Source organism: Aquarana catesbeiana, linkage group LG06, assembly GCF_042186555.1.
Source record: "Aquarana catesbeiana isolate 2022-GZ linkage group LG06, ASM4218655v1, whole genome shotgun sequence".
NCBI classification, from domain to species: domain Eukaryota; kingdom Metazoa; phylum Chordata; class Amphibia; order Anura; family Ranidae; genus Aquarana; species Aquarana catesbeiana.
Genome location: NC_133329.1, coordinates 98560512 through 98632600, shown reverse-complemented (window position 1 = coordinate 98632600; position 72089 = coordinate 98560512). Strand labels below are relative to the sequence as shown.

Here is a 72089-nt window from a genome sequence, read left to right as displayed (position 1 = left end):
CAGGAGATGATCAGAGACTGCAGACGTAATACAGGAGATGGTCAGAGATGGCAGACAAAGTACAGGAGATTATCAGAGACTGCAGACATAGTACAGGAGATGATCAGAGACTGCAGACATAGTACAGGAGATTATTAGAGACTGCAGACATAGTACAGGAGATGATCAGAGACTGCAAACATAGTACAGGAGATGATCAGAGACTGCAGACATAGTACAGGAGATGATCAGAGACTGAAGACATGATACATGAGATGGTCATAGAGTGTGCGGACATAGTACAGGAGATGGTCAGAGAATGCAGACATAGTACAGGAGATGGTCAGAGACTGCAGACATAGTACAGGAGACGGTCAGAGACTGCAGACATAGTACAGGAGACGGTCAGAGACTGCAGACATGGTATAGGAGATGGTCAGAGAGTGTGTGGACATGATACAGGAGATGGTCAGAGACTGCAGACATGACACAGGAGATGATCAGAGACTGCAGACATAATACAGGAGATGGTCAGAGATGGCAGACAAAGTACAGGAGATGGTCAGAGACTGAAGACATGATACATGAGATGGTCATAGAGTGTGCGGACATAGTACAGGAGATGGTCAGAGACTGCACACATAGTACAGGAGATGGTCAGAGACTGCACACATAGTACAGGAGATGGTCAGAGACTGCACACATAGTACAGGAGATGGTCAGAGAGTGTGTGGACATGATACAGGAGATGGTCAGAGAGTGTGTGGACATGATACAGGAGATGGTCAGAGAGTGTGTGGACATGATACAGGAGATGGTCAGAGAGTGTGTGGACATGATACAGGAGATGGTCAGAGACTGCAGACATGATACAGGAGATGGTCAGAGATGGCAGACAAAGTACAGGAGATGGTCAGAGACTGAAGACATAGTACAGGAGATGATCAGAGACTGCAGACATAATACAGGAGATGGTCAGAGATGGCAGACAAAGTACAGGAGATGGTCAGAGACTGAAGACATGATACATGAGATGGTCATAGAGTGTGCGGACATAATACAGGAGATGGTCAGAGACTGCACACATACTACAGGAGATGATCAGAGACTGCAGACATAGTACAGGAGATGATCAGAGACTGAAGACATGATACATGAGATGGTCATAGAGTGTGCGGACATAGTACAGGAGATGGTCAGAGAATGCAGACATAATTGGGCTGAAATTGCACCCAGGTCACATATGAATCGCACAGAATGCACAGCGCATTCCTGTGTTTTCATAGTGTGAACCTGCCCTGTGACCTGGAACCCACATTTTGCTCCACTAACTTGCTTGGAAGGGGGGCACTAGTATGGGCACCTGGAGCAATTTTCCACATCTCTTGTGGGGTGCCAAGGGCCACCCCCTCTGTGGCAGACATCATCTCTTTAATATTGGGGGGAGAGGATATGTGCTAAGGGGCCTGGATTTCATATCCAAGCCCCCTTATAGCACAGGTACTAAAGTGCCCCCTAGAAGATATCCCCCCAAATTACTCATAGTGAACTGTAGGCTAGTTCCCCCCTCACCCACTTGTTCATGCCCCCCATCCTCTGGAAGACTCACTGTGGATTAGTTGATAGATGATCTCTGTCCAGCAGCGTTGTCGGCAGCATGGAGAGCTTTCCCCTCCCCTCCTCCTCCTCTGTGTACACAGGAAAACAACACAGCAGGAGGAGGAGGGGCGGGTTCACTCCACAGCATTCTCTCTGCACTGTGTCTGTGTCCTGCAGCTGGGGACAGCGGGGAGAGATGTCGGGTCTGCGCTGTCATAAAAAGTGGATCTCACGGGCGGTGTGCCATGCTGGCACAAAGATACCCCGCACAAGCTGCGGGAATTCCATTACTATGATTCGCCGGGGAAGTTAATTAGAGGGCCGCCTGTGTAGGCAAGGCGCGCCGCACAGGGAGCCACAGATGGGTCTGAATAATGTGCCCGGGTCTCAGGCGGCCAGAGACCCGGACACATGTTTCAAAACCCGTACTGTCCGGGTGAATCCCGGACAGGTGGCAACCCTAGTTAGAACAGTATACAGGCAGGCTAGGACGGTATACAGGCAGGCTAGGATGGTATACAGGCAGGCTAGGACGATATACAGGCAGGCTAGGACGGTATACAGGCAGGCTAGGACGATATACAGGCAGGCTAGAACGGTATACAGGCAGGCCAGGACAGTATACATGCAGGCTAGGACGGTATACAGGCAGGCTAGGACGGTATACAGCCTGGTTAGGACAATAGACAGGCAGGCTAGGATGGTATACAGGCAGGCTAGGACGGTATACAGGCAGGCTAGGACGATATACAGGCAGGCTAGGACGGTATACAGGCAGGCTAGAACAGTATACAGGCAGGCTAGGACGGTGTACAGGCAGGCTAGGACGGTATATAGACAGGTTAGAACAGTATACAGGCAGGCTAGAACAGTATACAGGCAGTGTAGGACAATATACAGGCAGGCTAGGACGGTATACAGGCAGGCTAGAACAGTATACAGGCAGGCTAGGACGGTGTACAGGCAGGCTAGGACGGTATATAGACAGGTTAGAACAGTATACAGGCAGGCTAGAACAGTATACAGGCAGTGTAGGACAATATACAGGCAGGCTAGGACGGTATACAGGCAGGCTAGGATGATATACAGGCAGGCTAGGACGATATACAGGCAGGCTAGGACGATATACAGGCAGGCTAGGACGGTATACAGGCAGGCCAGGACGATATACAGGCAGGCTAAGACGGTATACAGGCAGGCTAGGACGGTATACAGGCAGGCTAGGACGATATACAGGCAGGCTAGGACGATATACAGGCAGGCTAGAACAATATACAGGCAGGCCAGGACGATATACAGGCAGGCCAGGACGGTATACAGGCAGGCTAGAACAGTATACAGGCAGGCTAGGACTGTATACAGGCAGGCTAGGACTGTATACAGGCAGGCTAGGACTGTATATAGGCAGGCTAGGACGGTATACAGGCAGGCTAGAACAGTATACAGGCAGGCTAGAACAGTATACAGGCAGGCTAGAACAGTATACAGGCAGGCTAGGACGATATACAGGCAGGCTAGGACGGTATACAGGCAGGCTAGAACGGTATACAGGCAGGCTAGAACGGTATACAGGCAGGCTAGGACGATATACAGGCAGGCTAGAACGGTATACAGGCAGGCTAGGACGGTATACAGGCAGTCCAGAATGGTATACAGGCAGGCTAGGACGGTATACAGGCAGGCCAGGACAATATACAGGCAGGCCAGGACAATATACAGGCATGCTAGGACGGTATACAGGCAGGCCAGGACGGTATACAGGCAAGCTAGGACGGTATACAGGCAGGCCAGGACAATATACAGGCAGGCCAGGACAATATACAGGCAGGCTAGGACGGTATACAGGCAGGCTAGGACGGTATACAGGCAGGCTAGGACGGTATACAGGCAGGCTAGGACGGTATATAGACAGGCTAGGACGGTATATAGACAGGTTAGAACAGTATACAGGCAGGCTAGGACTGTATACAGGCAGGCTAGAACGGTATACAGGCAGGCTAGGACGATATACAGGCAGGCTAGAACAGTATACAGGCAGGCTAGAACAGTATACAGGCAGGCTAGGACGATATACAGGCAGGCTAGGACGATATACAGGCAGGCTAGGACGATATACAGGCAGGCTAGAACGGTATACAGGCAGGCTAGGACGATATACAGGCAGGCTAGGACGATATACAGGCAGGCTAGGACGGTATACAGGCAGGCTAGGACGGTATACAGGCAGGCTAGAACGGTATACAGGCAGGCTAGGACGATATACAGGCAGGCTAGGACGATATACAGGCAGGCTAGGACGGTATACAGGCAGGCTAGGACGGTATACAGGCAGGCTAGAACGGTATGCAGGCAGGCCAGGACGATATACAGGCAGGCTAGAACGGTATGCAGGCAGGCCAGGACGATATACAGGCAGGCTAGAACAGTATACAGGCAGGCCAGGACGATATACAGGCAGGCCAGGACGGTATACAGGCAGGCTAGAACAGTATACAGGCAGGCTAGGATGAAATACAGGCAGGCTAGGACTGTATACAGGCAGGCTAGGACTGTATATAGGCAGGCTAGGACGATATACAGGCAGGCTAGGACGATATACAGGCAGGCTAGGACGGTATACAGGCAGGCTAGAACGGTATACAGGCAGGCTAGGACGATATACAGGCAGGCTAGGACGATATACAGGCAGGCTAGAATGGTATACAGGCAGGCTAGGACGATATACAGGCAGGCTAGAACGGTATACAGGCAGGCTAGGACAATATACAGGCAGGCTAGGACGATATACAGGCAGGCTAGAACGGTATACAGGCAGGCTAGAACGGTATACAGGCAGGCTAGGACGATATACAGGCAGGCTAGGACGATATACAGGCAGGCTAGGATGGTATACAGGCAGTCCAGGATGGTATACAGGCAGGCTAGGACGGTATACAGGCAGGCCAGGACAATATACAGGCAGGCCAGGACAATATACAGGCATGCTAGGACGGTATACAGGCAGGCCAGGACGGTATACAGGCAGTCCAGGACAATATACAGGCAGGCCAGGACAATATACAGGCAGGCTAGGACGGTATACAGGCAGGCCAGGACGGTATACAGGCAGGCCAGGACAGTATACAGGCAGGCTAGGACGGTATACAGGCAGGCTAGGACGGTATATAGACAGGCTAGGACGGTATATAGACAGGTTAGAACAGTATACAGGCAGGCTAGGACTGTATACAGGCAGGCTAGAACGGTATACAGGCAGGCTAGGACGATATACAGGCAGGCTAGAACAGTATACAGGCAGGCTAGGACAGTATACAGGCAGGCTAGGACGATATACAGGCAGCCTAGGACGATATACAGGCAGGCTAGGACAATATACAGGCAGGCTAGAACGGTATACAGGCAGGCTAGGACGATATACAGGCAGGCTAGAACGGTATACAGGCAGGCTAGAACGGTATACAGGCAGGCTAGGACGGTATACAGGCAGGCTAGAACGGTATACAGGCAGGCTAGGATGATATACAGGCAGGCTAGGACAATATACAGGCAGGCTAGGACGGTATACAGGCAGTCCAGGATGGTATACAGGCAGGCTAGGACGGTATACAGGCAGTCCAGGACGGTATACAGGCAGGCTAGGACGGTATACAGGCAGGCCAGGACAATATACAGGCAGGCCAGGACAATATACAGGCATGCTAGGACGGTATACAGGCAGGGCAGGACAGTATACAGGCAGTCCAGGACAATATACAGGCAGGCCAGGACAATATACAGGCAGGCTAGGACGGTATACAGGCAGGCCAGGACAATATACAGGCAGGCCAGGACGATATACAGGCAGGCCAGGACGATATACAGGCAGGCTAGGACGATATACAGGCAGGCCAGGACGGTATACAGGCAGGCCAGGACGGTATACAGGCAGGGGAGGACGGTATACAGGCAGTCCAGGACAATATACAGGCAGGCCAGGACAATATACAGGCAGGCCAGGACAATATACAGGCAGGCTAGGACGATATACAGGCAGGCCAGGACGGTATACAGGCAGGCTAGAACAGTATACAGGCAGGCTAGGACGGTATACAGGCAGGCTAGGACGGTATATAGACAGGTTAGAACAGTATACAGGCAGGCTAGGACGGTATACAGGCAGGCTAGAACGGTATACAGGCAGGCTAGGACGATATACAGGCAGGCTAGAACAGTATACAGGCAGGCTAGGACGGTATACAGGCAGGCTAGGACGGTATACAGGCAGGCTAGGAGGGTATATAGACAGGTTAGAACAGTATACAGGCAGGCTAGGACGGTATACAGGCAGGCTAGAATGGTATACAGGCAGGCTAGGACGATATACAGGCAGGCTAGAACAGTATACAGGCAGGCTAGGACGATATACAGGCAGGCTAGGACGGTATACAGGCAGGCTAGGACGGTATACAGGCAGGCTAGGAGGGTATATAGACAGGTTAGAACAGTATACAGGCAGGCTAGGACGGTATACAGGCAGGCTAGGATGATATACAGGCAGGCTAGGACGGTATACAGGCAGGCTAGGCTCTAGCCTAGGGGAGAGAGAGAGAGAGGGTGATGATCATGAGGAAGAGAGGGGGAGGGAAGAAGGTGCATAGCACAAAGGGGTGAGAACAGAGAAGGGGGTTATTCTGGGGGTCTCACTCATCAATTATGCTCTCCCATTCAGGCTGGTCTCCCCCCAGGGCTGTGGCAGCCATTGTTTGAAAACAGAACTCCTCTCACAGCACAGTACAGTGCATTGCATGCATGTGGCTGGAGTGTGGGCGGGCACAAATGGGAGGCGGAGTATTGGATTGGACAAGCAGTGCAGTGAGGGAGGGGTTAGGAAGACAGCGGAGACAGAACACAGCCCGACTCCTGCACAAGCTGTCTTTCCACGCTCTCACTATATCACTGTGACAGGATGCCAGAGGCTGTGGAGCGCCGGAACTAGAGGGGAATAGTTATCCTTCATCTCCACCCCATACAAGTCTTGCTGTCTGGAGGAGAAGACGCTCCTCCCACAACTGCCCACAGACTCCGCCCCCTGCTCTCCTTTCTAGTCAGAACAGCTTGTTTATCCTCATCCCCGCCCTGCTCATACAGAGCTCCCAATGATGTTAGTGCAGGGGGGAGGCCGCAAAAGCCGAGAAGTCGCCGCAGGAGCGGCGCCGCCCCTGCACCACTGCCGCCCCAAGGCCTGGCCTCGGTGGCCTTGTGGGAAATCCAGCCCTGAGCACCATGAGGCCCACACTTTGAGGAATTTAGAGTGTCGTGGAGAATACTTGCCATCTTTTCATCGATCATAAGAGTCGTCAAGGTGCTCTTCACCTCTGCAAACGAAACAGCCGGCTTTTTCCAGGCTCTAGCTATTGCATGCTTAGCTGCGATAAATAGGTATGTGGCTAATTTCTGCTGATAATTGAAGAGGCCTGGGATCGGACAATGGAGCAATACTAGTTCAGCATCCTTGTGAATAGTTACGTGGAAGAGGGTGAACAGGAGTCCGAAGACCCTCCACCAAAATCCCACGAGGCAGTGGCCAGACCACCAAAAATGGATTTGGCTCCCCGCTGACCACAGCCCCAGAAGCATCTATCAGTATAAGATGGGTTAGACTTGGCAATGCGGGCTGGAACCCAGTACCAGCGAACGAGGATCTTTTAGGCTCCAGCGCCTCCAGCGTGGCCTTGTTAAAGGAGCACTTTGCTATGCTGGATCAGGCTTTGCTCCAATCTGCAAGGTCAATAGGGGACAGGTCTTGCTCTCACTTAGGCCCATAGGATAAAGAGGCAGAGGCACAGAGGAGAGTGAAGACAAGTGTGTTGGAAGGCATTTTTGTGATACAGGAAAGTGTCATGGAGTGGAAGAAAGGTTGTCCAGCGCTGCAGCTGAATAGAGCGAAATAATTCAACTGAAGGAGCTTTGTGGGTCTCTGGAATTGAAGACCATGTAGGGAAAGTGTGAGATCCAAGAAAATATTGGACCTGTAGAACCCATGGGCGGGCCACCACAAAAATATGTGCGGTTGTTCCAAGTCAGGTGGAAACATAGGGTTGTTCAAGAGAGGGAGTAGTGGAAAAAAAGGGGACATGAGCCTGCTGGAGTACCTTACTGATTTCCAAAGTTTCAGGCTATGCGCCATTAGGGGGCTAACAGAAGGGGGACGTAGTTTAGGAGGGAGCCACAGTAGGGTGGAGATGGTGACCGGTGAGCAGTTAGGAGCCTCCAAGAGGACCCAGAAAGGGAGGTCAGTCATAGTGTGGAGCATGGTGATTGGGAATTTTGTGCTGCCTGATAGTATTTTGCAATGTTTGGAACACCCAGCCAACCTCACAGCTATGGGCATATAGAGATTTTTCAGTACATTTTCATGCAGTGCAAGACCCATAAAAGTCAACGCACGAAGATGCAAGTACAGTGCATTTGAATGAGTTTTGGCAGCTCCTGAGAAATAGCTTCTTCCAAAGTTCACAAGAATGATGTCACTAATCAATCTCATTGGCTAAACCAAAAATGCATATTAACACATCAAAAGTGCAACGTATCACACTGTCACGCATAACGAAAATGCACACAACATGAAAAAATGCACTAAAAAAGGAGGCAGATATATACAAACCTCACCTTAGTTATTCTGTTGTTGTCAGGTTTGCCAAGAGTTTATGTGTGTATTGAGTATTTGGCGGATCTCAGCAGGTACGAAAAAACTAATACTATATTTTATCTACACATAGTAAAGCCATGCTTTTATTAATGGCGGCAGCTGTGTGCCTCTCTCCCTTCCCTGTGCTGTCAGCTGCATGTTAGATTAGGTTAATTAGTTAATAATTTAGAACATTGGATTAGGTTTATGTGTAAATAATTTACTATTGGACTAATTAATCTTGTAGGGATTAGGAAAAGCACTACACCGCTACGAATGTACACATCCTGTGCCAAATTACTGCAATGAGAAGATGGAGATGATACTTTGGAGTAAATATGTCAATAATACTGATCATTAGAAAAAGGATTTGGGGCAAAACAGCCAGAATTGCACATTTATTTTGATAATCACTTTTTTTAACACTCTTTATTTTAAGATTTTTTTCATACAGATAAGAATGCTGAAGGAACACACATATATATATATACATATATATATATACATATATACATATACATATATATATACATATATACATATATATATATATATATATATATATATATATATATATATATATATATATATATATATATATAAACACATATATATGACATAATATTGAGGCCTCAACCCTTCTGCATGCAGTATAGACATTTGTGGATGGCAAGTGTTTAGGAAGCTCAGCTAACTGATGAGGGTCATCTGCAGTGATTGCCTCAGGTAGGGAGAAGTCACTATCACAACAATTGAATAAGTGTGTAGGTGAGGTGCGGCGTGGTGCAGCAGCAATAATTCATACAGTTGGGTGCAATGTAAAATTTGTATTGAAATACTTCAGCAACAGTTCACAAAAAGTCCTGTGGGACGAGTACTCAGCCGGATGCACTCAGTTTCTAACAACGTGAAGAAGAAGTTTCTAGCCAGATTGACAGCATCTGTAGAGAGGGAGCAGAATGTGACCTGCCCGTCTAGAGCTCCAATTGTGGAGGGGTCCAGAAGGGCTTCCTTCCTCTTCCGGAGCCTTTCCATAGCGTTAGTACTGTCCATCACAGGTGAGGTACCTGTCCCTACTCTACCAACTCACCATAAGCTCCTTAAAACTGGGCCCTAAAAAGGCTTTGCCTAATCCAAGATGGTCACCAGGGTCACATGGGTTGGCAGCATCCTATCGGATCCCTTCCAAGTGACAAGAAACCATAGAGGAACCACATTCATCATGACTTCCTCCCCAACTGCAGTGCTGCTGCAGACAGCGCCATCTGCAGTGGAGAAAGTAGACTGCACCTGCCTACAAGTGTACTTCTTAAAGCAGGTGCAGAGATATTTTCTTTCTCTTTTTATACTTCATCAATCACAATCAAATGTCTTTTATTCGTTTTTTCAGGATCTGAGTGACAGCAAGGGGTGCGAAGTGAGTGTTTTTGGGACCACCTCTCCCACATCACAAGTAAAAGTTCCCAGCTCCTCAGATGACCAACAAATGGACTAGTAAACTACAACAAAGTCTAAAATAAAAATGAAATACTGAACAGGTAGGCCATGTTTGCTGCACACATTTCAACACTTAATATTCCTTTTTTGCTGCCATGAGGATTTCAACAACTTCAAAACTGTTCTCTTCAAAGAGCTCTCCGCAGTTTTTGCCCGGGGCAAACTCTCTTCTTGCCTTTTGGCAAAAACAAGTTTTTCTTCTGGCACAGTTTATACAATGTCAGCAGATTACAAAGGTGAGTCAGATTAGGATACAGTAATCAAACTTACGTGGATGCAAAAGGTGCGAAGATCGAGCTCAGGCTAGAAAATTTAAGAAGCATCTGTTTGGTCAGTAAAAAGTATTAAAAAGTGAGAAGGGTCATGGAAGCCCTTTCAAGACACATATTGTTTCACGTTTCTGTTATTACATCTGTGTTATGTGCCCCTTTGTTTGGGCACCAGCTCTCTTTATGGCACAATAAAATAGAGCCATTTATATACAATACATAATTTTAGTACCTAAGGTATACATTTTTCCCTTTTTTTCTGAATATTGTGCGGTAATACAGCGGCCCATTTTCGGATGTTTGACTATTTAACATATATCCCTGTGCAATTCACCATTTACAGGTTTTGTTAAAATTACTTCCACATTCTTCTAGATTTCGCTGGAAAACATTTTTTTGTTTTCTATTGTGATGAAGTATTCTGCAGTTTAATTTGGCCAATAATGTTCCATTCATTGCCTCTAGATATGGCCTTGATGGCGAGGCTTGGAGCACGCATGCGGTTCACACACGTGCGCTGCAGGCTCCATCTTGGTGTCGACCTTAACTAGAGGACCATTTCCTTTTTCCTCCGGCACCATTTTGGCGTCGTCTGGAAGTAGGCTTTTGTCTACTCGGAAACTTTTGACGGTCGCATTGCAGGGTGACATGCGATCGTCTGGCGGTCATCGCCTTATATTATAGCATGTTGATGCCATATGGACATGATGTTTTTTGTGGTGATGCCATACGTTGAGACGCGAGGACCATGCGTTTTATGCTGATTCCAAAATGAGGTTTGAACCTCACGACCACTGTTATCAATACATCTCAGAGTGAGGCTTGCACCGCACGCCTCAGCGCCATCATGTTCACAAACCAGAAGTGAGTAAGTTTGTAAATTGATTGCCAGTAGAGCTGGTGCTCATTAGGGGGTACACAAATACTATATATACGCAGTGGCCGCAGTGGACTGGCACCCCAGATGATGTCTCATTAGACGAAATGCGTCGGGATGGGCTCTGCTGATGCCACTGCGTCACCTTTTACCAATATTGCAAAGCGCTTTTTATCTTCATAAAATGTGAGTGTTCCCTTTTTTATATACAAATAAATAAAATAAATAACCCATCAGTTTATAAGTGGTATAGTTTTTGCCCACTAGATGGCGAGAACTTTATTCCATCTTTTTTTCTTTAATCAAATATTTATCATTAGCGTTATCTTTTGTAACCACTAGATGGCGGAAATTCTACATTTTACCTAATTCGTATGTTCCCTATTTGGCTTACATAGGCGGCCAGAAGTCAATATGGCGGCGCCTGTTTTGTTCCCATCTCCTCTGCCCGAGTAGCCAGTAGTCAAGATGGCGCCGCAGGACTATTTAAACCTTAAGCGTGATGACCGCGTCACTTGGCCAATCCCAAGACGACGTCCTATGGTGACGAAACGCGTAGGGAGGAGCCTGTGACGCTGACGTCATTACATTTTTCTCTGTGATTGATGGGACATACACAGTAAGCAGGCGGAAGCTCGTGGAGACGCCGCGATCCTTATGTTTGGCTACACGCTGTTAATGGATGAAGATTCTTGTAAGTGCAATCCTTTTAGTTCAATAAACCACACTATATTGCAATTTTACGCTATGGGAGCTTTTCTTGTTTTTGTCTTTTGAGTACCACGCTTACAACTGTGAGTATCGGCATAGTTTTGTGGGTGACCTGATAATTTCCCAAATGCCTGGTGAGACCACTGTTATGGTGGTCACCTCGAGCTGGTAAGGAGCCTCATATCTCACTTGGGTGCGAATCACTTTGGATACAGGACTCACCTATGTCACATTTTTTCTGAACATATGCACTTTGGTCATCAATTCACTTTGTTTATGGACTTTTTTTGAGCTTTTTGCATTGTTTATAACTGGGACTTAATTCACCACTTTACATATATTTTTTCACTTGTCGTATATGGTGAGATATCTATCTTTGTCTTCTATGGGAGACTTGTTTTTTATCTTTTTTCTATTTTTTATATTTTTCTTCATTTATTTCTTTGGTGGGTCAATCACTCCTTATGGTTATTTTTAGTATGATATACAACTCATATTTATTTTCAGCGCTGCACTTATTTTGTTTTTTGATATACAAATAAATGTTTTATCCATAATGGAATTACACTATGTGGCCTATTCCTTCTTCTTATTATAAATATATACCCGGGGGGAAAATTCTCTGATATATCCTTTGGCTACTATCCCTTCGGTGGGCATCCATTTGAAAAGTACTAAGAAGGACCATAAAAGTCTCTCCTTTCCATTGGATATCGTTTGTGCCGAATGATCCCTCTGGGTGTATTACACCACAAGTCTTACTGGCTCATTAGGCATACGCCTATTTGGGTTCAACTTTTCCGGTAAGCCTTATATATATCGGTGGTGGATTATCTACTGACAAACTGTTTTTTCAAGTCACCGTGTCGTCATATATGGACTTTGATGTTATTCCATGAATACACATATATTTTTTGCTTAACTTATTATGTTTTACTATATAGCTTCGATTTCCTTGTCAAAAGAAGTTTATTGAGTATACAATGTTATAAAGATACATAAAGTAAGTTTACAAGGATCTATAAAGTAAGCTCATTGTTTTACAGTAGGGTTTATATAGGTAAATATCATGAAATTTCAAATATTAAACATTGGGTTCACGTAAACCTAAATTAAAGATATATATCATTTCCTTAGTTACTTTTGTAGGTATTTAAATGATTTATACCTACTATACATATTGTTTACAAGTAGAGTGTATATTGGTCAAATAAATTCTGATAATGAGCTTTAATCGTAAGATGGAGAAAAGGAAAGAGAAAGAAGAAAAAGGGTTGAAAGGTAGAGGTATGGTCCACAAGGTTGTCCCGCTCGTCAGTTTATTATTCTTTTTAGTTCTCTTTGAAGCCTTAGAATGGGTGTCTCTGTAAGTCATTTAATCTGTTACCATGGTAACAGGACAGAGTCATTGAAGTTTGACAGGAACTGTTGTTTTATCCAAGGATGCCAAAGTTTTTCAAATTTTGGAATTTGATTTTGATCGATGGCTACCATCTTAGCATGGGACATTGTATTATTCATTCTGTGAATTGTTTCTGCTAGTACCAATGTAGGAGAATTCCATGCCTTGGCCACTGTTTGTTTTGCAGCCGTTATTAGTTGGATCATAAGTTTGAATTGAGAGAGTGTTAACCATTCCGGTTTTAGATTAAGTAAAGTTAAATATGGATCTGGTTGTATTATTTTTTTAAATATTTTAGATGCAATCACGAAGACTTCCTTCCAGAAGGTTTGGATTACTGGGCACGTCCACCATATGTGTAAATATGTGCCTATTTCTGGGCATCCTCGAAAACAAAGAGCTGAGGTATTAGATGAATATTTTGCCACTCTAGCGGGTACAAGGTACCAGCGAGTTAGGACTTTATAATTTGTCTCCAGTGCTAAGATGTTGGGTGAAGATGACTTAGATGTGAGCCATATGTTAGACCAGTCCGTGTCTTCTAAAGTTCGTCCCAGGTCCTCCTCCCACCTCTGAACGTAAGAGGGTCTATTAAGATTTGGTACTCCATATAATTGATTATAAAGTGATGAAATTGTACCTTTAGCAAATGGATCTTTTGTACAGATTGATTCAAAAATGGATAATTGGGATAATGGTGTATCCCCCTTTAGGAATGGTGTATAGAAATTTTTGATTTGGAGATATCTAAATATCTCAGAGTTTGGTAGATCATATTTTTCTCTAAGCGATGGGAATGAAAGGAATGATTTAGATGCTATGAAGTCATTTAGTGTCTGAATGCCTGATGTTGTCCAAGCTTTAAAAGAATTTGGGTAGATCCATGCCGGATAAAAGGCCGGATTTCTGATAAAAGAAAGGAGAGGATTGTGTGGAGATTGTAACTGATATTTGGTTTTTAGTTTATCCCAGAGAGATAAGAAGTGTTTAGTTATGGGATTATGAATTTTAAAGCGGTCTTTAGGATCAAGCCATAATAAATTTGATATTAATAGAGGGTCATTTTCTGAAGCCTCTATAAATACCCATAATGGGATTTCCTGTTTTGCATGGTATTTGGACAGACTGGCCAAATGTGCCGCTCTGTAGTAGTTAGTAAAATTAGGGTATCCCAGGCCTCCTTTATTTTTGGGAAGATGTAGTGTGTGTATAGGTATATATATATATATGTGGTTTAGAAGAGCCCCATATAAACGAAGTTGCTCTTTTTTGTACTATTCTCAAAAAATAGGAAGGAATTGGAATAGGGAGGACTCTGAATAGATAAAGCAATTTGGGTAGAATAGTCATTTTGATTGCATTAATCTTCCCCATCCAGGATAAAGGAAGTTGCGACCATTGTTTTATTAGATTTGTGATCTGTCTTAATACAGGAGGATAATTGGTTGAGAATAAGTCAGAATGAGAGGCTGTTAAATGAATTCCAAGATATGGGATTGATTTTTCTGCCCATGTGAATGGGAGTGCAGCCCTAGCCGGGATCAATTCCATGTTTGTGAGTGAAATATTAAGCACTAGGCATTTCTTAGGATTAATCATAAGGCCGGATAGGGCTGCAAATCCATCAAGAGCTGGTATTAAGTTAGGACCAGAGACCTGTGGTGATGATAGAAAAAGTAATATATCGTCTGCAAATATACATAATTTGTGTGTAATACCTCCTACTTCAATGCCAGTTATAGTTTGGTTTGTTCTGATATATTGGGCCATGGGTTCAAGTATAAGGGCAAATAATAAGGGAGATAATGGGCAACCCTGTCGGGTACCTCTTTCGATATTAAAGGCTTCAGATTTGTATCCAGCATATTTTATATAGGCTTTGGGTTTATTATATAATGCTTTGATCCATGTTAAAAAGTGGGGTCCAAAACCCCATTTTTGTAATGAATATTGCATATATTGCCAGGATACTGTGTCAAATGCCCTCTTAATATCGAGAGATAGAAAACATAAAGGGATTTTCAGTTTTTTAGCAATATGTGCCAATAACACTGCCCTGCGTATATTATCGCCTGCCTGTCTATTTGGCATGAAGCCTACTTGATCTCTATGTATTAATTTTCCTATAATGCTATTGAGGCGTTTTGCTATTATTTTTGCTAATAATTTAATATCGAGGTTTAACAGAGAGATAGGCCGATAATTCACACAGGAAGTATCATCAGAAAGGGGTTTTGGGATCATACAAACAATTGCCATTAGTGTTTCTTGCCGAAAAGAATGTCCATCTAGAAGTTTGTTAAAAGTTTCAGTGAGAATGGGAGAGAGTATTTCTGAGAATGTTTTATAGTATAAAGCCGAGTAGCCGTCTGGGCCTGGTCTTTTGTTAAGTTTTAGGTCTTTTATGGCGTTAACAACTTCATCTATAGTTATAGGCTCATCCAAACTGCTTTTTTGATTCTGAGATAACTCAGGTAAGGTTATTTTTGAGAAGAAGGATTCAGCCTCTGTAGGATTAAATTCATTGTTTGTCTTGTATAAAGTTGCGAGATGTGAGTGAAATTTATGGACTATTTTAACTGGATTACAAGTGTAAACATTTTTTGATAATTTCAAACGTATTGGTTTGAAAGATTTGTTAGTTGAATTTAATGCCCGAGCCAAATATGTACCTGGTTTGTTTGTATTCATGTAGAAATTGTGTTTGGAGCGTTTGAGGGATTTATCAACTGACTCAGTGAGAAATAGATCGTATTCCAATCTAGATTTTTCCAGATGAGATTTTGTACTCTGAGTTGGATTATCTTGAAATGATATGTAGGCTGCATTAAAATTGAGTTCTAGTTTTTTTGCTAGATTTTTGCGTTCCCGTTTAAATAGTGCCATTTGTCTTTGTATTGTACCACGCAAGACAGGCTTATGAGCTTCCCACAGTGTTATTGGGGAGATGTCTGTTGTATTATTAATTGATATGTATTCCTTTAAAGCTTGTTCAATGGCCATCTGATGTAGTGGGTGTTTGAGCATTATGTCCGGTAAGTACCACGTTGGGTCATGCGCTTTTGGTATAGCTGAGGCTAAAGTAGTGTATACTGCATTATGGTCAGACCACGGAATCGGAATTATATCTGATGCAATAATTTCTGGTATCATTCCTGTTGTTAGAAAAATATGATCTATTCTGGTGAAGGTTTGATGAGGGTGCGAGAAATAAGTGAATTTCTTTTTCATTGGGTTACTTTCTCTCCATGAATCTACCAGATTGTATTTGGAAAGAAGCTGAGAAAAAGGTAATCTAGAGGTTATTTTGGATGGTGTAAAAGGTGATTTATCTAGAAATGGGAGGAGGACCTGGTTCGAATCCCCACACATTATCACTGTTCCTATTTTGTGTGTATTAATCACTTGTAATATATGTGAGAGGAATGGTGTAGGTTGTTTGTTAGGAGCGTAGTAGGAAATCACCGTGATTGCTGTATCCATTATATAACCCATGAGTATCAGGTATCTACCTTCTGGGTCTTTAATTTCTGATGATAAGGTGAATGGTGTGGATCGGTGAAATGCAATTAGAGTTCCCCTTTGCTTGGTACAGGCAGAAGCCGTGTAAATTTGTTGATAAAAAGGAGAAATATATTTTGGAGTAGAATCTTTGGTGAAGTGTGTTTCTTGGAGGCATACTATGTGAGCCTTCTTGTTATGGAAAGTACGGAAGGCTTTGGTCCTTTTTTGAGGGACATTTATTCCCTGAACATTCAGGGAAAGTATATTCAGTGGTGCCATGGCAATAGATCAAATAGTTTTGACTTACTTTTTGTTATGCAGAGCTGACTGCGCAGATCAACCTGTGTGGACTGAAGAGATGAATAGATAGAAAAGAAACCAGTGAATTCTGGAGTAAAGAGTAAACAAAAAACATATGAGATTAGATGATACATTGTATAAATTATTTTTTGCAAGTAATCACAATTTACCCGTGAAAGAGAATAAATATCTCTCTCAGGGGAATAAGTGCCTTCGTCACACTTCCACATAATATGGTTGGGAGAATGAGGAGGGCTAATGGGGGTACACGGATCTTCCGCTTACAGGAGAGAAGTGCTATGTCAAAAGACATCAAAATGATGTTTCATTAGTTGGAGTGCAGAATATAGTTTTTGTTGAAATTATTTATTCCAGGGTGGTTGTATATGGTTAGTCTTGCCCTAGGCTAAATAATTCAGTTAGAAAGGTACTGTTAATAACTTTGGTATTGATGAAGATAGTTTGAATTATTTTGGGATTTTAACCCTTTTTAGAGTAAACAATTACATATTTTATTCATATGTAACTGTTTAGATATGTTAACTCATAAAATTGAGGTTGTATTGCTTCAGATTAGAATAAACAAAAACATAATTCTAGGAACTAGTTAGGTAATAATATATTTGTTTTAAGAAAAGAAAGAAAAAAAAAAAAAAAAAAAAAAGCTTCCATTACTTCTGGATTTTTGAACATATTTGTCCTAAAAAGTAATAAATCTATTATTATTACCTGATAATATATAACTGAACAAGAATTTCCTTATTTCACTTATATATTCTAAGGCTATATGAATCAGAAGTAATAAGAAATATAACTGGAATGTAACATGATCCCACACAGTGTGTGACTATCAGAATGCAGTTACAGTCAGTTATAAATATAGGTTTTTTATAGAGAACCATCTCTTAGTATAATAAATGAAGAGATATCAGGAATTAGGATGTCAGTCCATTGAATCTTCTTGGTCCATGGATGATGTGGCATAACGGCCTCTTTTGTGAGAATGATGATTCCCATTTTGTTCTGGAATTTTCTGGGTGCTGCCTGAAGGTGAAGATGACGCCACTCTTCTGCGTGTGGGAGTGTTGCTGTTTGTGGGTTCTGTCAGATTTAATTTTAAAAGGGTTTGTTGTAGTTCATCTGCTGATCTGCTTCTGTAAATTGTACCTTGGTAGTTAAATCTGACTGAAAAGGGGAAGCCCCATTGATACATAATGTTGTGGCGTTGCAGTTCCATTAGTTGGGGTTTCATGGATCGTCTTTTAGTAATAGTAAGTTGGGATAGGTCAGCAAAAATTTGATAATTGTGTCCTTGAAAATTAAGTTCCTTTTTTTCTCTTGCAGCAATTAGTATTTGTTCTTTCGTTCTGTAATAATGAAATTTTGTGATTATATCACGTGGGGGTCCATCTTTCTTTTTGGCTGTGAGGGCTCTGTGTACTCTGTCCAGTTCTAAACATTCAATAGGGATATCTGGCTTTAGTTCTTGTAATAGAGCAGTAATAGTAGATTGCAGGTCTGTCACAGTTTCAGGTATTCCCCTTATGCGCAAGTTTGAACGTCTGGCTCTATTTTCGTAATCTTCGAGCTTAGTTTGAAGTATTAAATTCTCTTTTTTTAATTGTTCCAATTCTGTTATATTTTCTTGAGTTGTAATTTCAATTTCATCCATTTTTATTTCTAAGGCTGCGGTGCGGTTTCCCAGCTCTCTTATTTCTTTGGTTAGGCTGTTTGTTATTTGGTCTGAGGTTTGTTTTAAAGCCTTATGAAGCATCTTTTCAAATTGTAATAATATTACTGGGGATGCTGAGGAGGCTTGTGGAGAAGTTTGTGAGAGGATTTGTTCTGTATCTGACTCAAATGGAGAGTCTTGCTGTGACATTTTCTGTCTGTGAGAGCGCCCTGATGCTGTATATTGTGAGGTGACTGGAGCTGCTTCAGCTGCAGTGAGTGCCTGTGAGCTCTTTGTGAGGTGATTTTTATTTCTGCCACGGTTTCCTCCCAGTACCATATTTCCTGCCCAAACTTTCACAGTTTGTTCCCTGGGGCAAAAAGGTTCAAATGGATACCTTTTGAGCCTGCAGGCTCCGCTTTGTCCTTCTCTTCTCTCCTCAGCGGCGTGGAGCTCTAACAATGCATGTCTGCTCCGCTAGGCTCCGCCTCCTGCCCCCATATAGCTTCGATTTCAACCATTTGATAGTTCACTTTGACTTATGTATTTTATGTTTTTTTTTTATCTCATTATATATATATAATTTTTGTTATCAATATTTGTAGTTACTGTATTGGCGATTTAATCAAATTATCTTGCCATACAGTATTTTGATATCACCGAATTCTTTTATATGTGAGGTACTGCACTGCACCAGTGGTCACATTATTTGTTGTCTAGTATATCTGACATTATATTAGCGCTACATTTTCTTTTTATATCGTTTTTACCACTTTTGCAAACCAATCTTTTGCTGTGTCAGCTGCTAACACATTACTTAAAGAGACAGCACGGTTTTGTTCACATATATTTACACTTTCAAGACACATTAACTGGTCGTATGACCAAAAACCAAGCCATTGGCCATATGACCTCTGCTGAAAGCAGGATCAGCCAGTCAGTGGCTCTGTCTAAACCCTGCACCTCCTCTTAGTAGATATCAAAGTTTTAGGATCCCACAGCAGATTATTCATCCATTGGCTTTTCTGATTTTTAAAGGGTTAGCTCACCTTTACAGAAAAAAATGTAAAAGAAAACTAACACCGTACATCTCCCCACCCCGGTACCTACTGCACTTACCTCCGGTGATGCTGAGCTGTGAGTGTCCTGCTCCGGTGGTCTAAGAACTTGAAATCCCTTCTTAAACCTAAGAACTAACTTAAGCAATCCAGGCAGAACATGCATGCAGCCTATTGTAAAATGATGGCCGGGCAGGAGCCCATACAGATAGACCTGATTGGGATTCCAGACTCACCCTCTACCTTTGTCCTTGGAACAAAAGTTAATGGGTTATCTAAAATGTCTACAGGTGTCACTAGAGCATGTGAAGCACTTTGGGGAGATGTTTCTTTACATCTTATTCTTGATCTCTAACAGGAGGTAAGAGGAAATCTCCCCAACAGGACAGAGATGGCAAAAACACAACTGGCAAGGGCTCTAAGATTCACTACTATATCCAGAACTAATCTTGCACTTTAAATATATTGGAAATAAAAAGTGGCCTCAGAAATCCTCAGTCCAGTGGCCAGCTTCATTAAATCCACTTCCTCCGAGCCCAGGTCCCCTGAGGCCAAGTGTAAGGAAAAGCTGCTCTGTGATGAGTTAATATCTCTGCCACTTTGCTCTCCTATCAGCATGCTTCTTGACAGTACATAAACTGATTGGCTCCTTGTACTGCTTCTACCTCTCAGACTCTAGCCTTGTTGTACAGGAACAGCAAGAGACTGATACCAGGCCAAATTTAGGTACTTACAGTGCTGGCATTTAAAAAATGCATTACTGCTGTAATAATAACCAAGCTGCATTAATATGTGTCTTTTCGTTTAGCTTTCCGTTTCTGCTTCTTTGAAATAGACTATGCTGTATGCAGTAACAATAGCATGCATCTCCCACTGTTTATGGCCACATCATGTAAGTGTTCAATACTTTAACCACTTCCCGCCCAGCCTATAGATAATTGACGACCGGGCGGGTGTTTTCCCATCCTGACTGGACGTCATATGATGTCCTGTCAGGAAGCACCAATCGCAGGGCCACACAGAGGCATGATCTGTCACCGCCTGTGTCCATGGGACTGATTAGAGTATCGGCACACTGCCGGTACCATGTGACCACCATGGCCAATCATGGCAGGTGACATGACAGTTGTACACAACTGATGGCTTCCTTTCACGCCATCCATTGTGTACAATTTTGTTGCTACAGTGCCTTGAAAACGTATGCATACCCTTTGAAATTTTCCACATTTTGTCATGTTACAACCAAAAATGTAAATGTATTTTTATTGGGATTTTATGTGATAGACCAACACAAAGTGGCACATAATTGTGAAGTGGAAGGAAATTTTTTTACAACTAAATATGTGAAAAGTGTGACGTGCATTTGTATTCCGTCCCCTCTACTCTGATGCCCCTAACTAAAATCTAGTGGAACCGATTGCCTTCAGGAGTCACCTAATTAGTAAATAGATTCCACCTGTGTGTAATTTAATCTCAGTATAAATACAGCTATTCTGTGAAGCCCTCTGAGGTTTGTTAGAGAATCTTAGCGAACAAACAGCATCATGAAGGCCAAGGAATACCCCAGACAGGTCAGGGATAAAATTAAGGAGAAGTTTAAAGCAGGGTTAGGTTATAAAAAAACTCTCCCAGCTTTAAACATCTCAGGAGCACTGTTCAATCCATCATCCCAAAATGGAAAGAGTATGGCACAACTGCAAACTACCAAGACATGGCTGTCCACCTAAACTGACAGGCCGGGCAAGGAGAGCATTCATCAGAGAAGCTGCCAAGTGGCCCATGGTAACTCTTGAGGAGCTGCAGAGATCCACAGCTCAGGTGGGAGAATCTGTCCACAGGACAACTATTAGTCATGTACTCTACAAATCTGGCCTTTATGGAAGAGTGGCAAGAAGAAAGCCATTGGTGAAAGAAAGTCAAAGGAAGTCCCATTTGCAGTTTGCGAGAAGCCATGTGGGGGACACAGCAAACATGTGGAAGAAGGTGCTCTGGTCAGATGAGACCAAAATTGAACTTTTTTACCTAAAAGCAAAAACTAACACTGCACATCACCCTGAACATACCTCCCCACCGTGAAACATGGTGGTGGCAGCATCATTTTGGGGGGTTGCTTTTCTTCAGCAGGGACAGGGAAGCTGATCAGAGTTGATGGGAAGATGGATGGAGCCAAATACAGGGAAATCTTAGAAGAAATCCTGTTAGAGTCTGCAAAAGACTTGAGACTGGGGCGGAGGTTCACCTTCCAGCGGAATAACAACCCTAAACATACAGCCAGAGCTACAATGTAATGGTTTAGATCAAAGCATATTCGTGTGTTAGAATGGCCCAAAGTCCAGACCTAAATCCAATTGAGAATCTGTGGCAAGACTTGAAAATTGCTGTTCACAGACGCTCTCCATCCAATCTGACAGAGCTTGAGCTATTTTGCAAAGAAGAATGGGCAAAAATTTCACTCTCTAGATGTGCAAAGCTGGTAGAGACATCCCCAAAAAGACTTTCAGCTGTATTTGCAGCGAAAGGTGGTTCTGACTCAGGGGGGCTGAATACAAATGCACGACACTTTTCACATATTTATTTGTAAAAAATTTTGAAAACCATTTATCATTTTCCTTCCACTTCACAATTATGTGCCACTTTGTATTGGTCTATCACATAAAATCCCTATAAAATACATTTACATTTTTGGTTTTAACATGACAAAATGTGAAAAATATCAAGGGGTATGATTACTTTTTTCAAAGCACTGTACTTTTCTTTTCCTTTCACTTCCGACTGTTTGGAGTGAGCAGTGCACATTAGTCATGATCATGTACACTACAAATCCCATAGTCCTTAGTCCATCATGGGAGCAAGCAAGAGAGTGTAGCTATGTTCCTACATACAGTGGGACCATGGAGAGCAAACATTGGAAGTTGGATTTGGAAGAAGTTGAGAGCACGAAGGATTTTTTGAGTTAAGAATACATATTTGAAATCAAATTTCTTTATTTTAAACCAGAGTTTAGTGTCACTTTAAGATGGCCATGCTTGACCTGCCTGTTGAAAGCTGATCTCTATATGTTGTCACTACAAGGCAGTCTGGAGAGCTGAATGTTTCATGAATCCAAGAGGGAGATTTCCCATTTAACTTCCTATCCAATTTTTCCATCAAGGTAATGAGCTGCAGAGATCAGAGAGGCATAGCTAAGCGCTGATAGGATTATAAAGCCGCAGTGCTGCATCGTCCTCTTTGTTCTCTGAACGTGCGGCATGCTAGTGAGATCCTTTGCTCGGTTCCTAAGCAAGAACAGCTAACATATTATAATCAGAAAAGTTGTCAAGTTCCTAAAGATAATAGCTGCATTCTTTTAGGTTGTTCTGCTCCATGTCTGCAGTGTACAGCAGATTGTTGATTGTTGGATAATGTGATATCACAGTGAGACAGACATCCCAACTGGCAAGGACTGTTAATGCCAACCCCAACATCTGTCGTTGGTGGCATTTTACACCCTCTAAAAGGGATAGGCTTATGGAAGAGGGGGGCACAGTGTGCTCCATGATTGTGCAGAGGAAGGGAGACTAACTTATCATACTAGTCTCTATGTTACATGGGGCATACAATATTCATAGCTCCCAACTGTCCCTGAATTCGAGGGACTGTCCCTGATTTGGAGCAATGTCCCTCTGTCTCTCATTCCTCCTCATTTGTCCCTCATTTTGGTCTGATCTATATAGATGTATATAAAATGCACTTTTTATCTATCAAAAAGTGTTTTCCAGCGCTAAACCTTTCATCTGATTTCTAAATAGCTGCATTTGTAAATTCCAAAAGCCAATATAAAGGAATAGTAATGGTAAAAAAAGCACTTGTGGGTTTAACCAATCTTGTTTTTTTGTACAATTCTCCTTTAAGGGGGCGTGGCAGGGGGTGTGTCCTATGCCTACATACTTTTGCTGATAGGTGTCCCTCATTCCCATCTCAAAAAGTTGGGATGTATGTATTATAAAAGTCATAAACTGACACTTTAACATTCGCTTTGTGTAGCCACACTCTGTGTGAACCATGTTAATCTGATGACCCCTGCAAATGTCCCCCTAACCACTAATACCGCATACTTTCACCCCCTTCTTGCCCAGGCAAATTTTCAGCTTTTAGAGCTGTTACACTTTGAAAAATCTTTATTTTTATCTTTCAATAATAAAACAGTTATTATTTACAAATGGCTGACAGGCAGGGTATTTATGACAGAAGAGGTCCTATTGGTCTCTTCTGCCATAAATGCATCTTTCTGCCTGTGAGCTGTCATGTTCATTGACATGCACAGCTCAATGAACATTTGCAGCCTCGAACGGCCCCTATCTGTGCCGCGGTGATGTGACTCTCGTACGCATGCATGGGAGTCGCGTCATCGTGGCCTGGCCTATCAAAAGGACGAAGGCATGGAATCCGGAAGGAAGACCGGGCGAAGATGGAAGCACGGGGGGACAGCTGGATCAGTCCCAGCGTTGCGTTGAAGGACATCATAGGACAGGTAAGTCTGCCATAATGTAGTAATATGCTGTGCATACTAGCACATTATGGCATAACTCACCAGGGGGAGCTTTAAACAAAATTTTTATGGGGGCTTTACTTCCTCTTTAATTGTGGGAGCCGATTGGGACTTCCAATGAATGGGGATGAGGCATTTACCAGCATTGAGGAGGTGAAATGCTGTCATACTTTGAAGGACAATTGCTCAGTCATGCAAAGCTGTGCCCATATGACATTTTTTTCACACAAATAGAGCTTTCTTTTGGTGGTAGTTAATCACCACTGGGTTTTTTATTTTTTGTTGAATAAACAAAAAAAAGACAGAAAATTTTGGGGAAAAAAACAAAATCTTCTTAGTTTCTATTAAAGAAATTTGCAAATACAGTCAGGTCCATAAATATTGGGACATCGACACAATTCTAATCTTTTTGGCTCTATACACCACCACAATGGATTTGAAATGAAACGAACAAGATGTGCTTTAACTGCAGACTTTCAGCAAATCAGGTGAACGGTGTAGGAATTACAACAGTTTGTATATGTGCCTCACACTTTTTAAGGGACCAAAAGTAATGGGACAATTGGCTGCTTAGCTGTTCCATGGCTAGGTGTGTGTTATCCCCTCATTATCCCATTTACAAGGAGCAGATAAAAGGTCCAGAGTTCATTTCAAGTGTGCTATTTGCATTTGGAATCTGTTGCTGTCAACTCTCAATATGAGATCCAAAGAGCTGTCACCATCATTAGGCTGAAAAAACAAAACAAACCCATCAGAGAGATAGAAAAAACATTAGGTGTGGCCAAATCAACTGTTTGGAACATCCTTAAAAAAGAAAGAACGCACTGGTGAGCTCAGTAACACCAAAAGACCCAGAAGACCACGGAAAACAACTGTGGTGGATGACCAAAGAATTCTTTCCCTAGTGAAGAAAACACCCTTCACAACAGTTGGCCGGATCAAGAACACTCTCCAGGAGGTAGGTGTATGTGTGTCAAAGTCAACAATCAAGAGAAGACTTCGCCAGAGTGAATACAGAGGGTTCACCACAAGATGTAAAGCATTGGTGAGCCTCAAAAACAGGAAGGCCAGATTAGAATTGTGTCGATGTCCCAATATTTATGGACCTGACTGTAAGTAATCTTTCTTCATACATTAAGGGCAAAATGTATTCTGCTACAGTTCTTTGGTGAAAATAACCCAAATCATTGTTTATTATTTAGTCTGTAGGGAAGTTATAGACTCTACAAACTATGGTATCTAACTGAAAGTTGATCAATCTACATGTACTGATGGCCCATCTCATTTCTTGAGGCCCAAAAATACCAGGACAGTACAAATAACCCGCAAATGACCCCTTTTTGGAAAGTAGACAGTCCAAGGTCCTTAGTATGAGGCACGGCAAACTTTTTTAAGTTGTATTTATTTGTCACAATTTTTTGGACAATTAAGAAATTTAAAAAAAATAGTTTTTTTTTTACATACTGCCACCAGTGCAGTACAGTGTCATCATATAACTGGTGTGGTGGTGGTGATTAGGGACACTGACTGGTGACAGTATATAAAAAAAGAAAAAAATATTATAATTTTCTTTTTTATTAATTTCCTTTTTTTTTTACATATTGTGATCAGGGTAATACAGTGTTTCCATGGCAGCATATTAGCACATTATGCCTTTGCCTTGCAGGTAAAACCCGCTTTAAAGTGGTTCTAAAGGCATTCTATGCATTAAGGTAAAAAACCTTCTGTGTGCAGCATCCCACCCCTAATCCCAGATAGCAAGCAATTGTGCTGCAAGTTTGAAAATGACTTGCTAAGCTATTGCTAGACTTGCCAGGCTTCACGAGTTTGTTGCACAATTGCAGCAAGTCCGCATTGCATGACTCCAGATCAACTTTCTTTGCAAACATTCTGCAAGTCTGCAGCAAGTTCTGGTTCAGTTATGTTGTGCAATAGTCATCCCACCACAGGAGGTCACTGTGGCTGAATTTTCATGTGGTAGACTTGCAGAGCTCTTGCTGTAGACTCATTACTGCAACTTTGCTCTTGCTAGAGGCTTCCCACACAAATTTGCTACAAATTGGAAAAGTTTCAACTAGTGCTTCAAGTGCTCTGCAAGTGTACAACTTGCCATTGAAAATGTGCAGCAAGCTAACAGACTTACAATTCAACACTGCCACACATTTGTGTTTCACATCGGACACCATCCACCTTTCTGGATTTCAGTGTTTTGTTTTTTTTACGTTTCAGCAACAGGTATCACATGGAATCACTGTGGTCACTTATTATTGTCCTCTCCTCTGTTCATACATTGATCTATTTGGTGGTCCATTGTTTCACTTTCTTTCATCTCTTTATTTTTCATAGCCCTTGGAGTTGGGTCATTAGTTTTAACACTTACGACTATGTATATTGGGTTATATTGCCTATTAATAATGAAATATACACTAACATTTTCCACAAAAGCCCCTTATGGCTGTTTGTTACCACCATTCTGACCACTTATGAGCATCGTTTTATGGATACACATCCACCTTGGATACTGTATGTTTTGGTTTCTGTTGTGGAACATACCATCTCTGATACCTCCAGGGGGGGTCACTGTTTCCAGCATTATGCCACCAATATTATTGATACTTTGTAAGTTATATAGGGGAATCTCTTTAACATTTTTGTCCTTGATAATACATTTATTACCATGTTAGATTATTTAGAAATCCATATGTTCTTTTGCAGATTATATGACGTGCTTGCTCCTGAAGAGTGGCTCTTGATGATGATGACATGCTCTATTTATACCATGCAGTTACAGTATTTTATATGGAATCGTATGTATTATGTGCTCCAGGAATTCTACATATTTTTTTTTTACAATTATGCAATTTTTAGATTTTACAATTATGTATATACATCAGCAATGACGGGGACCAGAGAGACTATAGGTTACCTAGTATTATTCTGTAGTATGTGTATGAATTGTATTGAATGTGTATTATTATTATTATGTACTAATATTTTGTACTTTGATACAGTTAAATATAGAGACTATATATACAATTATATGCATCAATAAATATTACTTTATAACAATCATTTATCCAATTGCAACCGCGTACTTCCTATAAAGTCTCATTTTCTTTTCTCCTTTTTGTTCATAAAATAACGCAGTGCTGAATAGAAAAAAAATGCCCTGGTCATGAAGGGGGTAAAACCTTACAGTACTTAAGTGTTTAAAAAAAAATATTCAATAAAAAGTCAAAACCTCCAAGGGTAAAATCATATTCTCTTGAATATAGCATGTTTGGTTCAGTGCAGGGGCGGATCCGGGGGGGGCAACGGGGCAATTGCCCCCTCCGAGAAATGCAGGTGACTGTGAGAGCAGGGTGTGTGAGACAGCCGCCGGGCGGCTCCGTGAGTGATAGAGGAGCCGGGCGGCTTCGTGACTGAGAGAGCCGCTGGGCGGCTCCGTGACTGAGGGAGCCGCTGGGCGGCTCGGTGACTGAGGGAGCCGCTGGGCGGCTCGGTGACTGAGGGAGCCGCTGGGCGGCTCGGTGACTGAGGGAGCCGCTGGGCGGCTCGGTGACTGAGGGAGCCGCTGGGCGGCTCGGTGACTGAGGGAGCCGCTGGGCGGCTCTGTAAGTGAGGGAGCCGCCGGGCGGCTCCATAGGCGAGAGAGAGCCGCTGCTCAATGCGTTTGTGGGCGGGCTGCTGCCTGCTGGCCAATCAGGGAGCCGGCGGGCGGGGGAGCAGAGAGATGACATCATCTCTCACCGCCCGGCGCCCGCCCTGCATCCCTGCAGTTCAACTTCCCCCCTCCATGCAGGCAGCTGCGGCAGCAGAGAGATTACATCATCTCTCTGCTGCCTGTCTCTAGGACACAAGAGACCACCTTAGCAGGTGGCAAGTGACAGGCGAGGTGGCAAGTGACAATCCGCAACATGTGGCAGGCGACGTGGCAAGTGACATGGCAAGTGACAATCCGCAACGTGGCAAGTGACAATCTGCATCTGGTGACAGGTGACGTGGCAAGTGACAATCCGCAACATGTGGCAGGCGACGTGGCAAGTGACATGGCAAGTGACAATCCGCAACGTGGCAGGCGACGTGGCAAGTGACAATCTGCATCTGGTGACAGGTGACGTGGCAAGTGACAATCTGCATCTGGTGACAGGTGACGTGGCAAGTGACAATCCGCGACGTGGCAGGCGACGTGGCAAGTGACATGGCAAATGACAATCTGCAACGTGGCAGGCGACGTGGCAAGTGACAATCTGCATCTGGTGACAGGCGACGTGGCAAGTGACAATCCGCAACGTGGCAGGCGACGTGGCAAGTGACATGGCAAGTGACAATCCGCACAGTGGCAGGCGACGTGGCAAGTGACATGCAAATGACAATCTGCAACGTGGCAGGCGACGTGGCAAGTGACAATCTGCATCTAGTGACAGGTGACGTGGCAAGTGACACACTCAGGGCTCCCACTGATTCTGCATTATGGTGAGTTAAACTATTTAATTTTTTATAACAATGTAATTATAGTAATAATGCGCTTCAATCATCCTGACACCATAACAACCATGGTGCCGTGATGATTGAAGCGCCAACACCAGCCATTTCCCCGATAAATGTATACCAAAAAAATATATTTTCTGGCAGTGCCCCTCCCGAGACTAGACTCTGGATCCGCTCCTGGTTCAGTGTCCCATGTCCTAAAATAGGACCAACTAGGAAGTAGATCCTGGAAATGTTCACATTTCTTTCAAATATTGACTCAACAGGGGTAGAAGGTAAGTGGGGAGAGGAGGAACAGAAATAAAAGAAGGGATGGGGTAAAGTATGGGGTCTACATAAGGTTGTCACCACTTCTTCAAGCCAAACCCGAACACTTTAGTAGCACAGGGCCAATTTTTTTTTCCCCGTAGTATACACTAAATAATTATAAAAAACCTGGGACACCTTTGGGTGCCCCAAGGAGAGTAGTAACTATGCCACCCGCAGCTCCCGTACAGCAACGGATTTGTGTGTGACTATCTTGGTTACTTGGGGAGCCACAGCCTGGTCTGAATAATGTGTCCGGGCTTCAGGCAGAATGAAACCTGGACACATGATTCAAAACCTGGACTGTCCGGGTGAATCCTGGACAGGTGGCAACCCTAGGTCTACAGGGATTTGATGCCGATTGCAACTCGGGGGATCAGGAAGGATTTTTTTCCCCTGCAGTAGCAAATTGGAGCATGCTTTGCTGGGGTTTTTTGCCTTCCTCTGGATCCAATGTGGGTATAGGTTTGTGTATATGTATTATTATTATTATTTATTTATTTTTTGGTTGAACTAGATGGACTTGTGTCTTTTTTCAACCTGACTAACTATGTAATTATGTCATTTGTTACTAGGCTCAGGTTAGATGTTGGCTACTTAGGTGGGTGTCGGTTTGGGCCCAGGAGGCAAGTTGATGTTTAACCTCTTCCGGACCAGCCACTGCAGTTTTACTGCGGCAGGCTGGCTCCCCTGCGCAAAATCACGTTACTGTTTGTGATCGCGCAAGGTCCGGATAGCAGGCGCGTGCGCGCCCGCTGCATAGCGGGGGTGCCAATGGTCGTGGCCGACGGTCGCGATGACTGCCGGCCACAAGCGATCGTGACCAGGAGACACAGAACAGGGACAAGTGTGTGTAAACACACACTTCCCTGTTCTGTTCTGACAGGAGTGACAGATCGTGTGTTCCTATTAGCTAGGAACCACGATCTGTCACTTCCTGTAGTTAGTCCCTCCCCTTTCAGTTAGAATCACCTCCCAGGGAACACAGTTAACCCCTTCACCACCCCCTAGTGTTAACCCCTTCACTGCCAGTTACATTTTTACAGTAATCAATGCATTTTTAAACGCACTGATCGCTGTATTAATGCCAATGGTTCCAAAAATGTGTCAAAATTGTCCGATGTGTCGGCCATAATGTTGCAGTCACGATAAAAATCGCAGATCGCCGCTATTACTAGTAAAAAAAAAAAAATAATAATAAAAATGCTATAAATCTATCCCCTTTTTTGTAGACGCTATAACTTTTGCGCAAACCAATCAATATACGCTTATTGAGATTTTTTTTTACCAAAAATACGTAGAAGAATACATATCGGCCTAAACTGAGAAAAAAAATAGTTTTTTTATATATTTTTGGTGGATATTTATTATAGCAAAAAGTAAAAAATGCATTTTTTTTTTCAAAGTTGTCGCTTTTTTTTTGTTTATAGCGCAAAAAATAAAAACTGAGGAGGCGATCAAATATGACTAAAAGAAAGCTCTATTTGTGGGGAAAAAAAGGGCGTAAATTTTGTTTGGGTACAACGTCCAGGGCTGAAGCGGTTAAAGTGGTTGTAAACCCACTTTAATAAAAAACAAGAAAACTAACACCTGCAAGACAAAGGCATAATGAGCTAGTATGTAATACTATGTAATACTTATACATTATGTAATAAAAGCCATAATAAAATCCAATATCCAAAATACGTACTGCTTGCAGCATTCTTTGGTGACTGGTGCTGTCAAAGGCCAGGAAGACCTTGTTTTGTATTCCAAATTATTAAAGCTTAACTTCAGGTATGGATTTTATATTTATTTCTTTATTACAGGTAGATACACTATATTGCCAAAAGTATTGAGACACCTGCCTTTACACGCACATGAACTTTAATGGCATCCCAGTCTTAGTCCGTAGGGTTCAATATTGTGTTGGCCCTTTGCAGCTATAACAACTTCAACTCTTCTGGGAAGGCTGTCCACAAGGTTTAGGAGTGTGTCTATAGGAATGTTTGACCATCCTTCCATAAGTGCATTTGTGAGGTCAGGCACTGATGTTGGACGAAAAGGCCTGTCTTGTAGTCTCCGCTCTAATTCATCCCAAAGTTGTTCTATCGAGTTGAGGTCAGGACTCTGTGCAGGCCAGTCAAGTTCCTCCACCCCAAACTCACTCATCTATGTCTTTATGGACCTTGCTTTGTGCACTGGTGTGCAGTCATGTTGGAACAGGAAGGGACCATCCCCAAACTGTTCCCACAAAGTTGGGAGCATGAAATTGTCCAAAATATCTTGGTATGCTGACGCCTTAAGAGTTCCCTTTACTGGAACTAAGGGGCCAAGCCCAACCTCTGAGAAAGAACCCCACACCATAATACCCCCTCCACCAAATGATTTGGACCAGTGCACAAAGCAAGGTCCATAAAGACATGGATGAGGGAGTTTGGGGTGGAGGAACTTGACTGGCCTGTACAGTGTCCTAAACCTCAGCCCGATAGAACACCTTTGGGATGAATTAGAGTGGAGACTGTGATCCAGGCCTTCTCGTCCACATCAGTGCCTGACCTCACAAATGCGCTTTTGGAAGAATGGTCAAACATTCCCATAGACACATTCCTATACCTTGTGGACAGCCTTCCCAAAAGAGTTGAAGCTATTCTAGCTGCAAAGGGTGGGCCAACTCAATATTGCATCCTACAGACTAAGACTGGGATGCCATTAAAGTTCATGTGCGTGTAAAGGCAGGCGTCCCAATACTTTTAGTAATATAGTGTACATAGCTCCATCAATTTACGCAGCGCTTTACATATATATATTGGACCATTGTAAGAATGCATATGTCTTACCCGTGGAACTGCTGTGGAAGTATAGGTACACTGCAGCAGTCACTGCCACTACAGTGATCTAAGTCCTGTGCTGCTGCCCTGTTGCATATAGAACACAGGAGGGCGCCCACTCAGCACTGACGTCCTTCACAGAATGCTTTGTATTTTTTTACAATGAATCAAGATGTTCTCTGATTGGGCCAAGTGGAGAGCATGACATCATGGCCCCACCTCCCACCTCATCCAATCAGAGAACTTCTTGCAATCACTGGGAAAAAATGCAAATCATTCTTTGAATGATGTCGTCGCCAAGTTGGTAACCCCCTGTGGTTACTATACAGCAGGGCAGCCACTCATAGTAGTGGCAACTACTACAGTGAATATGCATCTTCCACAGGGATCCCACAGGTGACAAATATACACTTATACTGGTCCAGGCTGGACCGAAATAATGATGCAATAAAATATATCCCTGGAATTCAGCTTTATTGGTTTGCAATCTACTAGCTTACACAATATCTTGAATACTGATTCTTGAAACCAATCATTGGAGGTTATATAATAATATAAATATAGCTTACATGAAGTAACTGACTTGGTTCAGTTTATCGTTTCAGCTTTGTGCTCATATCTTAGCATCCCAGCTACTGTATCATATCTAATAACGTTCTACAATGGCTGAGATGCTGAACTCTACCTACATTTGAAAAGGAAGAGTTAGAACATCTGTCAGGTTTTATTTTTGTCCCCCCTAGCACTCCCCTCCTGTCCTGATGACCAGAACATCTGTACAGAAAGTGAGGAAAAATCTAAAAATTTACATCTCTCACCAGAACAGGAAGTGAATTGGCTGCCGGCACTGTTTGGGTATTCTGACAGCCGACACTGGTGGTTGTCAGAATACTATAGCCGGGCCAGGGAGATTCCTCCATATACACTGTTTGTGAAGATGGAAGAATCTTATTTCTTTTTTATTATTATTTTGCTTCTGCTTCCTTGCCTTGACATGTGAATCACAATATGTGCGCACACCGCTCGCATGTGCAGACATGCCATGGGTCTATAGGACTTGCCAGAGCAAAACCTTCCTGCACATGAGCAGAAAGCAGCAGATCTCACCCAGTATATGGAACCTTGAAGAGAAGCGTGCCATGTCTTTACATGTGTCAGTGGTTTAACGTAAGTTTCCACATGTCCGAACATGCCATGAAGCTCTGCCAGGTCTGTAGGACAGGTTTAGCACCTGTATGGGGCATACGTCTGAGCTGGTGGCACCATAACAGAGGAGGAATGAAGATCTCTGGGCTGACAGAAGGCCAAGGCTGAACTCCATGGACTAGTACGTATTGTTCTTTTTTTTTATTTACATACAGGAACGATTTAAGAGACTAGAAATACAATTTTAGGTAGCTTGGTTGAAGTTTCTCTTTATGAAAAGAAAACCACACAGTGGTCAAGTGACACGGAGAAATGGTTGTTTGTGACTTCCAAGCCAAGTGTTCCACAATCTATTGTTTTGCAGTACCAGGCTTGGCTCAGTAGGTGTGGACATTTAGTAATCCCAGGTTGCCCTGGGACCACGACAGACTGAGGCGTTGATCAGAGTACTCATAATGGGCAGTGCATGAAAGAGCCATCCACAGTCCTCTTAGTAGCTGTGTGATAAGAGAGCTGTTTCATCTCCCCTATCGCTGCTTAGCTTCTGGCATTGACTTGATGGTGAATAAGGTGGGTTCACAGAGCAATTTGCTGGGTCCTCTCTCCAGGTTTCTGTGGCCAGCTGGGAAAGTTCATGAGTCTGACTCCAGGTCTGTAATTCTGTGGTGGCAATTGGTGAAACTGTGTCATCTGCTTTAGGCCCAGCAAGAGCACCACAGGCGGAGGGAAAGCTCTTCACATGACGTCATTTCAGGAAAAGGCGAATTTTTGGGTCTCCCAGCAGTAACCTTTGGGAAAGAGAAAAGTGACAGTTGTATAGTTTGTTTTAATGTAAATAAAAACATTTAATGTACGACAAAAGGATTATCAGAGCACTATGGGTTATCAAAAGAGATCGCACAGTAGTAGTCTGCTTTCAGCCTTTTTCTCTGATTGAAACCCTAAAAGGAGCTGTATGGATGGGGAGATGTTACTGATCTGACTCACTGACTTGTGTGGATGTTTTAAAGCTCCACCTGGTGGACAGATATTAGAATACATAAACTTTCTATGTGATATTTCATATTTATGTGCCTAAAACATAATTTTACAAAATCCATTTTTAGTCTATTTCTGCTCCCTCACTCTACTACCCAGAAAAAAAACACTTGTACACATTGACTTTACTATTATGTTTTATTTGGTTTTGTGTAAGAAGCTTTTTATCCCCATATGCCAATTAGTAATTCAAAGTGGCTGTCACTTTCCTGTCCCCTCGCTGATATATTTTATGATCTCTATTCACAAGACTTGACAATTCACTTTATTATACAGTATCTCTGGAATCTGGATATGTAACTAGTTTGTCAATTGTGGAACTACTAAATAAAGAATAAAAAAGCCTCTATACATCCCCGTTAACTATACAGTACACTTTGGGGGTCCAACCTTACTTGTGAGTGCAATCTCATATTTATGGTGACACATTGTTTTGGGACGTCAGTGCAATTGAGTTGCACGTTTTATTTTAAATAGGCCCTCAACGCACATCCATGAGTTAGTAAAAAAGCAAAAAGAATCTAAAAGGAATCAGTAAGGGACACCTTAGATTTAGCAGGGGAGATATAATCAAAGGAGAATTATGGTACCAAGATTTCCCTGCTACCGTCCCAATGATGCAAGGCACTAGCCAAATATTAAATCCCCCAGATTGTATCTATTACTAAAATATCACTTTTGGGGTAGACTGATCCTTGCAGTCCTGTAGATACAGTGCATCCGGAAAATATTCACAGCGCTTCACATTTTACACATTTTGTTATGTTACAGCCTTATTCCAAAATAGATTGAATTCATTATTTTCCTCAAAATTCTACAAACAATAGCCCATGAGAACAACATGAAAGAAGTTTGTTTGAAATCTTTGCAAATTTATTAAAATGAAAAAAAGAAAAAATCACATGTACATAAGCATTCACAGCCTTTGCCATGACACTCAAAATTTAGCTCAGGTGCATCCTGTTTCCACTGATCATCCTTGAGATGTTTCTAAAAATTGATTGGAGTCCACCTGTGGTAAATTCAGCTGATTGGACATGATTTGGAAAGGCACACACCTGTCTATATAAGGTCCCACAGTTAACAGTGCATGTAAGAGCACCAACCAACCCATGAAGTCCAAGAAATTGTCTGTAGACCTCCAAAACAGGATTGTATTGCGGCACAGATCTGGGGAAGGGTACAGAAAAATGTCTGCAGCATTAAAGGTCCCATCATCTGTAAATGGAAGAAGTTTGGAACCTCCAGGACTCTTCCTAGAGTGGGCCACCCGGCCAAACTGAGCAATCAGGGGAGAAGGGCCTTAATCAGGGAGGTGGCCAAGAACACGATGGTCATTCTGACAGAGCTCTAGCGTTTCTCTGAGGAGATAGGAGAATCTTCCAGAAGAACAACCATCTCTGCAGCACTCCACCAATCAGGTCTGTATGGTAGAGTGGCCAGACAGAAGCCACTCCTCAGTAAAAGGCACATGGCAGCCCTCTTGGAGTTTGCCAAAAGGCACCTGAAGGACTCTCAGACCATGAGAAACAAAATTCTCTGGTCTGATGAAACAAAGATTGAACTCTTTGGCCTGAATGGCAAGCGTCATGTCTGGAGGAAACCAGGCACTGCTCATCACCTGGCCAATACTATCCCTACAGTGAAGCATGGTGGTGGCAGCATCAAGCTGTGAGGATGTTTGTCAGCGGCAGAAACTGGGAGACTAATCAGGATCAAGGGAAAGATGAATGCAGCAATATACAGAGACATCCTTGATGAAAACCTGCTCCAGAGTGCTCTGGACCTCAGACTGGGGCAAAGGTTCATTTTCCAACAGGACAACGACTCTAAGCATAAGCACATAGCTTATTATTTTTTAAAAAATTTGAAAAGATTTCAAACAAACTTCTTTCTCGTTGTCATTATGGGGTATTGTTTGTAGAATTTTGAGGAAAATAATGAATTTAATCAATTTTCGAATAAGGCTGTCACATAACAAAATGAGGAAAAAGTAAAAAACTGTGAATACATTCCGGATGCACTGTATATTAATAGAAACACACAAAGAATAAAATTATATTCTTACCTTATAATACCGCCAACTAACAGACCTCCAATCATAGGTCCCACCCAGTATATCCAGTGATAGGCCCAGTAATTTGCTACTACAGCAGGACCAAAGGCTCTGGCAGGGTTCATACATGCTCCAGATATGCTTCCTCTGTAATAGTGCAAGAAGAGAGTGTAAAATATCAGCCAGGTGCAGTAAAGGGTAAAACATAAAGAAACCGTATCATTAACCTATGTAATTCAGCATATGAAATAAAAATGCACAAGCGACAGTTACTTTGAGAGCTCATTCACATCTCTCAGCTGCGTTCTGGTGCTTTAATGTGCATTGTGGCACGGGTTACAGTGCTTTGGATTAAGGCAGCTTTTTCAAATGAATGGGCTGCCTGTGCTTTAAAACACAGGCAAAAATGGATTTGCACATTTTTCCCCCACCCACTGCATCACAGCACACCTGCTGTGTATTGTAATACAATGCAGTTCAGGGGCGATGTATTAGTACACTGGGATGCCTTACAAAATGAATGCACCGCGACACAATGCACAGTGGTAGGTCTGTTGCCTTGTGTTGCATTAACACAAGGTAAAATGTGCATTATTGCAACCCATAGTTGTGAATAGGCTCCAAGAAAAAAAAAAAACGCATTTGAAGATGATCAGAAGATCCTAAGATTCAAGCAGCTGAATTTATATGCATTTTTATTTGTAAAATAGGTCTTTCCCACCTCCAAAGCCTCCCAATTGTCTGCTGAGGCAACCCAACCCTAGTATTAGCAATAGGTTGGTTTAGGAAATGGAGAAGGAAGGGGCCACGTTCGACTTTTGCAGGAAAAGTCAAGATTGGCATATCATTCTGCTGCCTATAACTCTAATCTAGTGATCGCTTTAAAGTTGAAGTTTCACAATTTTCACTGAAGGTCATCAAAAGGCCCTTTGCAACCTGTCCAGTGGACACTGCTGGTCACAGATCGTGTAGGGTTGCCACGTCATCCCTTTAATCCAGGACCCACATTAATTACACAGGTTCTGTGACTGATTAAGGTGGTAATTAATGTCCTATCTGCATTAAATCAGCCTCAGAACCTGTGTAATTAATGTGTGTCCTGGATTAAAGGAATGATGTGGCAACCCTAAGATCGCGTGGCTGGGCAGCCCCTAGGGCAGTGATGGCGAACCTTGGCACCCCAGATGTTTTGGAACTAAATTTCCCATGATGCTCTGGCACTCTGCAGTGTAGTGGAGCATCATGGGAAATGTAGTTCCAAAACATCTGGGGTGCCAAGGTTTGCCATCACTGCCCTAGGGCATGCACGAGGCGTGCCCATGGATGGACGTCATATGACGTCTACCTGGGATAATTGTATTATTACAATAGGCAAGGTGGAAGGTGGTTAAAGATATAAGTACTTACAGACTTATCAGATGGTGGTGGCTAACTATCCTTTTATGACCTAAAGTAGAATTAAAGGCAAAACTTTTTTTATTTTTTTGTTTTGGATAAAGTTAGGAGGGGTCAGAGTAAACCTCCCCAAAGTGAACAAATTCCTGGTATTCACCAGGATCACCATTACTAGTGTCTTCATTGGAGAATTCTCTATACCTGTTCTAGTGACTACTCAAAATTTTGGAGACTGCAAGAGGCTGATACTAATTCAAAATCAAGTACACCGCTTGCATTAAAAAAACAAATTTAATGAAATATTAATGGTTACATCTGCAATAATGTGTGTGTTTTATATCTGCCCAGAGTTCAGCTTTAACCATTTGCTGACCAGCCGCCGCAGTTATACTGTGGCAGGTTGGCTCGGCTGCGCAAATCGCCGTAGGTGTATGCCGGGCTCATATACGGCGATCTGTGGGCGCGCGCACGCCACTGGAGGCGTGCGTGCGCTCCCATTGGCCAACAGGGGAGCCAATCAGCGGGTCTGGCGGACTCGATGTCCACCGGCCACCCGCGATCGTTCCCCGCAGTGACAAAACAAGGATCTGCCCATGTAAACAAGGCAAATCTCCGTTCTGATAGGGGAGATCACACAGATCCTGTCTTTCTGCTATGCAGGAATACGGATCTGTGTGTTGTCCCCGTGAGCCCTTCCCCCATACAGTTAGAACACACAGTGAGGGAACACAGTTAACCCCTTGATCGTCCCCTGCTGTTAACCCCTTCTCTGGCAGTGTCATTAGTACAATAACAGTGCATATTTTTAGCACTGATTACTGTAGTAACGTCAATGGTTCCCAAAAAAGTGTCAAAAATGTCCGTTATGTGTCTGATCTGTCCACCGCAATGTTGCAGTCCCGTTAAAAATCACTAATCGCCAGCATTACTAGTAAAAAAAGAAATAAATAATAAAAATGCCATAAATCTGTTCCCTATTTTGTAGACGCGGTAACTTTTGCGCAAACCAATCAATATACGCTTATTGGGATATTTTTACCAAAAATATGTAGCAGAATACAAATTGCCCTAAATTGATGAATACATTTGTTTTTTTTCCATATTTTTTTGGAAATGTTTTATAGCAGAAAGTAAAACATTTTGGGTTTTTTTTTCAAAATTGTCGCTCTTTGTTTGTTTATAGTGTAAAAGATAAATACCGCAGAGGTGATCAAATACCACCAAATGAAAGCTCTATTTGTAGGGAAAAAAGGATGTCAATTTTGTTGTCAAACAGAGTCGCACGACCGCGCAATTGTCAGTTATAACGACGCAGTGCTGAATCTCACAAAATGGCCTGGTCATTAAGGGGGTAAATCTTTCCGGGGCTGAAGTGGTTAAACAGAATATTGTACTGTTGTTTGCCACAGGAGGGTGCTATAACACTCAGCAGTGGAGGAAGCAGGCGGCCATGTTTATTAGGATATCAAACACTATTCAAAAATGCCTTTTTTTAACTTTATTAAAGACAGTGAGCCCGGGTTCACACCTATGCGAATTAGATGCGGCTTACACCGCATCTAATTCGCAGGACATTTTAAAATACATTCATATGAATGCATCTGGTTCACATATGTGCGTTACATTCGCACTGCGCATTGCACAAAAAACGTGTGCGTTTTTTGGGCATTGCGGTGCGAACTACAAGCCTATTATCTCCTATGGGAACGCATCTGATTCGCAGATGCATTGCGTTCTGAACAAGGATTTTCTCTTTCTCCTCACTACACCTCCCCCTCTCCCCCCCCCCCTCCCTCCCCCTCTCCCTGCTCTCTAATCCTGAGCAAAAACGCAATGAATCCTTTGAACAGGAGATTTTTATCTCCCCAGTGAAACCTGAGCTTCAATTCGCACCGCACATGTGTGAAACCAGGCTAAATGTTTCTGAATAAGTGTATGTTTCTCTTACCCCGCCAAGATGTCCGTTGCCACTGTGAAGCCAATACAGAAGGGAGCCAGGGGAGTAGTGGTCTTCTTATTAATGGCCCCCATGCAGACAGCCAACACCAAGAAGAATGTCATGATTATTTCAGCTCCAATGGCTCGGGCAACCTGGGAATCAGTGGTCACCACATTGAAAGCTGCACCAGCTGATCTCTCATAAAATTCTAGTTGAGTCAGGGCCTGAAAACAACGAAGATCGGTAAGTACTTTACATTTTATGAAAGTGCAACAAATATTAACACCATTCACATCTATGTATCACAAGCAACCAACACAGTAGCCTGTTTTTGTGTGGCAAGGCTAACAAGATTGTGTCCGCTTTTGAGCCTAACTCCAGTTTAAAAAAAAATTCTATAAAAAATTGATGCCCTAGCTTTTTTTTTTTTTAAAGCAGTTCTGGGTGCACTGTTCACCTTCTTTCTGACATTATCCCCCACAGAATAATCTGCCTTCCAGGGCCAGTCCTCTGATTCGCATCTTTCAACCCACTTCTTGTGAGTGCAAGGTGGCATGGGCATTCCCCCTATAGAGGGAGGGCAACCATGATGCCCTTAACTCATAGTATAATGATGCAGCAAATGGCTCTGACATCATCATGTCAGGGATGCTATCTGCATCATTAAGGAGCACCCATCACTGGAGACTAAACCAAGAGGCAGAGGTCCCTGTAGCAGCCTGTGACCAGCCTCAAGGGTTTAAGTATAAAAAAGGAAAAAATACACATGGGAGGGGGGAGGACCAGAGGGCATGGGACAGTAGACTTTAAAGTTATGCCGCGTACACACGATCGGACTTTCCGTCAGAAAAAACTTGGATGTTTTTTCCGACTGAATTCCGCTCAAGCTTGCCTTGCATACACACGGTCACACAAAAGTTCTCTGAACTTTCTACCGTCAAGAACGCGGTGACGTACAACACTACGACGAGCAGAGAAAATGAAGTGTAATGCTCCCGAGCATGCGTCAAATTGTTTCCGAGCATGCTTGATTTTTTTGCGCGTCCGAATTGCATACAGACGAACGCATTTTCAGATAGGAACTTTTCCCAACCGAAAAATGGAGAACATGCTCTCAATCTTTTGCTGGCTGGAATTCCGCCAGCAAAAGACCGATGGAGCATACACACGGTCGCATTTTCCGACAAAAAGCTCCCATCGGAGTTTTGCTGGCGGCATTTCTGATCGTGTGTACTCGCCATAACACTTCAAAAATACACTAAAATCTTCATATTGCAATAAAAGAAACCCATGTTCACCCTATCCTACTTTCCTTCTCATCAAAATATTGGATTTACAGACAGGTACAGTATTTGTGAAGTTTTGAAGTGACCGTGGCTCCCTTACCTTGGCCAGTGCTGCTCCAATCATTCCACCACATAGCTGGCAGACCCAGTACGGCACTACTAGGACAAGGTTGAGTCCTCCAATTATCCAGGCGCCCAGCGATACGGCCGGGTTGAAGTGGCCACCACTGAAATAATACAAAATCTATTAATCCATTAATAGACACCACTGAAACAGTACAAAATAGATTAATTAATTAATTGACACTAATATATCCATTATAGATAAGATAGACCTATTATGTGCTACTTCCATATTTACAAATCCTTATGTAAATTACAACAGCTACTTCCCATCGCTCACCTACAGACCCCTGCTAGCTCAATGACCATTGACCCTATTATCCATTTGGACACGTTCTACCATCTTTCTACTTGACTGAAGCCTTATTTATAACTCAAGCTCCTACATAATGCCATGAGATTACTTGACTTCCTCTTCATTGCCCCCCACCCCGCAACATTAAAGCCTATGGTTATATTTTGAATCCAGGATGTGTTAACTATATTTATATCACTGCTACTGAAACATTTAAAAAACGGAAAAAAAATTAAAAGGTTACTAAAACAATAAGAAATAAGAAAAACTTTGTGTACCAATTTTGTAACATCTGTACGAAGTTTTCAATCATGTTATAAGTCAAAGTCACTATGTATCATTTGATCTGTATGACCCAATAAAAATATTTAAAAAAAAATGTGTGATAAAATAAATATGATTCTCAAATCCCAACTTCAGCCAAAGATTTTTATTTTAGCATTGGATAGTGTTGATCGGTTAAGGTCAACTTTTCTTGTTGCCTGTTTCCAATTGGGGAGCTCTTCCTTCACTTCCCGCCCAGGTGATGGGTGTCAGAGAGAACAGGAAGTGAGGGAAATCATTGCAGCTGGGCTATGCATTTACAGTACAATCTAACAGAACCATTTCTTTAACAGAGGCACAGGCAGCATTTAAAACCTGATGGGTTCTAACCCTTTCCCTACACTATCCAAAACTAAATAAATTGTTTTGACCAGAGCTCAGCTTCAAAATAATATAAATACGTTTAAAATAAGAATGAGCCAAGGGATGTCCTGCCACCCCAAAACACACTCGAAATATTTTATTAAAGGGCCGGTAGGCTGTAGGTGGGGTGCAGCGCTGTGCAGAGGGAATAATACACACAGTTCAAGTGCAATGGAAGAACTTCTTGAAATATTGCAAAGACAGTTCACAAATAACCTGGTGGTAAGGCAGCCCCGCCAGGAAACCTTGCAGGTCCAACAGCATGTAGAGAGCAGGATTCAGCCGAAACTGACAGTGCCTGTTGAGAGGGGCAGAATGTGGCCTGGACATCTTGTTTCCAAGAAGGAAGATATCCAGAGAAGTTGCAAGCCCTATGCTTTCCCTCCTCATCAGGAACCTTTCCCTGCCGCTAGTTCTGTCCCTACCAGGCGGGGTATCTGTCCCTACTCTACTCACTCACAAAAAGCATGCCAATCCTGGGAGCCTGGGCCTTAAAAAGGCTCTTCCTGCCCCAAGATAGTTGCTAGAGTCACATGGGGAGACAGCATCCAATGGGATAGCTTCCCCAGTGACTCAGGAAACCATAGAGGAACCATGTTCCTCTTGACTTCCTCTCCAACTGCAGTGCTGCTGTGGAAGAGCACCACCTGCTGTGCAGAAAGTAGACTGCACCTGCCCACAAGGCCATTAGCCTCAATCCCACCAATAAAAAGGGTCCCCCAGCACGCTAAGCTGAAAAAATGTAGGTAAAAATGTTGTGAAGGAACTGATACTTCGGTCACTTGGTGGAAGATGAGAGGCTTCTTGTTTTAAAGAAAAAAATCTTATATTTCAGTTTAAGAGATCAATGTGATTCTCAGAATTACCAATTGCATTAAAAGAATGTAAAATATGTTACTTAACCTATCTACGCCTGAGAAACCTAACACAGGATAAGCAAATATTGTCCAAATACAAGGGGCATGTGTATCACTTGAATCTTGCTGGTCCTTGTGTATTTCTTTCAGACCTGTGCAGTAATCCAGTGGATCCATGAGTTTCCTGTAATAAAGACTGCTCACTGCTGCTCTCTCTGCTAGTGCAGGGTGACTAGTCTTGTCTCCGCCCCCTCCTGTAGTTTTCTGCAGACAGCCTGTAATGGGTGGAGCCTGCTGGGTTCCTCCTCCAGCTCCCACAAGTAATATCTGGCTTTGCAAAGACATTTGGTGCACAAGTGGATTGATATATTTTGTGGCTATTGAAGAATATATTTAAATGAGAGTTGTGTCTGGAGTTCATCTTTAAATCAATGCCAAACTTCTATTAATCCCAAAAGAGATGTTTATTTTTTTTTAGAGTTTTGAGGTCTGCATGTGTTTTGGACACATGTATGTATTAAAGGAAGCCAGCACTGCTCACACTGGCTATAAATAAAATAGATTTAATAATAATAAAATACTGTCTACATACAGTCCATAAATGGCGATATGACATTTATCATGGTGGGTATCCTTATGTGGGCACCCTGCCTACATAATGCGTGTTAAAATGGCCACTTGTAGTCTCCGGAAGAAGCCTTTGTGACAGGGTGACAATGCAAGAGCACAATTAAGAGGCAAGCAAAAAGAGTTGTCACCTATTAATTTTTTTATGGAAGCTGCAGATTTAAAAAATATTACAAATGGCTTTGAAATTACATTGGTGTGTTAAAGTTCTAGTGATTGAAACTATATTTTTTAAAACTGAGCTATCAAGTGCAGGCAAGCAGAGGTCCTACTTTATTAATCTTCCTGAGTGCCCCGGAGCCCCATTGAGCATGAAAAAACAATGCGTAGCGGCGCAGGTTATAGTATAATGGTAAGCAATGCAAGTTCATACAATAGTCCTTTGAGCTTAAACAGCTCTGTGTGAGATGTACAGTCTGTATTGATAGGGCAGCCTTGTGAAGGGAGTTGAAGCCATTCCAAATATGTGAAGAGAAAGACAAAACAACAGGCGCCTCTTAGTAAGACTGATTAAGATTTTATAGCCAAATGCATTAAAAGATCCACATGTAGGTATCTGTTATCAGGCACAGGGAAGTCCAGTGTAGTCACATTCTACCTCTGCAGTCAGTATGGTTGTACGCTATGTTTGTCCATGCAACCGGCGTCCTGTTCCACAGGAGACTTCCGGTATTCGGGCGGGATCCAAAGCGAGTCCTGGAGCGCAGCTGGACGGTCACAGAGAGGGCTTGGGTGCAGAGTTCGGTGAAATGACGTTACTGCCGTAAAGCGTCGCGTTTCTAAATATGTGCACCAAGGGAATACACAAGGTGCGCGCTCCTTTTTCATGCTCTTGAAAGCTCTTGAAAAAGGAGCATTCCCTTGGTGCGCATGCTCAGAAACGCGTTGCTTTACGGCAGTAACGTCACTTCACCGAACTCTGCACTCCAGCCCTCTCTGTGACCGTCCGGCTGCGCTCCAGGCCTTGCTTTGGATCTCGCCAGAATACCGGAAGTCTCCTTTGGAACAGGACGCCGGCTGCATGGACAAACAGAGCGTACAACCATACTGACTGCAGAGATAGAATGTGACTACACTGGACTTCCATGTGCCTGATAACAGATACCTACATGTGAGTCTTTTAATGCATTTGGCTATTAAATCTTAATCAGTCTTACTAAGAGGCGCCTGTTGTTTTGTCTTTCTCTCCCCATTGAGCATGATACACTCATGAAAATATCATTTGAAACTCTGGTTAGAGGGTGGTGGGGGACGCAAGGCTGAGTTTTGAAACTGTAGCTGGAAGAAACCGATTTCAGGCAGAATGCTTCGGGTTTGGCGGACCCTGAGGCACCCAGGAAGATAAAACAGATATGGGGGGGGGTCGGCAATGACTGATGAGCTTGAGTTCATTATGCCTCAGCTCATCTCTAGCTCTTCACAGCCAGTAAAGTCTGTTTGTAAAAAAGATGCTGCAATCTCCACTAAAAATGTTGGCATCCTAGGTTCGGGTCTGTGTAAACCACCAGTGACCTATGCAAAAACAAGAAGAAAAACTGGGAGGGCTAAACCTAGAAACCTAGAGATCGACCTGCTTTCTGGATTATGTGAATAGAGTAAACATGCAGCGAATCTATCAGTTTGAATCTTTACCCAATCCAAACCTACGGGTGAATTGCCTTGCTTTTTGCTAGAGACACATCCTTTAAACCCTCCAGCCTCCTATATTCCATCAAGCTTAGTCAGGTGTATGTGTTTGTATACGCAGAGTAAATGACTAGATAGGAGGTTTTGACAATGGAAAAGCAATATTATCACTTCTTATCTAAGGCATGGCTCACCAGCATAACTATTTGTTTTTCTGCCCTTAAATGCCAGTTAATGGTTAGAGCAGATGTATGCCAGTTAATGGTTACAACACAGACACCTCCCAAGCATAAAGGACGCAATTGACATTAAATTGATTTTGCGAATACGTACAATATAGACAAAATGTGAAAAGCAATTCTGCAAAGATACAGCAACAACAGACACTCACATGAGCAAGGTGCAGAGTGTAGCAACCAATTTGAATTCACCTTTTAAAGTTTTCCACTGATTGGTTTAAATTTGATTGGTTGCTGCTGCCCTCTTAATATAATAATACAGGCTTCAGGTGTAGTGTAATGCAGAACCATGCAGGATTTTGATGTACAGGTATTTTCGTTTCATTAATTTCTTGGAGCAATAAAAGTATTATTGATTTGCAATACCTTTAAATTCTAATGCCAAGGTAGGAGAATGGTTAATGCTCTTTCAAAGCATCTTGGCTTCAATTCCTACTGTGAACACCATGTATGTTTTCCCTAGTATGTTTTCCCTATGTCTGTGTGGGTTGTTTTCAACAACAAGCTTGTAGGTTAATTGGAGAGAGCACCCTGAAAATGCCAGATGGAAAAAGACAGAGTTGGAAATTATGGCAGGAAATTCTCACTGTTGGAGTATATAAGTAATATAAGAAGCCAGTGGATGACTAGGCTCTTAAGTTGACTCTCTCTGCCAGGCTCTTCCAGAGGCTGACCCACACCACCAGTTGGCTCTTTCAGAGGCTGATACTCTCAGCCAGGCTCTTCCAGAGGCTAACTCGCTCTACTAGGCTCGTTAAGGGGCTGACCCAACCCACCAAGCTCTTCCAGAGGCTGAATCACTCCACAAGGCTCTTCCAGGGGCTGAGCCAAGCCACCATGCTCTTTCAGAGGCTGACTCACTCAACCAGGCTCTTCCAGAGGCTGAATCGCTCTATCAGGCTCTTCCAGGGGTTGACCCAACCCACTAGGCTGTTCCAGGGGCTGAATCATTTCACCAGACTCTTTCAGGGGTTGACTCAACTCGCCAGGTTCTTCCAGAGACTGACTATCCTCACCTGGCTCTTCTGGAGGCTGAATCACCCCAACAGGCTCTTCCAGGGGTGACTCACTCTACCAGGATCTCCTAGAGATTGACTCACTCCACCCGGCTCTTTCAGGCAATGACCCACCCCATCAGGCTTTCCCAGAGGCATTTACTAAAATTAAATCTTTGGTTGAGCTGACCCTTCAAAATTTTAACCCAAAAAATTTCCAAAAACGTACTTTAACGCATACACATATTGGAGCCTTAGATTAATGACACAATCTAGAACATGTTAGCATTATGCCATCAACATTTGGGATCCAAGACTGTTACTTCATTGATGTTTGGGAGGCCAGAATACTAGATGTATTGAGACAGTGACATTGAGGTGCTTATTCACTAAAACATTGCAAAATACATAATCCCCTAGTAACCAATCCATTCTCACTTTTTTAAATTCAGTCGGTGTAAACTAAATTCTAATTGGACTATGGGTAATGGAATGGCACACAATAACATATTGCATAAGACTTAATTTGCTAAGGACTAAGGCACTTTGAACTTATTATTTACTCAAATACAAATAAAAAGTACTTCCACATCTTAAAGGTTACCTTCATTTGCTAAATTGTTTTGGCTCTGTTTTGCATTTGATAAACCTTATCAAACTGCATGGAAAAATGATAAGCTTTCAGTCATAGAAGTATTTCTGTTCTTGTGACCATTGTACTGGGTTATCAGCCTTGCAGCCACTGGAACTCACATCTACAGATATACAGATTGATCACACTACCCTAGTCACACCTGAATAAGGATCCCTTTACAAACAGGCTATGTTTCCTTTCATCTTGATGTAGAACAATTGAACATTACTACTACTAAGGTAAGGGATTAGAGTGATCAAGACACAGATTCAAATAGTAGGCACCATCGTCCCTTGTAGTGAACAGAGAAGAAAGACCATATTGGCGAGTATGGGACTTTAAGGGTGCCTATTGCTACAAATGGATATACCACAATAAATTTAGTAAAAGATAATTTTATTTCAAAAAACAAATAAAATTTTAAAAAATCACTTCCTACAATTTTCCACACAATTGTTCTACATGTTTCGCATTTGTTTCCTTTCATCTTGATGTAGAACAATTGAGCATTACTGCTACTAAGGTAAGGGGTTATAGTGATGAAGACACAGATTCAAATAGTAGGCACCATCGTCCCTTGTAGTGAACAGAGAAGAAAGACCATATTGGGGAGCATGGGACTTTAAGGGTGCCTATTGCTACAAATGGATATACCACAATAAATTTAGTAAAGGATATTTTTATTTAAAAAAACAAATAGAATTAAAAAAATCACTTCCTACAATTTTCCACGCAATTGTTCTACATGTTTCGCCTTGCGGCTTCTTCAGGAAATGCGTGAACTTTATTTCTAATAAATAAATACAAATATAATTCAACAAAAGAAAGGGTACATATGAGAGACAAAAGAAAAAAAGGAAAAAGTTACATCAACAAACATATTTATACACATAATACATACATGAGTGCATTCGTTTAGATAGCAGGGGTTTTCCAACCGAAGGTTCTAGCCTCAAAGTTTTGAGAACTCAGTAGACATGTGCATTCGTTTTCGTCCGAATCCATTTTCGTCCGAATTTCAGGTATTTTCGTTATCGTTTTAACAAACGATAACGAAAGTGCAGAATCCGAAAAACGAAAGATCCGACATAAACAAATGCTTTATTTTCGTTTTCCTTGCTACAACAGTTCGATATAGATAGGAGATTCGACATGATGATGACAATAATAATCTGTGTCCATCAAACCTGTGGTCGAATGTGCCTAACCTTAACTCTATTAGTCCATGATTATTCTACATAGAGAGAAAAGATTCGACGTAGGGGAGAAAAGATTCGACGTAGGGGAGAAAAGATTCGACGTAGGGGAAAAAAGATTCGACGTAGGGGAGAAAAGATTCGACGTAGGGGAAAAAAGATTCGACGTAGGGGAGAAAAGATTCGACGTAGAGAGAAAAGTTTGGATGTAGGGGAGAAAAGATTCGACGTAGGGGAGAAAAGATAAATAAAAATAATGGTGATGATGAATGTTATTGGCTGATTGTAACCAAAGAGGAGGAGCAGTAAAATACCTAGAACTAAGTACACACGTACTTTGGCTTATGGTGTCTGTTGAAAGTTCTAAGAAGATTCGACGGAGCAGGTAAACTATACGGCGTTGTACAGTTTAGCTGCTCCGTCGAATCTTCTTTGAACATTCGACAGACACCATAAGCCTTCAATGACAGATTCGACCTTAATTTGGATTTTCGGACGAATGCAATTTTTAACGAAAAACCAAATACATAAAAACTAGTTTTGGGAGTAACTAAATAAATTTATTTTTCGGACGAAAACGAAGTTCCGAAACGAAATATTTCAGTGTGCACATGTCTAGAACTCAGAGCTAGATGTATGGTAGAAAAATTAGGTCAGAGCGAATTTCAGTACACAGGAGGTCCCGCCGACCAAAAACTTCCCCACTTAGCTGGGTCACCCACAGAGAGACACATAAGTCAATGACGTATATGTGATTTTAAAAACAATGTTTCCTGTGGATCAATCAAAGTGTTAGTATGACATGTCAGCCTCAGTGCATGTCTATCCCTATACTTGGTTAGAATATTAGATCCTTCAACAGTAAGAAAAAGGTATATGCCTACATAAGAAACTCCTTTTAAATGGATAACTTGGAGCCTATAGTTTACTGCTGACAGCAGAGATTACCTGGACTGTATAAGGCCGAGATCAGGTCTCTAAAAGTGAGATAACATTAGGGCATAAGCAAAAAAATATAGTTGTAATAAGATCCCCTATGTATTAATTTAGTAGGTTTGAAAGTTCCTGCTTATGTAAAAGAACTTGCCTTCATATGTTATTTGATCCGTGGGTACAGAGACTCCAAAGGAGAATGAGGCATAAGAATCAACGCTGTATCCTGGCCTAGGCCAACAAGGCCCAGGCCTAGGGCAGCACTTTGCAGGGGGGCAGCACGGAAAGAGTCCCCGCCAGCTTGCGCTACACTGTTAGTGTAGCGCCAGGCCTCTAATTTAGACTGTCCTATCATCCTGGACCACAAGCCTTCCTCACCATGCTATATGTTTTCTGCTGCACATTGGCATGGTTATATCTTCTTAGTCCTCTCCATAAAATTTATCAGAAATTTGTGCTTAAAGTAGAACTATAGGCAACACTTTTTTTTTCATTTTGGATAGAATAAAGGAGGGTTATAAACCCTGTCAGTTTATTTTTCACCATCCCTGTCCCATTGCAGAGATTTCTCTTCACTTCCTGCCCCATAGCCAAACAGGAAGTATGAGGAAATCTATGCAAATCTACGCAAATTAAGGGAATCCATTGCCCCCCCCTCCCCCAGGCCCTCAGAACTAGTGTCCCCACTTGGAAATTTCAGGGCGGGTTTTAAAAAGCAAGGGGTGTGGCCTTGACAGGAAGGCGGTGGGTCATATTTAAATTAGGGGGTGCACGAGTTTAGTCAGGCCTAGGGCAGCACAAAACCTAAATACACTACTGATAAGAATGACCATAAACGAAGATAGTAAATCTGCAGGTTAATATAAAGAACAAATAGGGGAGCGAAGCCATAAGTATACCACACCATTTGTATTTAAATGATGCACTGTGAGTACATTGCATCGAGAGAACTATCACTGAGCTAAATAAATCTACCTGTCAGCAGTTTCATGTTGTATGAGGCTTCCAGGAACTCCAGCAGCGTAACTGACGATGCATGAGTCTCTTTATACCCCTCCCCAGTGCGTCAGACGGATGTGACGTGTGACGTCACACCGTAATGACGCAAAGCGGACACTATAGAAGAAAAGCTACATCAACAGAGAGAACGCCACCCCCCCACCGAAGCCTTGCCGTCAGATAGAGGGGCCACCGCACACGAACACGCCCAGAGGGTTTGCCGAGTGTGGTGACACCATCACACACATCGGCCGCCCGTCTGCAAGCCATGACACAGTAGGGACTGACGTCCCACTGCAAAAGAAGCAATACCTCGGTTCCGGACACACAGGGAGGTTCCTATTTCCACGGGAACTCAGCATGTAATCCCTTGTAAACAAGGGCCATACTGTTGTGAGCCCGTGGGCGTCCGTGCGAGAATCCTATGGCAAGTAGGTGGGTGAAGCCCGCAAGACGCCGTGCCCGATATAGCGCTCTGAAATAAGAAAAAAAAGATAGTTTTTTAATGTTATTAATTTTTTTAAATAAAAATATCTTTGACTAAATTTATTGTGGTATATCCATTTGTGGCAATAAGCACCCTTAAAGTCCCATACTCCCCAATATGGTCTTTCTTCTCCATTACTGCTACTAAGGTGAGCAGTGTAATATAAAGAGCCTGTACATTTCAAATCAAGAGAGATGGTTATATATTATCACAAAGAGTCTTGTGACCCCTCTTAATAAGGTCTTCAGCCTTCTTCTCTTCAGTTCATGGCTAAATGTACCCTTAATATTCTTGAAGTTGCCAGAAACAGCAAAAGCCAAATGGTAAACATATTAGTTTTGTCAAGTGTTGTACTGTTCCTAGGTATCCCTGTCTCGTGCATGGTTTACCGCTGCCAGTACCAGTTGAGCCTGCCCTTCCTACAACAGATACAGATGGGAAGTCATCTGGCAAAACCTTACAATACCTTCAAATCTCTGTATAACATGCATTTGCAGTCAAACAGTGACTGCCCTCTTTTACTTCATCCTCAAAACGTGTCAAGATGAAATGAGCGAAGCATTCCACATGTCTATGTTAATTTCCCTCACCGTGAATAGATTTTCTCTTACTTCCTTCTGTGTCTATAGGACATAAAGTGAAGGAAAGATCCTTGAATGGGACGCAAATGGTGAAAAAAGACTCGACAGCTGTTTTAACCTTAAAAATTAAAAAAAACTGTTTAAATAGTTTATTTGTGTATTTAAAAGCCTGTGATGTTTATCTTTCTATATTTATGAGGTCAGCATGACAGACAAGGGGAGGGATGACAACAGTGTGAGCCAATGGAGGCCCTTTTGCACAATGCTTTCATTCTAACAATGTCAGCCAGCTGACAGGAGGGGGTATCAGAGAGATGACCTCATCAGTGTAGTGAGGCTTCTTTCAATCATCAGGCAGGGGATGTGGCAGTATTCAAACTGTATTGCTTAACTACAGCGTAGAAAAGTGATGTTACTGACTTGATTATGACCTCTGGTAGAGGATCCTGGATCACAAAACTGGCAGAACCAAAATTCAATTGCATATGTGAATTTCAACTGTGTTTTTAGAAGTTTCCCTGTAGTCAGCTTTAAGAATATAAAGTAATGAAACTGTGCATAAGAAGACAGAAATGTACCTGATTCCCCCCAGGATGGCAATAGTGAGCCCTAGGGCCAATCCATGGGCTAGAGCTGGTTGCAGGCTTCCAGGTAGGTTGTTCATGATGACAGACATGCAGCCAATGAACACAAAGAGCATGGTGCCTATGAGCTCCGCTATGCATGGCTGTACGTACACTTCGTACCAGTGAAGCTTTGGCTGCTTTTTAGGGCTGTACTCTTCCATGTCTTTAAAGGATATCTGACCCAGTTCTGTGTCCCCCATATCTACAAAGAGAATATCGTATCAAATTGTTATTCAAAGTTTATGTAACATTTTCAACTTTGAACCTCTATAATCCTTTTATACAGTATGTATGTTGCAGTCATCAGAAATAAGCAGATAGTTAGAAGTGTGTTGATTAACTTCCTACAGTAATTTGACAGGTTCATAATGTAATAAAGCACAAAAATATATGTGTAAGATTAACTTTTATGACTGTATACATAACCTGGTTTATGGCTGTCTGTATTACACCAAAGATGAGTGTGGTTATCAGCCAAGTGAACCCAGCTCATACTGTGAAACTATATACAAAAAGTTCCTGCACTGTTTACAATCCAGCCATGATATATTACCAATTTCTGAAAGGTAATCCTTGAAAGATTGAAAGTACATGTAAACCCTAAATGAATGACATTTAGTTTGCTAAAGTTTTGTGCATTATAAACTATTGTAATTTTTAATAAAATACTTGTTTTCACCCCTTTTTAATCTTTCTTGCATGCCCATGCTGCTGATCTCCTGCAGCCAATTCCTGTCTACATGCATGCACCCCAGCAATGGTTGCATGGCTTTTCTCATGACAGGTGGTGACAAAAGTGGGCCATGCCTATGTAATATCCCCTGAGGAAGTCACGTGGTATTGTGACAATACGTGTAGGGTGACGTAATTGCCAGAAACCAGAAGTGATACAGGAGCTGATGCCTGGTTGTCATTTACTTTACATATGCTGGTTTTAACTACTATTTTGTAAGTGCAATTATATTTTTTGATAAACATTTTAAGGTTTTAAAGTACTAAGAGGAGTTCCCTGGTTAATTGAGCTTCTTTGAAGAGAAACAGACTGGGAGATTCGAGCCCTTAAAGGGCCATACACATTGGAAATTTGTACTACTGCTTATCATCTTATTCTGAGTGCACCTGAGTGGAGACAACCTGGCTCACCATCCCACGAATGGAATATGATAGACCCCTTAAAGGCAAAGTGCCTTTGACCTGATCTTTGAGCAGGTCCACGGTGGAAGGTGAGAGCAATTTATGAAAGGTGGTGGGACACTCTCTTATGCACAGTGAAGACATCTGGATATATTAGCTGAGAGTCGAGTTAATGCCAAAGAGCTTAATTTTGGTCTCATATGACCACAGCACTTTCTCCCAATCCTTCTCTGAATCATTTAGATGTTCATTGGCGAACTTTAGACGGGCCTGCACATGTACATTCTTGAGGAGGGGGACCTTGCAGGTGCTGCAGGATTTCAATCCATGGCAACATATTGTGTTACTAATGGTTTGTTTGGTGACTGTGGTCCCAACTGCCTCGAGATCCTTCACAAGCTCCTCTCTTGTAGTTCTGGGCTGATCCATCACTTTTCTCATGATCATCCATACCCCATGAGGCAAAATCTTGCATGGAGCTCCAGACCGAGGGCGATTGATGGTTATTTTGTATTTCTTCCATTTGCAAATAATCGCTCCAGCAGTTGTCTCCTTCTCACCGAGCTTCTTGTTGATGGTCTTGTAGCCCATTCCAGCCTTGTGCATGTCTACAATCTTGTCCCTGATGCCCTTCAACAGCTCTGTGGTCTTGCCCACCATGGTGAGGTTTGAATGGAAGAAATATATTCTGTGGACAGGTGTCTTTTATACACATAACAGGTTTTTTGGTTGATATTCTGTCTCTATCATTTAAAATACACCTATGGCAACAATTATAGACCCATTTCTTTGTAAGTGGGCAAACTTAAAAAATCTGCAGGGAGTCAAATAATTGCCCACTGTATATTGTGATGCACATTGTTTTATTTATCACAAATTAGCATTTGCACCAAAAATGTTTTATGGTTTTCACTAATTGGGCATTGAATAGTGGGTATGCGCACCATCAATTTTTATAGAATTTAGATAATTGATTGTGGGAACACAAATTGGTGGTAGCAGCAACTGGATATGATTGATTTATTGCATGTTGGTTGTTCCACGCAGATAGTGTGGGAGTTATAATTATCATTTGGCCTGCCACATGTAATATGTGTTGAACTGGCCACTCATAGTCCCCATCAGAAACCTGTGTGGCAGAGTGACAACATAGTGTAGATGATTAATTGGTAGATAGGGACACAGCACTGTCGCTCTATAACAGGCAGTGCCTAAACAATAACTTTCATGGCGGGATCACTGGGTCCTGCCATGGACGTCATGGCAAGACCTAGTGCTCCTGCCAAGGAGGTTATTGCTCAAGGTGCAAATTGAAAAAAAACAAACTTTTACAATTACATTAACATGTATAATCTTATATGAGATATTAGTGATTGGGTTTAAATATACTTTATTTTTTCACCAGGTCAAATACATCTAAACGCAAGCTTACACTATAATTAAAATTTTCCATTATCCTTTACAAAGGCAAAGCTACCTAATCAGTGAAGTCATTGAACCTAATTAAAAATGTGCATGCCATCCTAAATTTGGCACAAATAGCAAAGCTGGCAGATTATTCACCTGCTGGGATATTTTGGGACATTTTCCAACAAAACTTTTATTACACAATGGCCAACTTTAGCTTTCATAGAAATTATAGATTTAAATATGAATATTGCTTCTTCCTATTATCTGAGCACACTTGTTGAACCTAAGAAAAGATAAACAACATTCCAAAACTTTTTCCAATTTTTTTAACCTGAAAAAGGTATACTGTATAAAATTGCTTAGTGATTACATTACCGAAGCTTCAAAGATACTGCCAAGTATGACATGATAGAACAAAGATTAATTTTATAGCCTTTTGGCCGGATTCTGAGATTATTTTATCAGTGTTTTTATCTTTGCTTTTTCTGAAGAATTGTGGCCCATTTTAAAGCCTGCCTGAGCACTTAAGAAATTCTCAAGGTAATTAATATCCCTGACTCTTCAGATTCTCTATCTCTTTTGAAAAAAAAACAGACAGGTCCACTTTTGTACAGTGAACATAACGCTCCTGTGTTACTAGCTGATAACGTTGGTGGAGGTGGATTTTGGATGTCTGACGTTTTGGTAAAACAGAGCAAAAAACAATAATACAGTAGTATCTGGGGGCTTATGTCTGGGTAGGGGGCTAAGCTGGCCAATTATTTAAGACCAAGGTTTCCAGAAAACAGCAGTAGAAGTGACTGTTCCTACATTACAACAAAACTCCAGTTAAAATTTACTCTTAAGTTTTGGATGGAGCATGGATTGGTTTGATCATCTGTTGGGTTGTTATCACTGTGTATGCCCCAATTGGGGAGATTAGATTTCCCCTCAATTTCCGTATAGGAGATCCAACGAGAAGCGACAGAATATCTTTTCCAAGTGAAGGAAAACCCAAACTTTGATAGCTGCCACTGGTAAAATGGCCACATTAGGAAATTTACCATCTACTACTGGAACAATGACAACAATAACATTTTCAATTTTTTATATACACACATGATGTGTCCCAATCTGACCATAGGTAGCCTTCTCAGACAACAATCATTACATGTTTGGTCAAAAGATCTGTATTTGGCCATAGATGACAGTAACCAAATTTGCCCACTCTTATGGCCATGACCAAAACTTTTTGTCTTTTATGGCCATGGATGCCCCAGATGCTGGCCATCAGTCACCATGGGGGGGGGAGGAAAAGAGCAATCAAAAAGATTAGAAGACCTGTCCCCATCATTATTGTCTCCCATAAGCTATAGCTGGCTTGGGTCCTTTACCCTGCCTCATGCCATTCTCCTATCACCATGTAAATGAACCATGTAAATAAATTTGTTAGCTTGGAAGATCTTAGCATGCAAGTTTAAGGAGTGCTCCTCAATACTCAATATACTTTTGCCTTAAATTCAACTCTCTAAAATGTAAGCCTTAGCTAAACTTTGTTATTATTTTGGATACAGTAGGAAAAGGGTCAACATCCCAATCGGGTTATTTACTGATGTCTTTATCCCCCTGGGGAGATTTCTCTTCACTTCCTGTTCTGAAGACACAAATTTCCACAACATTTATCCCCTTTCCCTTGGGTTATTTCTTTCCACCATTTGCTCTGGTAACAACTCAAAAATTTTGCATTACCCCCTACTTTCTGTCTTGGTGAAAGTGCTTTCCCAGACAAAGAGAGGGACAGAATGGGGACGGGACACAGACAACAAAAGAAAAAAAAATTGACAGGGGGTCAAATTCCTACCCACTGTATCCAAAAAAATAAATGCCTTTACATACACTTTAAACAACTGAAACAGACAGTGTCTACATTATGTATAATAGCAGACTGGGCCCTCAGAATTCTGCCTCCACCTTTAATATGAGGATGCATACAATTATCTATATCACATTAAATCATGACTATAAGCTTCCACTATACTTTCCAAATAGCCACAATTATCTCCCCCAGTCTAATGACTCCTATTTAAATGCAATCACTAGGTAAGACTTCAAAGACCAAGATGATTCTGCTGTACAGTCTGGAATGCGGTGCTTTATAAATGTGTATAATGAGTATATATAGAAATACCGGTGAAAGATTTACATCAGGTCTTTAATCCTGTTACAGACTTATTCAATGCAAAGGAGTTTATGTCAGCTTCTTAAAATAAATTTAGGGTCGCATTTGGACCTATCTGCTTTAAAGGTGCTAGTTAAACCAGAACTGACTTTCTGACTAGATAGATAAATAGATAGATTGTTTTTGCCTGTAATGTTGAGAAAATTTGAAGGAGCAGGACAGAAATTTTTTCTCAAATGAACAGTGTATGTATGTGATTTTCATCTGGGAAATTCTATTTGTTCCAAAATAGAATGTTTAAAGCAAACAACATTTTGAAATACTTTTGAATAACATTTGTTATATCATTATCAAACATACTGCAAGATTCTTCATATTAATGTGCATTCAAAAACCTACCATTTTATGGCCAGCATTGGTGTTTTTGTTGGAAAACAATAAGAGCGGGAAGGAATGAGTAAAGGAGAGGAAAAGGAAAGTAAAGGAGGAGAGGGAGAGGGGGAGACGGAGAGAGGGAGAAGGATAGGGGGAGAAAGAGAGAGAGAGAGGAGGAGAGGGGGAGGAGGAGACGGAGAGGGGGAGACGGAGAGAGGGAGAAGGATAGGAGGAGAAAGAGAGAGAGAGAGGAGGAGAGGGGGAGGAGGAGACAGAGAGAGGGAGACGGAGAGAGGGAGAAGGATAGGGGGAGAAAGAGAGAGAGAGAGGAGGAGAGGGGGAGGAGGAGACGGAGAGGGGGAGACGGAGAGAGGGAGAAGGATAGGAGGAGAAAGAGAGAGAGGAGGAGAGGGGGAGGAGGAGACAGAGAGAGGGAGATGGAGAGAGGGAGAAGGATAGGAGGAGAAAGAGAGAGAGAGAGGAGGAGAGGGGGAGGAGGAGACAGAGAGAGGGAGACGGAGAGAGGGAGAAGGATAGGAGGAGAAAGAAAGAGAGCGAGAGAGAAGAGGAAGGGGAGACGGAGAGAGGGAGAGGAGGAGAGGGGGAGGGGGAGACAGAGAGAGGGAGACGGAGAGAGGGAGAAGGATAGGGGGAGAAAGAGAGAGAGAGAGGAGGAGAGTAGGGGGAGGAGACGGAGAGGGGGATACGGAGAGAGGGAGAAGGATAGGAGGAGAAAGAGAGAGAGAGAGAGAGAAGAGGAGAGGGGGAGGAGGAGACAGAGAGAGGGAGATGGAGAGAGGGAGAAGGATAGGAGGAGAAAGAGAGAGAGAGAGGAGGAGAGGGGGAGGAGGAGAGGGAGAGGGGGAGACGGAGAGAGGGAGAAGAATAGGGGGAGAAAGAGAGAGAGAGAGAGAGGAGGAGAGGGGGAGGAGGAGACAGAGAGAGGGAGACGGAGAGAGGGAGAAGGATAGGAGGAGAAAGAAAGAGAGCGAGAGAGAAGGGGAAGGGGAGACGGAGAGAGGGAGAGGAGGAGAGGGGGAGGGGGGAGACAGAGAGAGGGAGAAGGAGAAGGATAGAGGGAGAGGAGGAGGGGGGGGAGGGGGAGAGGGAGAAGGATAGAGGGAGAGGAGGAGAGGGGGAGACAGAGAGAGGGAGAAGCATAGAGGGAGAGGAGGAGAGGGGGAGATGGAGAGAGGGAGAAGGATAGAGGGAGAGAGAGAGAGAGAGAGAGGTGAAGAGGGGGAGGGTTTGAGGGAGAAGGAGAAGGAAAGAGGGTGAGAGAAGAGAAGGAGGGGAGACGGAGAGAGGGAGAAGGATTGGGGAGAGGGGGAGGGGGAGAGGGAGAAGGATGGGGGAGAGAGAGAGAAGAAGAGGGGGAGGGGGAGAGGGAGAAGGATAGAGGGAGAGGAGGAGAGGGGGAGACAGAGAGAGGGAGAAGCATAGAGGGAGATGAGGAGAGGGGGAGATGGAGAGAGGGAGAAGGATAGAGGGAGAGAGAGAGAGAGAGAGAGGTGAAGAGGGGGAGGGTTTGAGGGAGAAGGAGAAGGATAGAGGGTGAGGAGAAGAGAAGGAGGGGAGACGGAGAGAGGGAGAAGGATTGGGGAGAGGGGGAGGGGGGAGAGGGAGAAGGATGGGGGAGAGAGAGAAGAAGAGGGGGAGGGGGAGAGGGAGAAGGATAGAGGGAGAGGAGAAGACGAGAAGGGGGAGGTGGAGAGAGGGAGATGGATGGGGAGAGAGAGGGGGAGAGGAGGAGAGGGGGGAGACGGAGAGGGAGAAGGATAGGGGGAGAGAGAGAGAGGGAGAGGAGGAGAGGGGGAGACGGAGAGGAGAAGGATAGGGGAGAGGGGGAGAGCATATCTCCCAACTTTTTGAGATAGGAACGAGGGACACCTTTTAGCAAATGTATGTAGGCATAGGGCACACCCCCTGTCGCACCCCCTTAAAGGAGATTTATACAAAAAAAATGATTATTTAAACCCATTACTTTTTTTTTTACCACTACTATTCCTTTATACTGGATTTTTACATTAACAAATGCAGCAATTTAGAAAGTGGATGAAAAATTTAGCGCTGAAAGATAAAAAGTGCATTTCATTTACAACTATATAGATCAGATCAAAATGAGGGACAAAGGAGGAGGAAAGAGGGACAGAGATATTTTGTTCCAAATCAGGGACAGTCCCTCGAAATCAGGGAGAGTTGGGAGTTATGGGAGAGGGAGAAGTATAGGGGGAAGGGAGACTGAGAGGAGGAGAGGGAGAAAAAAATGGGGAGAGAGAGGGCAAGAGGAGGAGAGGAGGAGACAGACAGAGGGTGAAGCATAGGGGGAGAGGGAGAGAGGAAGAAGGAAATGGGGAAAGGGAGAGGGGGGAGAGGAGAGGATAAGGATGGGGGAGAGAGAGATGGGGAGGAGGAGAGGGAGTGACAGAGAGGAGAAGGATATGGGGAGAGAGAGAGGGAGACTGAGAGAGGGAGAAGGATAGGGGGTGAGGGAGAGAGAGGGGGAGACAGAGAAGAAAAGGGGGGGCGGAGAGGAGGATAGGGAGAGAGAGAGAGAGGGGGAGGGATGGAGAGGAGAAGGATAGGGAGAGAGAGGGAGAGGCTGAGAGGAGAAGGACATGGGGAGAAAGAAAGGGAGAGGGGGAGACGGAGAGAGGGAGAAGGATAGGGGAAGATGGAGAGAGCGAGGGAGAGGGGTAGACTGAGAGAGGCTTGATAAAGGGAGAGGGAGAGAGAGAGAGAGGGAGAAGAATAGGGGGAGATAGAGAGGGAGAGGGGGAGACTGAGAGAGGTTTGATAAAGGGGGAGATGGAGAGAGGGAGAAGGATAGGGGGAGATGGAGAGGGAGAGGGGGAGATGGAGAGAAGCATGATATGGGGAGAGGGGGAGATGGAGAGAGAGAAAAGGATAGGTGGAGATGGAGAGAGAGAGGGAGAGGGGGAGACGGAGAGAAGCATGATAAGGGGAGAAGGGGAGATGGAGAGGGCTACGGATAGCAGGAGAGGGGCAGAGAGAGGTGGAGTGGGGGAGATGGACAGAGGGAGAATAATAGGGGGAGAGGGAGAGGGAGAGGGGGAGAGAGAGAGAGAGAGAGAGAGAGAGAGAGAGAGAGAGAGAGAGAGAGAGAGAGAGGGAGAGGAAAGGAAAGATAGTGCCCTTAAAAAAACTAACCTTTATAGAAAAGGATTATCTGAATTTTTAGCAAATCAATCCTTTTTCTACAGAGCAATCAATCTGTGAAACTGACATTTTTCTTCTGTTGTACAATCAATCTTTTCTCATGTCTGTTTTTCAGCTTCATCTTAAAGGAACGATCACACGCAATTTTCATTGACATTGATATATTCATAAAATGCTCCTTTTTTTAAATTACAGTAACAGTTACTACCCACAGACATAAGACTACACTCATGGGGACTAATTTGGCAGTTCCACAGAATTTTGTATGAGTAATAAACACAAATCTTTTGTACCTTTAAAATATTCAAAATTCAGTGGTGCCAGATACTAATAAAACACAGTGTCAAGTAAACGCACATCTTTATCGTGTGTAATTGTTCCATCATCTTAAGATGAAAAACAGACCTGAGAAAAGATTGATTATACTACAGAAAACAGAGATGAAAAAAATGACAGTTTCACAGATCAATCGCTCGGTAGGAATTGTTCTATTGGAAGAATTGATTTGCTAAAAATTCAGATAATTCTTGTTAGATATATGAGCAATCGTCTATAAATGTTAGTTTATTTAGGCCACTATCTTATGTTTGTGGGTAACTGTAACAGTCATGAAGGTAAAGCCAATAAAAATCCACTATGTTTACATAAAGCAAATCTAGAAAAGATTAGAACACACTCGCTGTATTAAAAGAACCTTATGAAACTAGTTATGTATAAAATAAAATAAAATTAAAAAGACACAGATTGAAGTATATAATTCTAATATATAATAAAAATATAATATATAATTAAAATATATAATAATTATGATCGAAGTAATATTATAATGGTAACAAAAAATAAATAAAAAAATAATAATTTTGTATAAGTCTGAACTGTTTTGTTCTATGCTTAGTGAACAATTACTACAGCATGAATGTTGTAATGTTGTAAGATGAGCGTATTTTATTATACTCACTGAAATCCAGCAGCAGTCAATGATAGTCTGTTAGTATACCTCTACACCAATCACTGGTGTCTCTGAGTCAAGAGGTTGAGAAAGACACACTCCAGATCACGGCGTCCTCCCAAGTACTGTACTTTGTTTAAAGAAAATTCAATAAAAATGCATCAGTTGATTTACATTGACCAATCACATCCCTGGAAAGGTGTTCTTATCTCAATATGTCTCAAGTCAATAATCTTTTGGCTGCCAAGCAGGTGAATGAAATGCCCTCCCTCCAGTAACACTGAGGATACAAGAGGAGCAATGTGCGATGTGTTACTAAATACGATATGCTGAAGGCTCTGCAGACTTTGTCACATAGGGCAGAAGTTCAGGCAGGTATTTTGAATTAAAAAGCAAGTAATGGCAGAAAAACTATCATTTATTTTTATGGTACTCTGCCAAATCCATTATGTGGCAAAGATACCAGACAAATAATCAAGCATTTCTTCTAAGAGATACTTAGAGGAATAACTAAAAGCTATGGGGTCTTGGTAAACTATTTAAACTGGGTCAGATATACCCTTTGCAGAAATGTTTAACTTTCACAAATGGTGCAATGTTCATTACAAAATCATTGGCATTGATATGAAGTTGGCCTCCCTTTGCTGCTATAACAGCCTTTGCTCTTCTGGGAAAGCTTTCCAGAAGGTTTCAGAGTTTCTCTGGGGGAATTTGTGCCAATTCCGCCAAAGTGCATTCAGAAGGTCAGGCACTGATGTTGGATGATAATCCCTGGCTTGCCATTGGCATTCCAGTTCATCCTATGTATATAGGATGGTAGGGTTAAGGTCAGGGCTCTACGCAGGCCACTTGAGTTCCTCCACACCGAGCTCATTAAACTACTTTACTAGAGCATTAACAGTATCCCTCATTGGAAAGACCTAAACTCAGTCATTTGGAGGGGTGTCTAAATACCTTTGGGCATATGTTTGATTAATTTGTATAAATAAGGTTGGCCTTTAATACTGTATTCCAAGCTACTATACCTTTAGGCCCTAAATGCTGCCCACTGAATATTCTGAGCGATATGGAACCCAGAGAATCCCGTGAGGGAATGTCCAAAGTCCTTTTTCTAGCATGTAAATTACTCTTGGTCTACTGGAAATCTTCAGAATCTCCCTTCTTGAAGGAGCTGATTCGTTCCATGGGAGATACCCTCCATTTGGATAAATATATCTACTAGCATAGGGGGTGCCCTGGTAAATTAGAGAAATTATAGGCGCCTTGGCTGGATACCCATGGACTTAGTCCTTTGGAGCTGGTTCAAATGCGGCTTTTGCAGTGCCCTACGGGCTGATATTACTTGTGGCTTCTCTGTTACTGCGGTATCTGTAAGTTTACCAGTTTGCCTTTGTCTAACTGAATATTTGATGGTGATTCTTTTGGTGTTGTGTCTCAGTTTCGTGATTTCAATGCACTGGACTGCTGTACCTTTTTTTGCACTTAATAAAGTTTTCTTAGATATAAAAACAAAAAACAAAGTTGGCCTGTACTGAACATATGTCATTGATGCTTTTAACATATGTTCAAGAAGCAACTGCACTCCAACAGTTACCACCACAGTGGTCGCTGCTGGCTTGTAGCCTTGCAGATGGTGCAATTCACAACCAATAAAGTCAGTCTGGCTTTAGCAAGGTTTGTTAGGGTATCAACAGGGACATATAGGGAAGAGGCATGCCACAAAAATCATACAGTGCCTTGAAAAAGTATTCATACCCCTTGACATTTTCCACATTTTGTCATGTTACAACCAAAAACGTAAATGTATTTTATTGGGATTTTATGTGATTGACCAACACAAAGTGGAAGGAAAATGATAAATGGTTTTCAAATTTTTTTACAAAAAAATATGTGAAAAGTGTGGTGTGCATTTGTATTCAGTACTACAATACTTTGTAGAACCACCTTTTGCTGCAATTATAGCTGCAAGTCTTTTTGGGGATGTCTCTACCAGCTTTGCACATCTAGAGAGTGACATTTTTGTCAGACTGGATGGAGAGCGTCTGTGAAACAGCAATTTTCAAGTCTTGCCACAGATTTCCAATTGGATTTAGGTCTGGACCTTGACTGGGCCATTCTAACACATGAATATGCTTTGATCTAAACCAGTGGTTCTCAACCTCACTAGTGCCGTGACCCCTTGATAAAATTTCCCAAGTTGTGGTGACCCATAACAGTAAAATTATTTTCGTTGGTCGCGTTTGATGGCACAGTGGCGGCGTTTGCTGGCACAGTGGCGACAATTGATGGGCACAGTGGCTGCGTTTGATGGCACAGTGGCGGTGATTTACTGTAATGGGTTTTTTTGTAAAAAGATGTCCACTTGTCGACTTCTAAGTGTAGCCTTACTGCGGACGAGAGTACCAAGATGGCGGCGACGGAACATCACTTCCGTACGGTCTTTCCTCTCCAGGAAGTGACATCTCGCTGGCCGAGACGGACAGACTCCAGCAGTAACTTCGGGTTTGTCTCGGCCAGCATTCGCGACCCCCTGGCGAATCGTCAATCGACCCCTCAGGGGGTCGCGACCCCCAGGTTGAGAACCGCTGATCTAAACCATTCCATTGTAGCTCTGGCTGTATGTTTAGGGTTATTGTCCTGTTGGAAAGACTCTAACAGGTTTTCTTCTAAGATTGCCCTGTATTTGGCTGCATCCATCTTCCCATCAACTCTGACCAGCTTCCCTGTCCCTGCTGAAGAAAAGCATCCCCGCAACATGATGCTACCACCACCATGTTTCACCCCCCCCCCCCTCCCGCCACCATCTGGTGCTTCTACCGGTGGTGGCGGAAGTTTACCATAGAGAATACCAAGGACCTTCAGAGGCTCGGGCGCGTTATGACATCACGTCCAGCCCGGCAGATGTAAACACTGCTGTGTACTCGGCTCAAAATAAAGATGTCATACAAATAAATAAAAATGATAATATCAATTCAATCAAATTATTAAAGCTGTATTAAACCCAAAACCAAACATTTTTGATGTACTAGTAGGTGTGGATACACTAACAAATTGAAGCTAAACTCCAGCTAACACTTTATAATTAGTTACAGCAACCGTTTTTTTCCTTTTTTCAAGGTTTTACATAAATAAATAAATAAATAAATAAATAAATAAATAAATAAATAAAAGCTGATCATTGTAAGCACCCCTGTCAGAGGTATATGGACAGCTTGTTCTGTTGAAAAATAGCAGACCTACTGGCAGGATCACCAGATAAAAATAAAGGAAAGAAAGCCTAAAAAAAGAAAACAAATGCAGCCATCACATCTACAAATTAGTAAGCTGCAATATAATAAATGTTTGGGTCTAAGACCACTTTAACTTTTACAAATTAAAAAAAAATAAAAACAAAATAAAACTGACCAAAAAATAATCATAGTTCTCCATTACTATTAACATGCCTAGCTGAGTTTCCAGTTTAGATGCGTTTGGCACAGTAATGGGAATCTAGTCATTGAAGTTCTCAATATATATAACCTCAAAGTGACCTGCTTGATAAATGTGTTTACCATAAAAGAACTCACGGAGTATGCAGCTTTTCACTGCGGGTTATTAAATTTACTATAAACATGAAGTAACGCTGATGAGTGCAGAATTTACACATCATATCTCCTGTATTATTAATAAGGTAGTTTGCATATCCCTCTGCCAATGTTCATAAAGCAGTGGTGCATGCTGGGAATGTTTTTCGCCACATAGCATGAATTAAATGGGGTGAAGATAATGTATTGTGCAGTGATGTATTGTACAGTATTACCACACAGGCCTCACACTCCTTCAAAAAATTACCCCAAAGGCTATCCAACCTAACTGGTTTTGTAATGTGTAAAGTGGACTGGGATACTATAGGACTTGTACATAGAAGCCTTTTTTTTGCACAATCCTGGCCACAAGTCTGTACATTGCTATTGAATTTTAATAGTATGTGAAGCAAAAAAAAACATTTTTTTTCTAGTTTTGGATGGAGTGGTAAGGGTTTAGAACTCTTGGCTGTTTTTTACTGCTGTCTGGGCCTCCTTTAGGAAGATTTACCCTCACTTCCTGTCCTGCTGTTTTACCAGACAGGAAGTGAGGCAAAATCTGCAATAGGAAAACTAGCAGAGGTGCCAGCCTTCCCCTACTCTATGTGTGGGTAGATTGAAACAGTTAGTTAGGTGATGTCCTGGCCAGGAAGGTGAGAGTTAATTCCAGTCCCGGTTTCTTGGTCTTTTTAGCGGGTTCCTGTCTGAGTCTGGCCCACTTGTCCTGTGTCATATAAATTGGGTCAGTGGTCCGGCTGAGAGAGGTACCTGGGGAGGAAGGGAGCAGACCGAAGAGTGAGGGATTGAGACGGAGATGAGACCCGGAGTAACAGAAACATGGCGTGCATTGCTGTTCATATGCAGAGACTTTTAACTTGGGGTTCACCCTGAAGACACCAATACTGGAGAATGCTGAAGGTCTATAGTTGCTGGAAGACACTTTTGCAGGTATGCCGGGGCAGGACACAAGCCTGTAGTTGGGAGTAAGGATGTAGGAATAATATTGCATATATCTGTTGGACTGTAAATGTCTATTTTGCACATTTTCTAAGTAAAATATTGAAAGATTGCCCATGCATGGTCTGAAGTTATTAAAGATCTGTGTCTCAAGTAACTGGCACACATACAGTTAACAAGTGGTTCTGAACACATTGGGGTATGAAGACATCAGTGTAAGGACTTGATCTAGTGTGAGGACAGGACACATGTGGTTACCTAGAGCAGTGGAAGTGTAGCAAGCAGCCTGTGGATAGCCTGTCGATAACGTTCACCTGTTATAGATGGCACGGCCTCTAGCAGTGAGGGAGATTTTGTCGGCACTCTTTCCGGTCTGTTTCCCAGAGCAACCAGGGCGGATTGCACCGCAGAGGTTCTCCATCCAGTACAGAGGTACAGAAGTTCAAGAGTCAAGTAAAGTGCACGTGTGGAGCCCTAGCAGAGTGCAGGGTGGGGCCCACTTCGCTACTTGGGTGTAGTAGTGGAAAAGGCTGGACAAGTGGAAGTGGACATTGGCTCAGCATGTCCCTCCGAAATGCAAGTTACTGTGAAGGTATGCTTTGTCATTGGGAACCGAGAGTTAACTGGAAAACAGTTGCAGTGCCAGTGTACATGGTATATGTTCGTCTCTAAGTGTAGAGGTCCGCCTTAAGGTTATTCCCCCACTGCAGCCTTAGCCTTGTCCCAGGGGATTGGTGAAGAAGGCACAAAGTATAGGTAAAACATGTGTGTAGTAAAGTGACCCTGTACAAAGTGCGTAACGCAGTGCAGAAGAATCCACCCCAGGGTAGGCCTCTTATGTGTTCCAGTACTTAGCACCCAACGAGTTAATGGGAGACATGGGAGACATGACAATCACACTGTCACCCGGAACCTGCCTCCTACATACTAAAGAAAATAAAATGAATTTCTACCCATGTTGCCATCAGAGAATTCCCCTCACTTCCTTCTGGTAAAACCATGCCTCTCGAGCCATGCCCATTTCACAGCTCTTTAGCTCTGACTTAGACAGTTCTCAGCTTTGGCTGGCTGCCCTACTCATGCCACCCTATCTTTGGGACTTTGTGGCCAGTTCAGGTGACTTTCAGCTGTTGGATCTTGATCATTCCAGATCAGATCTAATTTTGGATGGGATCCCTGAAAATGCAATAGTATTCTTACATGCTTGACATTCCTCCTGATTTCACAACGTCCATCTTCACATTCCTTTGGATTTCATATTGCTGAGTCTATAGATTTGGTTTATACAATTTTTTTAATTATGAGGCCATAAAAGATAGGTGCTGACACCGCGTGTGATGTTTATGATTGCTATTTCACAACCAATGCAGAGAACCAACTCCAGGTGGAAAATTACACACAGTTATCAGACTACGTAGTGAGCCAAGGAGACAAAAAATAAGTACCTACATACCTACATTTCTGGTGTAACAGTACATTCTTTTTTGATTTGCCATGATTTTTGTTCTGCTGTATTGGTTTGTGTCTTCCTTGGTTGTAGAGTATGTTGGGCTGTTAGCAATTCAATTGCTTCTTTAAAGAAAACCTATACAGTGAGGGAAAAAAGCATTTGATCCCCTGCTGATTTTGTATGTTTGCACACTGACAAATGAATGATCAGTCTATAATTTTAATGGTAGGTTTATTTGCCTTATTGTTCCTGCTGTTATATCGTTATTTAAGTGTAAGTTGCTACTTTTGTCATATTAAACTCTAATTTAAATACTACACTATGGGAGTATCTTCTTCTTCCTTACCATCATTCTGGGGTCGCTGTGAGCGGTGGTGATTACTACAGAGAGCTTGATCCACGCACACCCTCTGGGGAAGGGGGATCGCCTTAGGATATCCATCCTCTGCATAAAAGCACCATCCATCTGCCTGACTCGGCCCATTGGGAGAATTGAAGTGAAAGAATTCAACACAAGTCACTTTCATTGGCATGTTATAATAGACTTTTTTTGTGTGGATATTATGAGTCACATTGCATGAAGCAGCATTCGTTTGGACTTGATTACACCATTGTCACATTTTTCTGCATTGCATTGCCTTTATGCCGGATGGGGGGTTTTGAGTCGTAATTTTAGTCGCATATATGCATGCATGATTATTGCACAATTTTTTTGCACTTGATCACTTATATATGGATGCAGGGTTTTTAGTCGCATCTTTAATCGCATACATGCATCTATGAATAGTTTGCACATTGGGATTATATTGCACTATGTTTATTATAAGAGGTTTCCAAAAAAGCAGTGCATCACACTTTATATGTTTATAGTATAAGGAACTGCATTTAAATATTCACTTTTCAGTATAATACATTTTTGGCTGTATTTCCAGTCGCACGTTGCAATTTAGGATTATTTTGTACACTGTATGATTTGTTTTATTATTTGCACCAGGAATTGTAACTAGCACCAAGCACTTTAATATGGTTTATTCTTTGAACAGGAGGATTTATTAGTCAGTATTGAAACGCATGGTTTTTATAAGTTACCTTGAACATTCATGCATTTTGCACTTGGAAGTAGGAAGGTAGATTGTATTTTATGGTAACTATCTGTGGGTGTTTACCGGATGTTGTACTGACTTTAGGGTATTGATATTTTAGATGCATACTTGCACCGTGAATAGGAAGATTGTAATTATACAGATTAGTGCAGCTTTGGGAGGTCCTTTCCGTAATTGTGATTGGTACATTAAGATAGATTAGCGCCACATATCCTCCTTACTTTTAACTACTTATCCACCAGGGTGTGTGAGTACACCTTTTTATGTTGGCAGCTTTCATCTGGTACTATGGTTTATTTTCATTGATGAGATTGTGGTTTTGCGCACTAGTCCTTGCACTTTTATTTTATTTTAACAGTTAGAGATAGAATAACAACAAAGAAAATCCAGAAAGACGCATTTCAAAAAAAGTTATGAATTGATTTGCATTTTAATGAATGAAATAAGTATTTGATCTCCTATCAATCAGCAAGATTTCTGGCTTCCAGGTGTCTTCTATACAGGTGACGAGTTGAGATTAGGGAGATTAGCACCTAAAGGGAGTGCTCCTTATCTCAGCTTGTTACCTGTATAAAAGACACCTGTCCTCAGAAGCAATCAATCAAATACTTTCCCCCCCCACTGTATATCTATCAGAGGAATAAAGCTGGTAATCACAGGTGATAGCAGTCATCATCAGATGACCTTAAGCAGTCCCATTTGTTTTCCAATGACCCTCCATACCCAGGAAACACACATAAAATCCACATCACATACCTGGAAATGACAGGGAGTAGGTTCGTGCTGTAGCAGCTACCAGCTTGAGACTGGTAAGATCGAAGCTTAAATCACCAGCACCCTATGGATCTTCAGGATAATGGCCAAACATTCATTAAACTAATCACATCACAGCAGCAAAAGTGTAACTTTTTGGGGCCACGCAGCAGTACTCATTTGTCAACACATGCCTCATGAAGGGGCACTGCGTGGCCTCCAAAATATTGCACTTTTACTGCTGTAATGTGATCACTTTAATAAAGGATTGGACATTATCTTAAAGATCCATGATGTTCTTGTAGGCAGGTAGAGGTTACTGCTGCCCCAGCAGGGAAGTTAGAGTTAAACCGCACTCTTGGGTTTTTCTTGGTGGGTTTTTCTTGGGTCCGACCCTCCGGTCCTGTGTGCTATAAAAGAATGAGGGCCTGATCCAAAGGGGCTCCTGAGGTCTTGAAGAGAGAGTAGACTCACTCACATCATCTGTCTGGGGAGAGAGACACAGACGGCCAGCAAGATGTAGGAGGATTGCTGGAACCTGCAGTCCTACCTTAAGATGCCAACTTCTGGATCCTGCCAAACATGGATTCTGCCAAAGATGCACTCTTTCTGCCAAAATGTTAATCTATTCTTCAAGTAATGCTTTTGAAATTTTGCCTTCGCCTGGCCTAAAATTAATAAAGGGGTGCAATGTAAGTAAACGACACATATAGTCTACAGCTCGGGCCACTAAGTACATTGGGGTATGAAGACTTCAGTACAAGAGTTCATTTAGTGTGAAATACAAGCAAATGGTTTCCAAGGATAATGAAGGTCTCTCTAGCAGCCTGTCATTAGGTGTCTATATGTGGCAGGTGAGATAGCCTCTTGCAGCAAGAGAGTCGTTGTTGGCGCTCCTTTGGCCTCAATCCATCTCCTATAGCAGATCTGTAGTGAAATTTCCTCATTGGAGTTTAGGGGCTCTTAGTATGCTGTAGAAGACAAATGGAAATGTATCCAGGCACCTGTAGGTGAGTAGCAGCTGTACAGGTACACTATTACCCATTTATCCAGCCATATATAATGTTTAAAGGCCATTTTTACCCGGAACTTTAGCCTGGATGAAGTAGAGGAGGGATAAAACCTCTGTTAGGTTACTAACAGATTTTTGTTTCTCTTCAAAGGAATTTCCTTAAGGTCCTCTTCTGGGTGAACTCATGTAAGGGAAGAAAGTATGTCACCAATGGGACACAGGCAATAAAACCTGTTCTGTTTGTTGAATGTATGACACAGCACTGGAACTTGGATAAATAATTTTGGTTTTATGTTGATGTGAATTGAAAGTTGGCAGAGAAGTTCCCCGTGGATGAGTTGCTAGTGAAGCATCTCCAGAATCAATGGTCTCTCAAAGGTTTTAGCATCTCAGGTGACTAGGAGGAAACATCATAAATCAAAAGCCTTAAAATGTAACTTGGAAAGGTACCCTGATTTTATTGGTAGACAGCGTTTACATATACAAACATGCATTTAGAGATTCTCCCCAATTTTAAAGCTTTGGTTACTTGATTAAAGTGCCTACCAGGAGCTGGAAGCCATTAGAGATCTGCACTACATGCAGTGTAATGTAGTTTGTTTTGTTGTGCCCGAAACAATGGAAAGGTGACCATGTTTTTTTTTATAAATGTACAGTAGTACAGTATGTCTTTTCTCTAAACATTTTGTTAATAGCAGATGTTTCTGCTTCCAGGCTGAGAAATTTTGGAGTTTGGTGTGTTTAGGTCTGTCATTTCATAGGATGACTGCCAGGTTTATTCATATTTTCAGTTCTAATTACATGATTCTAGCCCTTATCTTCATCTGTAAGAAATAGATGTTCTTGAGTGGTTTTTGCTAAATAGGGCAGGAGAATACTTAGTGCTAAGTGTATAAACACTGTATATATGAGTACCTGTCAAAGTGCTCTACTACATATTTCACATTCCAAGGACTGTTGTTAGGCAAGAAAATTATGAAGACACTCATGTCCCATCATCTCCAAAGGAAAAAGCCACATATATTAAACCCAGAACTCAGTTTAAAAATAACCTCTACCTTGTGCACACCTTGTGTTAGTTTCAACTCAAGGGCAAAGCCCAAAAAGGGAGATACCGTAGGCACCAAGCTAAGGAGGACCTCTTCATTCTGTCCCACACACTAACATCATGTTGTATAAAGTCATGTCCAGGAACGGGAATGCCAAATGTTACATTTAATTGACTTCCTATGTTTGAATAAAGCCTATGTCTAGACAATTTTATCGGGGTTGGTAGAGTGGGAAGGTGTTGAAGTTGTTGGTAGTTCTTTATTTCTGCATGTGACCCCCGTTGGGAAGTTTTGCCTATATAAAAAATATAGGTGCAGTTGGGGGTACAGGAAAGCACAATCAGCAGTAAAAACATTTTCAGAAGCCCCAACCCTTGCATTAAAAACATTTACAGTTTCGACCCTTCGTCACCTAAAGGATGTTTTATTTTTTGTTTTGTTTTTTTTTAAATTTTTTTAGAGAGGATCTTGCTTTACATTACACAGCCAACAGACTAGAAAGTCTGGGCTGCCATATAGGTTTGGCATTTTAAGTGCCACATAAATATGGAGTGGTCAGAGCTTAGCTTTACATATGGTAGCAGAATATTAATGCATATAATTATTTTATATATATTTTTTTTAAGGAAAACCTGTTCTGAGATAAATATGCAGGCTGACATTGCAGTCCTCCTTCTGAATATGCTATTTGCCCATCTGTATTTGGCTTTAATTCTTTCTCAGTCACTGACCAAAGTTTTAAACCTGAGGGCAGCATGATAGCCAGCAGAGGAGCATTTTCAGAAGGAGATAAGCAATGGTGGTCTACATATTCCCTCACAACAGGTTTTCTTGCAACTTGGATTGTATTAACAATCTAGGCTGGTAAGACATGCTGGGATTTTTAGCTCCTCGACAGTGGAAGAGCTGTGAGCCTTCCCTATTGTGGCACAGGGGAGGTTAATCATTTTCCACTTTATACAGTTAAAGATGACACTGTAATTGTTGTGAATCTTTTTAGAAACAATGGCAGCACTGTAGTGCCAGGCAACTGTATAACAGGGCTCTGTCTGCCTCCCCCTTCTTTGTATAGAGAAGTGCCTCCCATTACATACAGTATAATAATGCAGAATTGAAAAAGAATTTAATCTTCAGGCCATTGTGGATGCCAGCAATCTGCTAAAAGGCAAGTTCATCAGCCTGCTATGAAATCCTCACTTGTCATGTTAAGTAATGTCAGACACGCTTCCTTGGGCAAGATGTAACCCCTTCATTCCCATTAATTGTGTCAACAGCTGAGGTCTTATGTAGAAAAAGCATAGCTTCCAATTGTCTCTTGTTTGTAAGGACTGTCCCTCTTTTAGAACCAGATCCCTTTGACCCTCTTTCTCCGTCTCTCTTTTTGGTCTAAAGTATAGACATCTATAAAAATGTAATATTGAAACACCAAAAGTGTTATATTACACTAAACATTTTCACCCAACCTCCAAATCTACATCTAAGAGTGACCTAACTTAAACCCAACTTCCATTTTCATCCCTGCCACTGCATTCAGGCATCGAAACTGAGGAGAAGAAGACCT

At 42.4% G+C, this 72089-nt stretch overlaps 1 protein-coding gene across 1 annotated transcript; it reads right to left on the bottom strand.

Annotated features, from left to right (window-relative positions):
* Positions 1–32127: 32127 nt before the first annotated feature.
* On the bottom strand, positions 32128–61146 carry AQP8 (aquaporin 8). The gene is made up of 6 exons (XM_073636507.1): positions 60651–61146; positions 51388–51637; positions 40631–40757; positions 39254–39468; positions 35923–36057; positions 32128–33604 (listed from the first exon to the last, which is right to left on the bottom strand). Exons 2-6 carry the CDS (start codon positions 51633–51635, stop codon positions 33562–33564), a joined length of 768 nt encoding a protein of 255 aa, XP_073492608.1. The 5' UTR covers positions 51636–51637; positions 60651–61146; the 3' UTR covers positions 32128–33561.
* Positions 61147–72089: the final 10943 nt, after the last annotated feature.

Bases quoted from the DNA above. Each gene is read 5' to 3' on its own strand.
- AQP8 (XM_073636507.1), bottom strand. From the start codon at position 51,635: ATGGGGGACACAGAACTGGGTCAGATATCCTTTAAAGACATGGAAGAG. The intron at 40,758-51,387 runs GTACATTTCTGT...GTATTATTTCAG, and splicing joins GCCATCCTGGGGGGAATCAG to TGGTGGCCACTTCAACCCGG. The intron at 33,605-35,922 runs GTAAGAATATAA...TCTTTCCCAAAG, and splicing joins TTAGTTGGCGGTATTATAAG to GTTACTGCTGGGAGACCCAA.